The 72,089-nt window shown below is 36.2% G+C and overlaps 3 protein-coding genes and 2 non-coding genes across 18 annotated transcripts; 3 read left to right on the top strand and 2 right to left on the bottom strand.

Annotated features, from left to right (window-relative positions):
* Positions 1-13,338: 13,338 nt before the first annotated feature.
* On the top strand, positions 13,339-14,370 carry LOC140175133 (uncharacterized mitochondrial protein AtMg00810-like). The gene has a single exon (XM_072202060.1). The coding sequence runs from the start codon at positions 13,339-13,341 to the stop codon at positions 14,368-14,370; it is 1,032 nt and encodes a 343-aa protein (XP_072058161.1).
* Positions 14,371-17,872: 3,502 nt separating this feature from the next.
* Positions 17,873-27,237, bottom strand: LOC112711022 (organelle RRM domain-containing protein 1, chloroplastic). Of its 14 annotated transcripts, none has more exons than XM_072202996.1 (13): positions 26,814-27,237; positions 25,610-26,060; positions 25,432-25,529; positions 25,036-25,282; positions 24,850-24,947; positions 24,704-24,769; positions 24,274-24,363; positions 23,830-23,898; positions 23,617-23,723; positions 20,852-23,459; positions 20,643-20,760; positions 20,364-20,537; positions 17,873-20,122 (listed from the first exon to the last, which is right to left on the bottom strand). In XM_072202996.1, exons 2-10 carry the CDS (start codon positions 25,912-25,914, stop codon positions 23,373-23,375), a joined length of 1,167 nt encoding a protein of 388 aa, XP_072059097.1. In that variant the 5' UTR covers positions 25,915-26,060; positions 26,814-27,237; the 3' UTR covers positions 17,873-20,122; positions 20,364-20,537; positions 20,643-20,760; positions 20,852-23,372. The 14 variants fall into 14 exon arrangements, with proteins under 14 accessions (XP_072059097.1, XP_029144926.1, XP_072059100.1 ...); XM_029289093.2 differs by having other exon boundaries at positions 17,873-18,573; XM_072202999.1 differs by having other exon boundaries at positions 24,704-24,748.
* Positions 27,238-37,309: 10,072 nt separating this feature from the next.
* Positions 37,310-37,413, bottom strand: LOC112713639 (small nucleolar RNA R71). The gene has a single exon (XR_003158610.1). It is a non-coding gene; the product is annotated as a small nucleolar RNA R71 (small nucleolar RNA).
* Positions 37,414-43,958: 6,545 nt separating this feature from the next.
* Positions 43,959-46,112, top strand: LOC112709202 (uncharacterized). Its single transcript, XM_025761099.1, has 3 exons — positions 43,959-44,063; positions 44,105-44,164; positions 44,769-46,112. The coding sequence occupies exons 1-3, from the start codon at positions 43,959-43,961 to the stop codon at positions 46,110-46,112; spliced, it is 1,509 nt and encodes a 502-aa protein (XP_025616884.1).
* A 10,777-nt stretch (positions 46,113-56,889) lies between these two features.
* On the top strand, positions 56,890-56,997 carry LOC112714159 (small nucleolar RNA R71). The gene has a single exon (XR_003159115.1). It is a non-coding gene; the product is annotated as a small nucleolar RNA R71 (small nucleolar RNA).
* The last annotated feature ends 15,092 nt before the right edge of the window (positions 56,998-72,089 follow it).

Here is a 72,089-nt window from a genome sequence, read left to right as displayed (position 1 = left end):
ACGTGTGCCTTATTATTGGTTATTGTAAATATTTTTCAAAAAAAATTTCAGATTTTTATTTTAAAATTTTTTATCTTATCTTATCTTATTTCAAAATCAAATTTCAAATTTCAAATCTTTTTCAAAAAAAATCATATCTTTTTCAAAATCTTATCTTATCTTTTTTTTCAAAAAACATATTTTAAAAAAAATCTTATCTTATCTTTTTTTTCAAAAATCATATCTTTTTCAAAATATTTTCTTTTTGTTAGTTTTTGTTTTTATTTTTTTTCCTACTACTATGAAGTCTCACCCCTTTGGCTATGAGTCTGGTTATAATTATGTTGCAGGAAGAGGAGAATATAATGACAACATGCATCATGGTTGGAACAATCAAAGATGGGAGGAGCCACAAGGATTTGATCAACCCTCATGGCAACAACCACCTCCAATAGACTATCAACAACCATTCTGTGATGCATATCAAGGCAATGGCTATGGTGAGCACTCTTTTGATTATCAGCAACCACCACCATATGCGTATGAACCCCCTCCTCAACATGACTTTAGACCACTATACTCACAAGCCCCTTTCCGCCAATCACCTCCATATGACCCTAACCCATATCCACCATACCAACCACCCTATAAACCATATGAACCATATATAGAACCACCCCAATTCCACCCCGATTACTCCCAAGAACCACCACCTCAATATACACCATCTCCATATCCATCAATCCAAGAGCACTATGATCCTACTTATGATAGCCGAGCGCAACACGAATCAAGGGATTGTCTCAAGGAAATAGTGGAAAATTTTCATGCAACCCTTCACCAACTGGATCAAGCGATAAATCGATTACCTTCCCGACATTCGGACATTCAAGGAACTCCCATGGCTTCATGTGGAGAATCTACTGAAGAACATGGCATGAAGGAGAAGTTAGAAACTCCGGTGGATATTGAGCAGCACGATTTTGTATTGGAACAATTGGAAGAAGCTATGCCTGCCATTGAAGAGGAAGAAGTGGTTCAAGACTTAAGAGATGCTGAACCTCCATGGAAAAGTCAAGTTATAGAGCCTCCTTCAAAGATGTTTGAAACTGATGTTGAGGAAGGTGTACAACCTTCAAGGCATCTCATGATTGAAGACTTTGAAAGGGATGGTGAAGAGATGGATTCGATCATTGATGAATTCTTATCTACATTTGAATCCTCTCCCATTGGACTTGACCTGGAGATCAAAGAAGAAGAAGCACAACCTCCCATGCCCTTGGTGAACAATGAAGAAAGACTGAATTGGAAGAAATCTACTGATGAGCAGATAATTTATACGCTTTTTGGCATTGTTTAGGTAGTTTTTAGTAAGTTCAAGCTACTTTTAGGGATGTTTTCATTAGTTTTTATGTTAAATTCACATTTCTGGACTTTACTATGAGTTTTTGTGTTTTTCTGTGATTTCAGGTAATTTCTGGCTGAAATTGAGGAACCTGAGCAAAACTCTGATAAGGAGGCTGACAAAGGACTGCTGAAGCTGTTGGAATCTGACCTCCCTGCACTCGAAATGGATTTTCTGGAGCTACAAAACTCCAAATGGCACGCTCTCAATGGCGTTGGAAAGTAGACATCCAGAACTTTCCAGAAATATATAATAATTTATACTTTATTCGGGAATTGATGACGTAAACTGGCGCTCAATGCCAGTTCCATGTTGCTGTCTGGAGTAAAACGCCAGAAACACGTCACGACCCGGAGTTGAACGCCCAAAACACGTTACAACTTGGTGTTCAACTCCAAAAGAAGCCTCAGCACGTGGATAGATCAAGCTCAGCCCAAACATACACCAAGTGGGCCCCAGAAGTTGATTTATGCATCAATTACTTACTCATGTAAACCCTAGTAGCTAGTCTAGTATAAATAGGATAATTGACTATTGTATTGGACATCTTTGGTCTCAGTTTTATTTTATTCTTCATCTGAGGAGACTATTTTTCACGTTTTGGGGGGCTGGCCATTCGGCCATGCCTGAACCTTTCACTTATGTATTTTCAACGGTGGAGTTTCTACACACCATAGATTAAGGGTGTGGAGCTCTGCTGTACCTCAAGTTTTAATGCAATTACTACTATTTCCTATTCAATTCTCTTTATTCCTATTCTAAGATATTCGTTGCACTTCAACTTGATGAATGTGATGATCCATGACACTCATCATCATTCTCACCTATGAACGCGCGTGATTGACAACCACTTCCGTTCTACCTTAGGCCGGGCGCGTATCTCTTAGATTCCTTAAACAGAATCTTCGTGGTATAAGCTAGATTGATGGCGGCATTTCATGAGAATCCGGAAAGTCTAAACCATGTCTGTTGTATTCCAAGTAGGATTCTGGGATTGAATGACTGTGACAAACTTCAAACTCCTGAAGGCTGGGCGTTAGTGATAGACGCAAAAGAATCAAGGGATTCTATTCCAACCTGATTGAGAACCGACAGATGATTAGCCGTGCTGTGACAGAGCATTTGGACCTTTTTCACTGAGAGGATGGGATGTAGCCATTGACAACGGTGATGCCCTACATACAGCTTGCCATAGGAAGGAATGAAAGAACTGGAAGGAAGAAGTAGGAAAGTAGAAAAAGAAAGAGCACAGTATCTCCATACGCCTATCTGAAATTCCCACCATTAATTTACATAAGTATTTCTATCCTATTTTAATTATCTTTATTTTCTGTTTATTATTTATTAATTTTCAAAAATCCACAATCAATTATGATCCGCCTGACTGAGATTTACAAGATGACCATAGCTTGCTTCATACCAACAATCTCTGTGGGATCGACCCTTACTCACGTAAGGTTTATTACTTGGACGACCAGTACACTTGCTGGTTAGTTAAACGGAGTTGTGACCACACATAGTAAAGAGCTATTATCTCGAATTAAATTTCATACAGTACAAAGAGTACGAATCACAATTTCGTCCACCATCTACCAAGAGGAAGAGGTTGATATTGAAGAAGATTGTAAAGAGGTGGAAGTTGTCAAAGAAGAGCCCAGGGGAATGGAGTTGGAAATCACCTTGCCAAAGTTGTTGGATACCTCTCCCCCAAAGCCATCACCGTCCATTCCTTCATTCAAGTGGTTAAATCTCTCATCTCTAAGCTTAATTAGCTCACTTGAATATGCTTTACTTGAGACAGATGGTCAGCTTAGAGCCCTTTGTGGCATTAAGCGTAAGAGGGAGATGATCAGTGGTAGAAGTTGTCCAGCAAGGTTCAACATAGTTGTATGCTCCAAGTTTAAATGCAAGGGTTGGTGTAAAGCTCAACTAAATGGGTTTAGGAAGTTGTTTGGCCTCTTTAGTGAGAATTCAGATTGCTTGCTACCCGGATGGAATCATAATGATCAACAAGAAGACGGGTGCAAAAGCAAGGTTTGGGACCCCGGAATTCATTCTGGCAATCAACACTCTTGGGGCCTTGTCACTTGCTTTAACTTACTTGAAGGCTTTCTGCGCCTAGTTTGGGATCCCGGAGGCTACTGGAATTCCAAACATTGGTGGAGTTTTTGGATGAATACAAGCACAAGCCACCATAGCAGGAAGCTCATCAAATGTTCAACTTAAAGACTTTAACTAAAAGTGCTAGGTGGGAGACAACCCACCATGGTATGATCGTTCCCTCTCTATTTTACTCTATTTTTGAATTCTGTTTGAACCTGGAATTTTTGCATGACATTCACTGCATTTTGCATTATGCATACTTCATAACAAAAAAAAGAGAGCACGCAACACAACAGCGTCGATGACGCGTCCGCGTCATATATGCGTTGGGAAGAAAAGAAAAGTGAACAGAGAGTCACGCGAGAGCATGGTTAGAGGCGTGCCTTTGGCACAATTTGACCGACGTGACCACGTCACTGACGCATTCGCGTCATGTGGGAAAAGTGCCTCCCACGCGTCCGCGTCACCCACAAAAATGCGTGCCCTAAAAATCGACGTAAAAAGGGTGTATGGCCGAAGGTTGAGCTGGAACGTGGCTGGACTCGTGCTAGAAGCACAAGCCCTACCACGCAAACGCATGCCCCACGCGTCTGAGCCATTTTCTGAAATATGGCCATTCACGCGACCGCGTCAACCACGCGAACGCGTCACCCAGAAATTTGGCAATGTGCATATTAAACAGAGAGTTATGCGTGCACAAGGCTGCACTCGCGCCAACAGCACAAATCAGGTCACGCGATCGCATGATCCACGCGTCCGCGTCACCTGATAATTATCACACACCACGCGATCGCGTGATCAACGCGTCCGCATGGCCTGCACCGCACAGCTTATCCAGAGCAGCCAAATATCTTATCTTTTCTTCTCCATATCTAAATCTTTTCTTTCCTTCTTATTTCTTTCTTCCTCCTTTCTTACTTTTTTTCTCTCTTCCATTGGTGTTAACATTCTCTTCCTCAACTATTGCATCTTTTCTTGAATTATTCTAGTGCTTCATGACTTGTTTTATTCTGATTGGGTATTATTATTCATAAGTCAATGCTAATTTTTATAATACTGATATTCCTTTTGCATTGATATGCACTTACAATATCTTGCATTACCCACACTCTCTTCCCCATTGTTGCAACTTTTGCACTATTGATATGCCACTTGCTTCCACTATTTTCTCACTCGCATGTTGTAGCTACCATGTAATTGAGACCTTTATTATTTGGCATTAACACCCATATTTTATTTATGTTCTTATCTTTATTTTAGGGTTACTTTCCTTTCTTTTTCTCTTCTTTTAGGATGGCCACCACGAAGCGAGAGAAAAAGCTTTTTAATGGGGAAACAGGCAAGTCAATCTGCACAACCTATAGAGAAAGGCGTCAGTTGGAGCAGCCCATCCACTTGTACATCTTAGCATGAACCGAGGACGGTGCAATCTTTAAGTGTGGGGAGGTCGATACCGATCTTCATGGGTTAGTTACTCTTTTATCTCAACACCAATGGTTTATTTTCGTTGTTAGTAGTTGCATTTGCATGTTTGTTTAATTTTGTGCATATTTTACCACTTGGTTGAAATAATATTTTCTTTTTCAAGAAAAAATTTTATAGTATTTCACTAATTTAAATTAAAAACTTTTTGAAAAAACTTGTTTGAAAAAATATTATTTTGGAACATGGTTTAGAGCTCGAACACACAAAACTAGTGAGATTTTGAGCCTATTTGATTGGTTGCATCTTATCAACCAATATTTTATTTTTGGTGTGTGTTTTTCTCTCTAAAATTGTGATCTTTGTCTTGCTTGATTCTATATTTCCATTGTTTAATGTATGGATACACTTATATGATTGAGGCCTTATTTCACTGAGCTTACATACCCATATGGCCTTACCCTTTTATTATCCTTTGCAAACCAATGTTGAGCCTATTATACCCCTTTATTCTTTACTTTAGCTCATCACTAACTCTAAGCGGAAAACAATAATGTCCTTAATTTGAATCCTTGATTAGCTTAGACTAGTGAGAGTGCTCATGAATTAAGTGTGGGGAAAGTGGGTTTGGAAACGTTTGGTTTGGGAATTATGTTAGACTTTGTGTGAAAAATGTGAAAAATGTTAAGAACATGTTTATGTATTTAATACCTTAACCATATGCAATGAAAAAAAATTATTAAGAAAAGAAAAATAGAAAAAAAGAAGAGAAACAAGAAAAAAAAGAGCAGAAAAATAAAAAGGGGACAAAATGCCCCAAAGTAAATGGTGATAGCAATGCACATGTACTGTACTCAAAACTTGGAATGCATAAATATGTAGTAAACGCAGTTAATGGGTAGTTATTGATTTTATATTATGATTACATGGATTATCCTAAGTTAGGTGAAAAGTTTAAGTTAATTAAGGATTCAGATTTTAGTCCACTTGGCCAAATACAATCCAACCTTGACCCTAACCCCATTACAACCCTTAAAAGACCTCTTGATTTGTGTATTGGTGCATTAAATTTTTGTTGATTGGTAGATGAAGAGCAAGCTATAGAAAGCAAGGTTACTAGAGAATTGAGAGAATTGACCCTAGACACTTGAGAGTTAGAATGATATACACTACCAGTAAGGGTTCAGTGCTTAATTCTATGTTCCCATCTTTCATTAGCTATCTTCTTACAAGTTTACTTACTTTTTATTGATAATTTGAATTAGTGAAATTTGATTCATATTTTTCTTGAAGAACTTATTTACTTTTAACCAAGTAGGTAGAAACATTTTGCATGTAGTTGCATTCACATAGATAGGTTGTATTGCATACTCTCTATCATTCCTCTTCACTCCCTTATAGCTTCTCTTGAGCTTAGCATGAGGACATGCTAATGTTTAAGTGTGGGGAGGTTGATAAACCACTATTTTATTGTTTATCTTGTGCTTAATTGAGTGAATTTTATCAATCATTCATACACTTATTCATACTAATTGCATGAATTTACGTTTTCCTTCCGGATTTTGTGCTATGATTGAAAACATGCTTCTTTGGGCTTTTATTTTCTTTTATTTAATCCTCTCTTATTACCATTAGATGTCTTGATATGTGTGTTAAGTAATTTCAGGGATTACAGGGCAGGAATGGCTTAGAGGATGGAAATGAAGCATGCAAAAGTGGAAGGAATACAAGAAGTTGAAGGAACTGCAAAGCTGTCAGCCTGATCCTCTCGCACTAAAACGATCATAACTTGAGCTATAGAGATCCAAATGATGCAGTTCCACTTGCGTTGGAAAGCTAACGTCCGGGGCTTCGATTTGATATATAATTCGCTATAGTGGCCGTACAGTTAGGTGACGTGAACGCGTGCTCCACGCAGATGCGTTGCATTTGCGAAAATCAGCGTGGCAGAATTCGTTTACAGCGAATCCTGGGCTATTTCCGGCCCAGTTTCAAACCCAGAAAATACAGATTAAACGCTGCAAAGTGGAGAAATGAAGAGAGACAACTCATAATTCACTTTTCATAATTTAGATGTAGTTTTTAGAGAGAGAGGCTCTCTCCTCTCTCTTAGGATTAGGATTAGGATTCCTCTTAAAGGATTAGGATTTCTTATTATTTCAACTTCCAATTTTTCTTCTTCATCACAGGTTCAATGTTCCTTTTATTTCTCTTTTCAATCTAATTTATGAAACTTATCCATGTTAGAATTGATATATTTATTTAATATTTGAGTTATTTCAGACTCACGATTACTTTTCCCTATTTTTAATTTAGATTATTTACTATTGGCTTTGGTTGATTAATTGGTGACTCTTGAGTTATCAAACTTATCGTGAGTCATAATTATTATCTTTGCTGATTAATTTAGATTCTTATAACTCTAGTCTTTCCTGAAGGAGTTGACTATGACTTTAGGTGTTAAATTAATTTGTCTACTTAACTGACCTTCATAGTTAGAGGTTGACTTAGTGGGAGCAAAAATATAATTCTCATCACTATTGATAAGGATAACTAGGATAGGACTTCCAGTTTTCATACCTTGCCAAGAATTTTTTTTCTTTGTTATTAATTTATTAATTTTTGCAACCCATTTCTCTTGCTCAAAACCCTTTTTCAAAACCCAAAATACTATTTTCCATAACCAATAATAAATCACACTTCCCTACAAATCCTTGAGAAGACGACCCGAGGTTTGAATACTTCGGTTTATAAATTTTATTGGGTTTGTTACTTGTGACAACCAAACATTTGTATGAAAGGATTTTCTGTTGGTTTAGAAGCTATACTTACAACGCGCTTATATTTTTATAAAATTCTTTACTAGCAAAAATACTAACGTCACTCCTCAATTGTCTTTCTCATGTGTATAGATCCTCCAGCTGAGTGGTCTAGAGATATCTAGGCCTTTGCTGTAAGCCCGTACTAGAAGATGTCTAACTGCACCCACTCTGAAAACATTTCAGAGGGGCATTTTCTTAGCATCTCTCTGTACCTCTCCCAGGCATCATAAAGAGATTCATTATCCTCTTGTTTAAAGCCTTGGATGTCTAGCCTTAGCTGTGTCATCCTTTTTGGAGGGAAATATTGATTCAGAAATTTGTCTGACAACTGTTTTCATGTTCTTATGCTAGCCTTGGGTTGGTTGTTTAACCATCTCTTAGCTTGGTCTTTTACAGCAAATGGAAACAGCAATAATCTGTAGACATCTTGATCCACTTCCTTATCACGTACTGTGTCAGCAATTTGTAAGAACTATGCCAGAAACTCAGTAGGTTCTTCCTGTGGAAGACCGAAATACTGGCAATTTTACTGTACCATGATAATGAGCTGAGGATTTAACTCAAAATTACTGGCTCTGATGGAGGGTATATATATACTACTTGCATATAAAGTAGTAATGGGGTTAGCATATGACCCCAGAGTCCTTCTGAACTGTTCATTTCCACTTAGGTCCATGATAAAAAAAGGGAGATGATGTGAATTGCAAATGAACAATTTTTCTCTTTTTTTTTTTTGAAAACCGAAATAAAAAGGAAAAAATAAAATAAAATAAATGAAAAATTGAATATAAGTTTCGAAAATTAAGAAAGAAAAAAGAAATAAAAGAAATTAGAAAACTAAACTAATTAATTAATTAAAAAGATTTGAAAAATTTTGGATATGATTTTCGAAAAATGAAGAAAGAGAAAGTGGTTAGGAAGTTTTGAAAAAGATATGTCTTAAAATTAAAGATACTTGTAAGAAAATACATAAAAGAAAAGATTTGAAAAAGATATGATTTTAAAATTTGAGATTAGAAAAGATAAGATAAGATTTTGAAAAAGATATGATTCTGGAAAAAGATTTGAATTTTGAAATTTAAAACTAAGATAAGAAAAAATAAAAATTTTAAAATAAAAATCTGAATTTTTTTTTAAAAAAAGGAAAATTGGAAAATTCAATTAAAATAAAGAGAAAATATATTTTTGAATTTAATGAGGAAAGAGAAAAACAATAAAATAACACAAAACATAGAATTTTTAGATCAAAACAAAGAAAACAAACAAGAAAACTTTGAATGTCAAGATGAACACCAAGAACACTTTGAAGATCAAAATGAATAATTTTTGAAAATTTTTAGGAAAATAGAAACACAAAGAACACCAAACTTAAAAAAATTTTATGCTTTGGACACTAATAATTCGAAAATGCACAAGAAAAACAAGGAAAGACACAAAACAAGAAAAACTAAAAATCAAACAAGAAAAATTAACAAGAACAACTTGAAGATCAAGAAAGAACACAATGTATATATTTTCAAAAAAATTTTAAGAAAAATTAAAACATGCAATTGACACAAGACTCAAACAAGAAACAAATTTTTTTTTCTTTTGAAAAGAAAATAAAGAACTCAAAGTTAGTGACTCTAAACCAAAAAGATAAATTCTTCCAAATCTAAGCAACAAGATGAACCGTCAGTTGTCCAAAATCGAACAATCCCCGGCAACGGCGCCAAAAACTTGGTGCACAAAATTTGCAATCACACTTTGCAACTCCGCACAACTAACCAGCAAGTGCACTGGGTCGTCCAAGTAATACCTTACGTGAGTAAGGGTCGATCCCACGGAGATTGCCGGCTTGAAGCAAGCTATGGTTATCTTATTATTCTTAGTCAGGATATCAATAGTAATTCTTAGTTTTATTTGTAAAAAAATAAAAGAGCATGGAATAAACAATACTTGTTATGTAGTAATGAAGAACAGGTTGAGGTTTCGGAGATGCTTTGCCCTCTAAATCTCTGCTTTCCTACTGCCTTCTTCTTCAAACACGCAAGGCTCCTTCCATGGCAAGCTGTATGTTGGTGGATCACCATTGTCAATGGCTACCATCCGTCCTCCCAGTGAAAATGGTCCATGTACATGGCTAATCATCTGTTGGTCCTCACTTGTGTTGGAATAAGATCCATTGATCCTTTTGCACACTGTCACTGCGCCCAACAATTGTGAGTTTGAAACTCATCACAGTCATCCCTTCCCAGATCCTACTCGGAATACCACAAACAAGGTTTAGACTTTCCGGATCTCAGGAATGCTGCCAATTAATTCTAGCCTCTACCACGAAGGTTCTGATCTCACAGAATTAAATGCTCTGTTGTCAGAAAAGACAATCAAACTCGTGAATCAGGAGCCCAAGAGATACACACTCAAGCTATTGCAGGTAGAACGGAAGTGGTTGTCAGGCACGCGTTCATAAGTTGAGAATGGTGATGAGTGTCACGAATCATCACATTCATCACATTGAAGTACGAATGAATATCTTAGTACAGAAGCAAGCGCGATTGAATAGAAAACAGTAGTAATTGCATTAATTCATCGAGACACAGTAGAGCTCCTCACCCCAACCAGGGGGTTTAGAGACTCATGCCGTCAAAGTTACAATAAGGAATGTAAAAATGTCATAAGTTACAAAATGAATCTCTAAAAGTAGTTTTTATACTAGATTAGTAACCTAGGTTTACAGAGAATGAGTAACTAGATGCAGAGAGTGCAGAAATCCACTTCCGGGGCCCACTTGGTGAGTGTTTGGGCTGAACTTCTTAGCTTTCACGTGCTTGTGCTATTCTTGGAGTTAAACGCCAGTTTGGGTGCCAATTCTGGCGTTTTACTCCAGAAAAGGGTCTCTGGGTGGCGTTTGGACGCCTGTTTGGGCCATCAAATCTCGGGCAAAGTATGGACTATTATACATTGCTGGAAAGCCCAGAATGTCTACTTTCCAACGCAATTGAGAGAGCGCCAATTGGTCTTCTGTAACTCCAGAAAAGCCACTTCGAGTGCAGGGAGGTCAGAATCCAACAGCATCAGCAGTCCTTTTTTTCAACCTCTGGATCAGATTTTTGCTCTGGTCCCTCAATTTCAGCCAGAAAATACCTGAAATCACAAAAAAACACACAAACTCATAGTAAAGTCCAGAAATGTGATTTTTGCATAAAAAATAATTATGATATACTAAAAAGTAAGTAAAACCTATTAAAAGCTACCTAAAAACAATATCAAAAAGCGTATAAATTATCCGCTCATCACTCTACTTATCAAGTAAGAGGTCAAGCATATCCATAGTGTCAGCCAGATTGCAACACAACCTCAACCATCACCTCATCAAGGTAGAATGGTTCATCTTTTGCATTTTAATTCTCACATATAGGCTCTAGATGTATGCATTCAAAAGCATAAATCCAGGGTAATAGACACTGGTGCCACAGACCATGTCTCATATAACATCAAAGATTTCAAAGATTTTCTAAAAATTGAACCAATAATTGTTAGATTATTCAAATGGTGCCCACACTACCAGCTGCATCATGGGGACGATTTTGTTTTCTGGCACATTATTTCTCACAAATGCATTATACATCCCTTCATTCAATTTTAAACTAATCTTAGTCTCAAAACTGAAATCATCATTGCATTGCAAAATGAGTTTTACTGATGAAATGTGTGAGATACAGGATCAGCACAATTTGAAGATGATTGATGCAGTTAGAAATATTGATGGCATATACATTTTGCACCACGAGGTTCAAGGACCAACACATGCATCACACATTACTGCACTCATTCATCATACATCTAAGAAAAATTTGCGGTATGATAAAATAGGACATCCATCTAATAATAGGTTAGCAATACTAAAACAATAGTTTGAATTGTAGATTGTTCAATAAGCAAGGAGCCATGTAATTTCCACATCTTGGCAAGTAAAAACGGTTAGTATTTTCACATAGTGTTTCTGTCGCTGAAAATGTACTTGAGTTGATTCATTTGGATATTTGGGGCCCGGTCTCCATTCTTTCATTTTCTGATCACAAATATTTTTTGTCAGTTGTGGATGATAAATCTAGATTTACATGGATTTTTCTTATGAAAACCAAGGCTGAAACAGCTCAATTGGTGAAGAAATTTATTAATTTTTTCAAAACTCAGTTCAATACAATGGTGAAAATAATCAGGTCTAATAATGGTACTGAATTTTCAATGCCTTCATTTTATAACAATTTTGGAATTTTGCACCAACGATCTTGTGTTGAGACACTACAGCAGAACGGAACCGTTGAGTGAAAGCATTAACACATTCTAACCGTGGCTCGCACCATTATGATTCATTCTCACCTGCCCAAAATCTTTTGGTGCTATGGTGTTGAACATGCGATTTATTTGATTAACAGGTTGCCCTCACCATTCTTGACCAACCGAACATGCCATCAGGTTTTATACAATGCTCCACCAAATCTACTTTATCTTCGGGTGTTTAGTTGCCTTGCTTATGCTAATACTATTACGCATAACAGAACCAAACTGGATCCAAGAGCAAGAAAATGTCTGCATCTTGGATTCAGGGAGGGTGTTAAGGGCTATCTGCTATTTGACTTACAAACTAAAGAATTCTTCACTTCTAGAGATGTTCAAGTTTATGAAGATTTATTTCCATAGTCTGGGATTGAGGCTCAATATAAAGATGCTAGCACTCAATCTGAAAATACTAACACTAATTTTACAAATAAAAAATTTTTAGCTGACCAATTGCATATCACAAATCCAAATAATAATGCACATGCACTCAATCATGATCACATGAATCAGAATCATATTCAACATTCATCTCCTATGCATTCTAGTATTCATTTAGATAGTCTAAACAAAGATAGAATCTCACCTTCAATGCCCCATGATAGTCCCATGCATCATTTGGAAGCTTTTGATAATCCTGACCATACATCATATACAAATGTAGACACTAGTCCTAAATTAGATACACAGGTGCATGATTCACCTAGTCTACCTACTCATGTTATGCTGAGAAGATCCACAAGAATTTCAAAACCACTAGCTTACTTTAAAGATTACAAATGTATGACAGCCATCAATGAAAATTCAAAAACCATGCAAAATCTTTAAAGATATCCTATCTCAGACTTTTTATCCTATCATTCTATTTCTCCCATGCATTTTGCATACTCATTAGCTATTCAAAACATCGAGCCTAAGCACTATGAAGATGCGATATCTTAAACTCGCTGGTAAGAAACTATTAAAGTTGAACTAACTGCTCTGGATGAAAATAAAACCTGGAAGTTGACCTCACTCCCACCTGGCATGAAGGCAATAGGATATAAGTAGGTATTCAAGGTCAAGTATCATTCGAATGATAGTGTAGAACGTCACAAAGCTTTCCTCATTGCAAAGGGATTCACACAGCTTCCTGGAGTTGATTACAAGGATACCTTTAGTCCAGTTGTTAAATTGGGAACATTGCGAGTGGTTTTGGCTCATACTGCTGTGAAAGGCTGGCACTTGAAATAAATTGATGTTAATACTGCGTTTTTGCATGGTGACTTGGATGAAGAAGCATACATGAAGGTGCCAGAAGGACTTCATGCAAAGCTAGGACAAGAGTGCAAACTTGAGAAGTCACTATATGGATTGAAACAAGCTAGTAGGCAGTGGAATTCAAAACTCAAATCTGTTCTTGTGGAGCTGGGTTTCAAGCAATGCAAACCAGATTATAGTTTGTTCACAAAATCAACTCCAAAAGGATTCACAACAGTCTTAATTTACGTTGATGATTTGATTTTGGCAGGTGATGATCTCAATGAGATTGAGAATGTGAAGAAGATACTTGATGATAGATTTTGGATCAAAGATATTGGGGACCTCAAATATTTTCTTAGCTTAGAAGTGGCTAGATCACAAAGAGGAATTGATTTGTATCAACAAAAATATGTGTTGGATTTGCTTAAAGAAACAGGTTTTGAGGGATGCAAGCCTGTCCCAACACCAATGGATTATGGTGCAAAGCTAAGTAAAAGTGATGGGAAGCTACTGTCTGATTCTACTCCATACCGAAGAATCATTGAAAAGTTGCTCTATCTTTCGAACACTAGGCCGGATATAAGTTTTGCTATGGGAAAATTGAGTCTATTTTTGAATTGTCCTACCACAGAGCATTTGCGAGCTGCTCATCGAATATTGAGGTACGTGAAAGGATCCCTAGCTACTGGCCTTTTCTTCTCAGCCAAATCAGACTTGAATCTCACAGGCTTCTCAGACTCGGACCGGGCAGGGTGTCCTGACTCTAGGAGGTCGATCTCAGCTTATTACTCTTATCTTGGATCATCTCTTGTTAGTTGGAAGAGCAAAAAGCAACTTACAGTCACTGCTTCCTCCTCCGAGGCAGAATATAGGGCGTTAGCACTTGCAATTAGGGAGGTCCAATGGATGAGTTATGTTCTTTGGGACTTGGCGAACCACTTTAGAAGGCAGCGAACATCTACTGTGATAGCAAGTCTGCTGTGTACATTGCCACTAATCCAGTCTTCTATGAACAGACAAAGCATATCGAAGCGGATTGCCACATTGTCCGCTACAAACTACAAGAAAGGGTGATTAATCTGCTACCTATCCCTACACATGAGCAGGTTGCAGACATTTTGACTAAGCCACTAGCACCAAGTCCTTTCCATTACATCCATGGTAAGTTTGGGCTGTTGAACATATTCGTGGTCAACCCTCCAAGCTTAAAGGAGGGTGTTACTTAACAAGTGAGTCTGCTGATAGTTAGTTAGAGAAAACTGATGAGAGTAGTTAGATATTTATGATAATCAGTAGTTAGTTAGTTGTGTATAAATATAGGAAGGTCAGTTATGTAAAAAGTGTGATTCATCATTTAATACAAGTTCACATTTCCACTCCTTCTTCTCTCTGGTTTTTCTATCCCCTGCACTCTTTCTCCATTCTCATGTGCAACCTTCAACAGTATCTATGACCATCACTGCCAGGGAAGAGGGTAGGACCGCGATGACAGTGATGGAGATGCTAGTCATGCATGTCCCTTGCATCCATTGTCGTATCGACTATGAGTTGATACTATTTAATTTGTCAACCTGTTTTTGGGTTAGGTTCACTTTTCACTTCATTTAAGCAAATTAACTCGTATATTTCAAATATATATATTTTAAAATTTTATATATAATCAAAAAAGTTTTATGCTGATTAAATGTTTTTCCCTTTTTAAATTTCATTACATGATTGCTATGTTGTTTAATAGTCAAATTAAATGATCAAATTTCACTATATTTAATATTAGCAGATACGTAATGCTTATTATCAAGTTCTATGAAAACAGTTTTGTCCATTGAATTCTTTGAAATGATTGTTTTTGTTTCTTTTGTCATAATCTTTCAATATTGTAATACCAATACATTGAACTTCAATCAGTTGAATAAGTTACGGCTGAAAAATAATTAACAAGCAATAAAAATTCGTATAACTATGTCCGGCTAAGACTGAAAACAAAAAGCGAAATGTTTAGGGTTCTGGGTAAAATGCATAAAATATATTTTTACTCATTCAGATATTTATTCAGTTATATAATATAAACATGAATAATATGTTCCAAGTTATAAATAATTACCAGGGCAACCTACTTATTTTAAATTACAACAATTTTGCTGATTACAATCAAACTCTGACGTAATGAATACTATGGCCACTATATTTGCCCATTAAGATTGTGTTTGTATTTAGAGAATGTAATCTTAATAAACTACAAATGAAAGAGCAAAAAATTAAATTAAATCTTAATTTTACTAACAAAAGCATTGTATTAGTTTATTCTTCCCTCATGATCAAACCGGTTGATGTAAACATTCGAGTTTCAATAAACAAAATATTAATTAACCTAGAAAAATCAAACGACGTCCAAAATAAATATAATGAGGTGTTTAGCGCATTAAACTAGATGGCTATTGGAAAACGTATACCATTAAGACAAATTAAAATATATTATTATAATAATTAATCGTAGAAACACGAATAAGAAACTATGCCTAGTACTAACAAAAAATCTTACAGGGTCCTAACGAATACATTTTATCCGAAAAACCTGAATACGTTTCTTTAATCTTAATGCATTAAATATTTAAAAGCTGCTTCTATAAACCAAAAAATAATTTTCACATATTATATTTACACTTTCCCAATAAAGATGACCAGTAGCTTTTGACTAAAGCCATGCATGCAATGATGCAATGTATTATTCTCTTTTCTTTGGCTGACCACTTAGTAAACACAAATTATACTAGATTATTATTAAACATACATAAAACATATATTCTCATTAAAACAATTTTCGTTTAAAAAACATTCTATAGATCACGTATTAGAATTGTTATTAGATCAATATAGTTATTTTTCAAGAACTAAATTTATTTAATATAGCTATAATTGTGTTCACGGAAAAAAATGACAGCTAAAAATATTTCCTCACCCCCTCAAAATTTCTCCACGGCTTTTAACTACATTGATTACAAATAATTTAACTTTTGTAGAGTGTTCGAATTTGATATTGAAATTTAATAACAAACACAATTGGCATATGTTGAAATGCCCATTACCAAGGACGAATTTACATGCATAAGTGTGGGGGCATATGCCTCCATTGGTATTTTAAAATTTACTACAAAGCATATAGAAAATTATGTTTGACCTTGCTATATTCTATTTTATTTTAACCCATGAATAATTTAATCTTATTTTACAGTAAGACAAACATTGTTTATTAAAATTGATTTGTTGCTAATAATAAGATATATAACTTACATGAATTTATTGTAAAGAGATTAATGTAAAAAAATTTACTGACTATTCAAAGTGTTTTAAACAATTCATAAGTATTTTTGTCTACAAAAGAATAAAATATTTAATTTACATTCATTGTTAATAATAAAATATTTTTTATCTAAAAATTATCCTAAACCATCACTGTCCATTACCTTACCAAACTACCAGTTCTATCTATTATTACTGTGACGAATTTAGATCTTCTAAAGTTTGAATTTCACTTTAGAGATTAAAGTGTGATTTCTCATCATTGATTTTATAGGTGGAAGCAAGAATAAATATAAAAGAGAAACTATTTAAGGATAGAAAATCACACTTTACTCTTCTAAAATAAAATTCAAATTTTAGAAAATCTAAATCCGTTTATGACATGTAAATTATTAAACACCATAAATTAACACTTTTCAACCATCAATCGCATCACATCGTGAAAAAGCTAATGTCAAATCTAACACCACAGGCACACATTCTACATGAAACCATAATTGTGCATATGCATGCTATGCACTTATTGTACTATGGTATCCTCGAAACTTAGATATAGTTTGAACAAACAAATTTTAAATTTTAGCATTTATAATTAGATTTGTTCCTATTAGTATAAATTAAATAGTGTATAATTTAAAATTATAAGGTAGTATATGTATATTACATGAAAATTCTAACATTAACTTTTTATGGCTTTGTTGTTGTTGTTGTATTCAAAATGCAACATAAACCATAGTATGTTTTTTCTTAATATTTTTTATATAATTAAACTAAAAAAAAATTTCTTTTTAAGTTCATTAAATTAAATATAAGAATTAATGGTAGTTTTCGAAAGATTAATGCATGATTCATATCAATTATCTACTAATTTATTTAAGTTATAATTATATTAGAATAAAATATTTTTTAAGTAAATGAAAATTTCATATTCACCTACATTTAAAATTTTGTCAACAAAACTTTAAGTAAATTATTTTTCTGTTGATGCCATAAAATAAAAGTAACAAAAAGTTATCAACATGCGTTTTTTGAAAAAAATAAAAAAATAAAAGGAACAATAAACTGATAAGTCATCAATTTTTTTAGTTGTCAACAAATTTTTCTTGTAACATTTTTAACTTATACGTTACAGATATTTAGAAACATGTATTTAATTATCTCAATTATTTTTTAAAATATAATATTTTATTTATATTTATTTACAGAAGTTAAATCATTATCGAATAAGCCTTCTATACCATATTAAACTGAGATTTTTCCACACACAAAAGTAGAAACGTAATAAAAACATAATTTATTTGTTAAGGAGAAATAATCATTCATAACAAAACAAAAGACAATGTTAGATACTGTACTGTCAGATAAGAGAAGCATAAACAATACATTTAAACAAAAAAAATTGCTAAATAATAATGTTCATTAAAATGTAAACATTTTCAAGAAGACCATCACCTCGTAATCAGTCAGACAGTACACACAAGACACTGAACACATCTTCGACAACGCTCATAGCGTTGCTGGTAGGACAACTAATAGACTAACAAACCACAGGTTATCCAGGATCTGAAGGTTTCTCCTGCACCCACCACTGCTCAAACAATTCCCTTAAGAGCTCTCTGCACCTTTCGACTGTTCCAGAAGTACGTATAACTTAAAAAATTCAACTCCCCTTCTTTGCTGCTTTGTCTTTGTTATTACATAGCAACGGCATGCCACACACGTAACCGACTTCAACATTGTCTTCCGTTGCAGCCCTAACCAGTTGCTGCATTCCAAGGTCAATGTGGCCAATTTAGAAATACTGCATCAACCCATGCCAGAATAAAACATCCGGATTTCCGCTTTCACGCAGCGATCAATGAACCTCCTTTCAGGCCGATCAAAGTAATATGAAGAGGACACTAGCAGCAGATACCACATCGTCGCATACTTGTAGACAGCGTCGGACATCGCTGCATCAAGAAACACCTTGCATGTTGCCTGCATGTGAAACAGTTCCTGAATCGAATTCGATGCAATCTTCGTGGCAATCCTCACCCATATGTTATAAGGAAAAAGATTAAGCAGAAATTCGTACTCAACGAGTACATTCCTTTTCTTTCTATTCTTCTTGGATATTCCAGCCATTTGCAAAAAGGTTAGGTTATTGGAGAATATCAAGGAACGACCACATAGCGTTCTATTTGTTATTATTATATTGTTTTTTTAACTTTATTATACTGACATTAGGATTCAGTGCCTCGCACGTTTCTTTATTGATGCTTTTAGACAAAACCAAATAATAAGAGAAAAGAATATTATTATATTATAATTTTTAGCATTGCGTAATATTACATACAGGAGCCATTCACATAAAGACGCTTAAAACATCTTTTTTTAAAGACACTTTTTAATAATTAAAATTTAACATATATAATCAATCAAACTGTGTTATTTTTGTCAAAATTAGACCAAACAAACCAATTTGACCTAAAAATCTCGATAAATCAAATTTTGAACCGATATAAATTAATATTTTTTTATAGAAAATAACTATAATACTCTTATTATAAAAAATGACTAAAATATTCTTATTATATATATTAATTTTGAAAATCCTAAATTCTAATTCTATGATGGCATAGAGAGAAGAGAAAGATTAGAATTTAGAGTTTTAAAATATATAGTAGAAATATTTTAAGTCATTTTTATAATAAGGGTATTATAGTCATTTTTATAAAAAATATTAATTTAAATTGGTTCAAGATTTCGTTTATCGATTTTTCGATCAAACTGATTTATTTCATCTAATTTTGACAAAAATAACATAGTTTGATCGATTACATAGGTTGAATATTAATTATTAAAAAAAATCTTTAAAAAAAGATGTTTTAAGCATCTTTACCTAAATGACTCCCGTTATATTATATAAAGAGTAACATTTCCTATTAAATTGTTTCCATGAATAGAGAATACAAAAGGAATGGTTTAAATAAATTTACTGTACTTCTCTCTAAGGTTAGAATAAAATAATATGTAATGCGGACTTTATAATAACATTAATAATTATAGTATCTTGTACGAATATAATAAGCCATTAGTACATATATTCATGTTCATTATTCAACTCTTCTAGTAATTTTATACACCATGATCAATTGTTTACCATGATAAATTTATTTATGCACATCTGACAAAATTTCACATTATTCAACTATTTTGGTTTTACAAAATATTATAATTATTATATCATTCAATAATTTAATACTTCTGTTAAATTAATCATCTACTAATAAACTTTAACTGTGACTTTTTTTTTTTTACTTCTTGTTTGTTCCGGGAAGTGAGGACAATCCATAATATCCTCCCGGTAAAAGCCAATTTGATTAAGAAAAAGATAACTAACAGTAATCTATGTCCAAATTGTATGCAGGCGGAGGAAACCATCGAACATGCTCTACTATCATGTGATTGGACAAGAGCGGTATGGTTTGGCTCGCAAGCTCAATGTACACCAACAAAGGAAAGCGTAAACTCAGTCGGGATGTGGCTACAAGAAATATTTAAGAAGTGCAACCAAAGAGGCAGAATAGAAGCAAATCAAATGTGGAGTCGAATTGGTATCACAATGTGGGCAATTTGGAAAACAAGAAATGAAAAAGTTTTTCATGACAGAGAACCTGATCCAAAGTCTACTATTAACTATGCAAAAAATCTTGAACTAGAATATTTCAAAGCAACAGAGAAGGAAAATAATAGCACCAAAGAATCAAACAGGAGAAGGACGGTACCTATAATCTGGAGAGCCCCTCCTCAAAATTGGCTCAAATTGAATACGGGTGCAGCCTTCTCCAATGACACAAAATCAGGAAGTATAGCAGTAGCGATCAGAGATTGCAATGGAACCCTCATGGGAGGGACAACTTCAAAAATCCAAACGAACTCCAGCATCCTTGCAGAAGCAACTGCCATAAGAGAAGCAATCATTTTAATAGAAAATCTCAAATTGAGAATGCAACTATTGAATCTGACTGCTTTCAACTTATTCAAGCAATCAAAGAAGGAATTACATTTTGGGAAGTAGAACCAATAATTCAAGACATTAAAGCTATCCAAAGGAGACTTCCAAACTGTGGTTTTTCTTGGATTCCTCGAGAAGGGAACAAGCTAGCTCACACCTTGGCATCTCTGAAATTGCAAAATCAACTAACCAATAATTGGCCATCTAACCCGCCCAAACAGATTGCAGAGATAATTAGGAATGAGAAGTTGGGCTTACCTTTCCATCATCAGTGGCGCCATGTCTGAGTTGCATCAGCGATGGGTTTCACAGCTCCCGTCTCCCCGCGCCAGATCGTCCGCGTTCTGGAGTGAGGTGCATCTCGTCCCGCGCTTTTGCTCCTCAAAGCGGACCTACAGTTTTACTTGATCTCTTTTTGGCGTCAATTGTGCTTCTTCATAGTAGTGTAGTTAATTGTGTTTCCTTATAGAAGTTTGGTTGCAGGGGAGGGAAAGCAATTCATCCGGGTAGGTAGGGAGTTAGTTTGAGGGATTAAGTGTCTTATTCTGGGCTTGGTTTGTTGGGTTTAGTTACCCACCCCGTCCAAAAAAAAAAAAAGAAGGGACCGTATTTAAGGATTGGTATATTTTTAACAACATTATTAATAACCCAATTCATTAGCCAAACATTCGTTTTAGAAAAAAATATAAAGCTCCATTATGTTTTTTCTCATAGGTATTGACTGCAACCAAGCCCAACCCAACTATGTGCCAAGTTGACCCGCCCGACCTGAAATCTCTTCTCCCTCTCCTTTGTCACTCACCAAGCACACTTCTCTGTGCTGCTTTGATCCTTCTTCTCTGATCCTCTCTGGCCAATCTAATCCTCTGCCTGAACCACCACTCGTCATCATGGGGATCGAGTCCGGTTCCGGTGATAACACTAACGTTTCGTCATCCTTGGAATGCTTGCATCGCGGCAGATACGCAATTCAACGAGTAGGCAATTTTTGCACCGCAATTCTGGGCGGGGTAACTTCGTGCAACTGATAGCGAGTGGCAGAAATGTAAACTCGTGCGTTTCTTCTATGCGACAAACTGACGTCCACGATGCATCTCATTCCCAGCCCAACTTCATCGTCATTTAGTTAACATAATACAGAATACTTAACTCTAATTAATTTAAACTTACAAATTCATAAATTTTTGCCATATAACCCAAAGACATTTCAGATCTAACAACAATAACTAGCAACAAATTAAATTTTCTAAAGTAACCTCTTTGACACAAAAGTTGCAAAAAGCATTCATTAGCCAATCAAAACAATCAACTTTCAGGGTGATCTCCACCGGTGGATTAAAAAACAAAATAATCCAACGGCTCTCATTAAAAGTGCGCACTGGTCAGCGATAGTGAAGTCTTATGCTTGGTTAGCCAAAGATGTTCGGCTCACCAAAGCCGCGCCCTTGAATGAAACCTCAAGTTGCATATTGCCTAGCTACTAAAGGAAGAGAGTGTTTATAATGCTTTCTAACACAAGAAAAGGCACTTGCTTGATGATGCAAGGAGGTGGCGTGTGGGGACTTTGCTGCTGGAAACCTTTTTAAAGGCTATGGTACTCCTTCTATGATCTAGCTTGCTGTTGTTGTGCACAGATGGCATTGACCCATCAGGTCAACAGGTTCGGTTTTGCACCGGTTTTCTACGGGCCAATTGCCAAAATGGTCAAAAATTGAAATTGGACTAGCACAAGTATCAGTTCACCGGTTTTCTTATCGAATTGGTCAGTCCAATCCGAGTATAATAACTGTGCTAGAAGTGCATCTGATCATATTACCTAGATTGAGTTAACAGAGGAGCTTATGCATTTTGTTAGCTTGAATGCTAGAATAGCCTCCTAGTTTGTTTTCTTCCCTTGTGGGACCTCTTGTCACCAAAAAACATTATATCTCTTTCTCTTTGCAGATGCAAAACCATATACTTTTCTCTTACCAATTATATTTTTTTATCTTTATATTTTTCTTACATAACTCACCCCCACCAATGTTGTACCACACAAATCACCTTGTCCTATTTTAGAGTATCTCTCGTCTTATTTACAATTTTCATCATTACTTATGTGAGGTGACAGAGAATCCTCTGATTATTTTAATTTCCATATAGTAGGAGAAGAACTATTCAATGTTCTGTATAGAAACAACCTTAATCCTAGAATTATTCATGACATAAACATATTAGAATAGATACAAGGGGGAAGAATATGCCATGAAGTTAGTTTTTACTTTAAGCAACAGATAACAGACCATAAAAGCAAAAAGGATTGTCATTAAATCAGCAGGTAATATGAGTGAACTATTTTGATAGTGATTATTGGGAACCTTGTAGGATAACTATAATCAGATATAAAACAGCGGATTTTTTAAATTAAGATAAAGAGCGGGTAATATTTTTTTATCATTTAAAAAAATTGAATTATGCATCAAAATTAATATGGAGCTGAATTTCTTTGACTAATGTGAAAATATATAAAATTGATCACAGGTATTATATAAAATTAATCCCAAGTATTAGTCTATTACTGCTAGTACAAGACCAAGTCAACTAATAGTTAAGATTTAACTCTTGAAAAGACAGGATAAACATAAATAAAATAGAAATGACTCCTAAGGTTGAGAATAGTTGGCTATAATAATTGCACATAATTCTATTATGTTCTGCAGTATTCTGGTTTGTGTTATCTTGACTTATAATAAGAGCGCAGGGCTAGAAATAGTTAATACCTTGAAAGGCTTTTGGCTTGTCAAACTGATGGCCTGACATGACCCCTGTTGTGCCTTGGCGGGTTAGTCTTGGCAACATCCACTACTATCATCCATCCATTAATAATCTGTAGCAAAATGAAATCATCAAAGACCACCTAGCTTCTGTTATCCTATATTTTCAAATCCAAGATTCTTTTCATTTTCCATAACAACCAGGAAAGAAAGAAAACAAAAAAATGCCGGTAAAATGTGTAAAAAAATAGAGAACCGAGAAGAATGTACCTGGCCATTCATCTCTTTCAATGCTGCGCTTGCAGCCTCCTCCGTGGTGTACTCAACAAATGCATAACCCTTGGACCTTTTGGAAATTTTATCCATAATAATTTTGACTGTCAAGCATAACCATTTATTAGTAAAGGCTGAGGCAAGTTTGCTTTGGTCTTGAGAGACTAAATATTGATGAGCAAATTATGCAATATTTGAAGGATGAGCTACCTTCAACAAGATCACCAAAGCCTTCAAATGCTGCACGTAAGGTTTTCTCAGATGTATAAAACGATAGCCCTGTTTAAGAGAAAAATGTTGTAATATTAAAATAAATTGTCAAGTGGTATCATATCTTTTGAGAACCAAGAATGCTCTCCTTAAGATAAAATTGTGTTGTCCCACAGAATAAAAAGTAGGTACATGGTATGGAAATGAAACTCAACATGATAGCCACATTAGAGCAATTAATACTTTCTTAATGCAATGAATAATTTCTCAAGGAAAAAAAAAATGATTTTCTTTGACTGATATTTTTTTCATGGTCATTAACTTAAATATTTTCGAAAGGAAAGGCAGTTCTCATTTTTTTTAGTTGAAAAATCAGCATATAACATATATACACAGGGACAGAACAGAAGATCGATTTATATCCAGAGTCAGTCTTGTGAGTACCTGTCACAAAAAGCTTTTTCGTTTGCAGGGGAGCTGCCTGACTTGTTTCAAAAGATTTTTGCACACTCAAACTGTTTTCTAAGTTATTACCTGAGAAAACCATGAATTAGGTATTTGAACACAATCTCATAGAAAGAAAATTATAAACTATCAACCTAAACAAGAAATTTTACACCAAATGTTAACTCAGCAAAATTTTTTTATGACCTATAAATAAAACTCACCTGCGCATTTCAAGTTTCGTATACTGTTTATCTAAAAAAATACAACCTATATTAAATTAAACGGAGTGGAAACAATATGATTTTTTCCTTGAATTTAGAAGGATTTTCAATGCAATCAAGAACCAAGTATCACGTGGGCTAAGACCAAGGATCTTCAAATGCACATAAAAGAAACTAACACAAAAATTATTGGAAAGATTGCTAACCTTCATAATCCTTATTTGCTGACTCAAAATTATTATCTGGTTGAACTGATAAGACACCAGGCACACCTGGGCCACAAAAGGACACTTAATGTGGAAATTTATACTTCTACACAAAATGACTGAATTTTAAGCATAACAGTGCTAACCAACTAACTCCTGTGCACAGTCGTCATCAAGTTCACAGCAAAAACCAAATATTTTTTTCCAGGAAACATGATATATGCACATCTGAGCATCCTTTTCACTACATAGGGAAGACATTACTGTCATCTAACTTTAGGTAAAAAGAAAAGGTGATAAAAATTAATGCAAAAGAAGTACATTGTTCTTACTTTCCCATCACCTTGGTCAATATTTGAACAAAATAATCGACAATCTGAGCCTTTGTAACAATCCCAACAGCAGGTTTATCAATTCTAACAAGCCAATGCTTTGAATTCTCAAGAAAGAATAACATGTTGGTTTCAAATTGTAGTTTTGAATTCGATAGCAGACCTTCTTGACCACTTGATAGACTATAGTCCTTTTTCGAAGAACTGAAATCCGGATCAGGCCTAACCAACAAGACCCCCGGTAAACCTAAAAACATATGGGCACAATAACAGAGAAGTTACTTCAAGAATAATAGTATAATACCAATGGTAATTGCCAATTGTGCAATACTATACCACAGACTAAACTTCAAACATCTAAGATGCATTATATTAATAAGAAAAGCAACAACTTACTTGTGAGTTGGGAGGTTATTTGTGGATCAATGTCACAACAGAAACCAAAGTGTGTATCGCAGGAAGCATCATATATACACATTTGAGCATCTCTCTCACTGTTTGAAACAAAAATTATAGTAATTTTCAGCTCAACTTAAAAATAAAAAGAGAACGAGCATGAAAAAGGAGGCAAAACCTGGCAAGGACTTTGTGTAGAGTGTTGGCGTAATAATCGATGAGTTGTGACTTGGAGGTGACACCATGAGGTGGAGGCTCCATGAGTACCATCCAGTAGCGGTTCTTCTGGGTGGTGGAAGGGTATAGTGTTGCTGTTGCTGCTATACTTCTTGAAGATGAAGAAGAAAATGAATAAAGATTGCAATGTTTGCTCCTATTATTGGGTAGTGAAAGGCCCTGAATTTCGGTTGTTGTTACTTTTGGTTTCAGAAAGGAAAATGTATGAAATTGGGTGAATGTGACAGAAAAAGACATAACTTCCATCTTTTTTTTTTTTCTTTTGGGCAAGAAAAAGGGCTAACACCCGAAACTAGAGGTGTTCGCAGTACAGTTTGGTTTGTTTTGTCGGTTTTTAAACTGTTTCACCTTCTGAAACACCAATGTTCTCACTTGCCCTGGGATCAATCAAACTGCAGAAATATAAAGCAAAAAAATTAGAACCAAACATTCACAACAAGAACAAATCAGAAAAGAATCAAAATCCTACCCTTAAAATCAGAACCAAGAACACATAATAATAACAAAACATACAATAAGTGCTTGTCTGGGTGAACTAGAAAAAAAGAAAACATCTTTTATTAAAAACTACAATTTACATATTTTTTTAAAAGATCTTTTTTATTTTTAAAACATATTTTTAACATAATAAATAAATAAAAAATTACTTTTATATCATTTATACCCAAATACAGATATACAATTGCTAAATAAAAAATATTTTTACATGAGATATCTAAACATAAAATTACTTCTACTTTTTTTAAAAATATTTTAAAAAAATATTATATTTTTGTAGAAGCTCACCCAAACAATTGTCAAAAAAATCAGTTCAGATCAAATAAAAATTTAGAAATCAGTTCATAACCAAATAAAAAATTAGAACCAAATAATTAGAAACAAGAACAAATAACCATAACCAAAACCCTAACCAAAAAATCAGAACCAGGAACATATAATCATAACCAAAAAGTAGATTAAAAAAAAAACCAGTTCAGAACCAAATAAAATTCAGTTCAGCAGCAACCCAGGCATACAAATTCTGTTCATCAGCATTCAGCAACTCCATAAATAAAAAACCAACACAAGCTAGCTTTAATTTTGTTCAAATTGAAAAGATAAAATTAGAAAGTAGAAACAAATCATTTAGAAACAAATAAAATTACCTGAGGCATCTCCATTCTAGAGACTCAGAGAGCGTGGAGGAAGGTGTGGAGGATGATGGCAGCAGCGGAATCTGGAAGGCGACGGCAAGGAAACGGTGGCTACCGAGGAAGGCGACGGAGGCGGCGGCTACGGAACGGAGGAAGGTGAGAAGGCGACCGCACTGCGACTGTTGCTGTGTCGCGAGGGCTGAATGGGATGCCAGTGTTGTTGTGTCGCTGTGACGCTGTCTGCCGGCAAAGAGTGGAGGGGTCTAGGGGCTATCACTGAGGAGAGTGGAGAGCTCTGTCACGTTGTTGGTGGCGCTGGACTGCTGGATTGCGTGTGACTCTGGTATGTTACAACATAAAATGTTAGTGATAGGAGTTAATACTCCCAAATTCGAAGGTGGAACTCGATTTCAATTTTCACCCATACACCTTGTTTGAAAAGAAAATAGAAAAAAAGAAAATTAAAAAAAAATTGTGTGTGTTATTTAGATTAAAAATAAATAAAAATTGTTTAGACGAAAGAAAAATAAGAAAAAAAATCATAAGCACATAAAATTACATTAATATCTTTATTTATATTATATAAAAATTATAATTTATTAATAATAAAGAATAAATGTATAATTTTATTAATGTTTATACATTTTTTTATATTTATTTTTTTTGAGTGAAAATATGTTAATAAGTCTTACATTATTTTTTTTATTTTATTTTTTTTATCCAAACAATAAAAGATTTACTGTTTCACCTATTTTTTTTTTCTTCAAATTCTCTCAATTCAAATAATGTATTAAAATTTCAATGGGTCTAAATTGAATCTCAAAATTTATAATTGTAATTCATATTAATTTTTGAATTGATTTTTGTTAGTGACGTATTATTTTGATAATTTACTGTAATTTAAATTTTAAAGCTCTCAAAAGTTTGAGCATTGCTTTAGAGCTCTAAACTTTTTAAATTGAATTTGTCATTGCAGTTTTTGTAAGAATATTAGAGAGTTAGTCAAGTTTCTAAAAAATTTGGTAAATTTCAATCATATAGAATTTAGATAAGAAAACTTAGTCACGTGCAAAATTAACACACTATTCAGAGAAATCAGTTAAGAGGCTAACGCGAATTATTATTGTAAATTTTGGAATACGAATTAAGTCAATTGTAATTTTAGGAGTCAATTTAAGTCAAATCTTAAATTTCAAAGACCAAATTAAATATTAGGTCGAGGACCATTAGGATTAAGAGTATTTTTGAGATTTTATTCATATTTTAGGTTTGATTTAGTTTGACTTATTTTAGGTTTTTCATTTTAAAACCAAAATTTAAATCAAACTATAAAAAATTACAAAATTTGATTTTTTTTATTTTTAGATTTTTCATTTGTTTGGCTTTTCATCTTTTATTTGATGGAAAGTTCTACCTTGATAACGCCAAATTTGTCCTTGGGTGATGACAACCACACAGACGCCTCCCTCTAACGATACATGGTACATAAGTTGGGTTTAAAACGTGACAGATTGAATATGACATCTATGGAAAACGTGTAGGTCTTGTCAGCAAAAATTAATTAACGTTGCATTAACTTTGTTAGTTAAGATCACATTCGTTTGGACTTTTTTGTGGTGGATCCAGGTGGATTATGCCATAAAAAATGGGCCAACAAGGAGTTGTAGGATAATTTGCTTTAGACCCTTCTATCAGATGTTGATGAGGAATGTTGTAGCAGATCTCGTTTTGTATAGTCCAAAAAAAAGGCTTGTATTGTTTTCTTTGTGGATTAATGCAACCTTAAGTCTCCATTTGCTTTCCAATTTGGTTGCTCTGTGGCTCCTGATAAATGGAAGAAATACTACGTATAAATTCGCATGGGAGATATAAATTATAGTAGCCTGCCACCAAAGTTATGGATGCATATCATTTTGATCGGTCGCGGATCTATTGAGGTTCGATTTTGTCAAGCCCCCTTCATCAAGAGTGGAAGTTGGTGGCACTGAAAGCAACAAAAATTGTTTGCCTTTACAAACTATAAGAAGGTTAGTGCTAATTAATTCATTTTATTCTTTTTAATCTGTATAGCAATGTAGATATAAGGTACAGTTGTGTAATTGATAAACTCCGATTTCGTAGTTTATCTTGTGCTTAATTTGGGAGATTTTATCACATTTTTTTACATTTATTCAATGAAATAGTATGGTTTTGTGAATTGCTCCTAATTTGTACTTAAGAGTAAAAACACGCTTTTTAGGTCCTAAAATTGCTAATTTGAATTCACTTTAATTCCATTCGATGCCTTGATATGTTTGTTAAGTGATTTCAGGATTAGAGGGCAAATATTGGGTTGAAGGAATGAAGAAAAAACATGCAAAAATGGAGAATTAATGAAGAAATGAGGATTTGTTGAACTGAAGGCCACGCACACGCATCACCCCACGCGTACGCGTGACAAGCAGCACGTGACCAACTTAAGGGCAATATGCTGGGGGCGATTTCTGAGCTCAAGGAGGCCCAAATCTAACTTATTTCTGATGCTTTTGAACCCAATGATGGCAAGAGATTTGGGGGGGAGAGAAGTCATAGTTTAGTTTTCATCATGTTGTAGGTAGAATTCTAGAGAGAAAAGCTCTCCCTTCTCTCTAGAATTTAAGGTAGTTTAGGTTAAATTCTCTTAGATCCAACTTTTAATTCTTGTTTTGATTTAGTTTTCCCTTTTAATTTCTCGTTATTACATCTTTACTTTTCTAGTTTTACTTGTTAATTTCTATTTTGTTCTCTTTTATGTTTATGAACCTTTTTTAGATTTAATTTTCTTTCATTGCAATTTTATGTTTCCATGCTTCTTTTATTGCTTATCTTCATTGTTATTATTGATTTCTTGCTTATGTTAGTTATGGGTTTCATTAATTCTTGCATTTTGTGATGTTTACTTTTATTGCACTCTAGGTGTTTGATAAAATGTTTTCACTAGTTTTTGAGTAGTTCTCTTTACTCTTGGCCTAGGCTAATGGAATTGAGTGACTTTAAGTCATTGGGTCTCATTGAATTGGTGATTTGAGAATCCTATGTGGTCAATTTGATAACCATTGACACTAGCCTACTACTAAGTCAATTAGTAGCTAGGTTAGGACTTATGGATTGATGTTAATCAAGCCTATTTGACGTACTTCAAGCATTGAGGTAGACATTGTACGTACTTCAAGCATAAAAGTAGACTTAATGGGTTGGTTATTCATAATTGTCAATATATGGTTTGTAGACAAGGATGGTGATCTCAAATTCCTATGTCCTAGACAAGAGTTCTTTTCCTTTATTTTATTAGTTCTTGTCATTTACTTTCTTTTATATTTTCTTGCCCTTTTTCAAATCAAACCCCCTTGTTTCTTTCATAGCCAATAATTGATCACTTCATTGCAATTCGTTGTGAGACGACCCGAGGTTGAAATACTTTAGTTAATTCTTATTGGGATTTGTACTTGTGACAACCAAATCTATTAAAACTTGAGTATTATTATTTGGTTGAGAACTATACTATCAACGGAATTATTTTGTGTGAAATTTCTAACCAACGAAAATGCTTATATCAGTAATGCTGCTTAAACCAATGGTTTGCACTAAGAAGAGTACAACAAACACCGATTAGTGAAATGATTTTTAAGCTAAGCATTTTTTATATGAAAGGAGTATTCCTTTAGGATGAGCGAATTATCTGAAAGTAGTTTTAAGATAGGTATTTTCTCTATGCATGAAGGCTATTGTGAATCTGCATTTTTGTTAATTATGTTATGCCTGTATGTTTCCAGTGGTTGATTTTTAATGGAGTGTCAAAAGGTAATGGAAAAGCCGATGGGGAGTAGAGTAGATGAATGTAAGGACAAAGGGGGACGTACCCCTGGCTTTGAGCGTATGAATGGTGATCCAAATGGGACTGAACAGGTTGATGAAATAGGGTCGAGTTTTCATGATGTTTGAGGTCTATCCCTGGAGGATATTCTCTAAATGGTCTGGCGTAGTTTGGAGTCTACTTATGAGTTCTACCGATCGTATGGAAAATGTCATGAGTTTGGTATACGGAAGGGTGACGCTCGTAAGAACAGTAATATGGAGTTAGTGCGATACAAGTTTTTTTTGCAATAGGCAAGGACTTAGAGAGAGGAAGCATTATAACCGAGTTGACAGGAGATGGGCTCATAGGGTAGAAACTCGCACAAAGTGCGATGCAAAGCTGTCGCTATACCTTGAGTAAGACGCACAGCTGTGGAAGGTGAGGAAAGTTATGCTAACTGATGAATCCACATTTGATGATAAATTTTGGATGAAATTGCATGGATTTCATCGTATAAACCCACATATATTCCCTTAAATAGCATGGTTTTGTGTTCTCTCCCTAAATTTTTCCTAATTGTGAAAACATGATCTTTGGTGCTTAATTCAATCAATTTTTATTTCATTTGCAATTCATTCGATACCTTGATGTTTTTAATGAGTGATTTCAGGTATAATAGGTGGGAATGACTTGATAAGAATGGAAGAAAAGTATGCAAGTGGGAAGAGACATGAAGAAACAAAGGAGAAGAGTATTTTGAAGTGTGTGTGCGCACAACCACTTGGGCATACGCACAAGATGAAAATCGGCCAGTGTGCATATGCACACGTCTGTGCGTACGCACAAGTACCAGCGTGTGACTTCATTAAAAAGTCACGTGGCTTGCGAATTGAAGGATTTGGAGGCCCAAATCTGATGGCCTAGAGCTCATATGGAATGGGCAAACTTGAGGAAACAACACCATACCATTAGGAGTAGTATTAGATAGTTTAGGAAGCTTTAAGTTTAGTTTTTCTCTTAGGTTTTGTTGTGCAGCATGTCTATAATAATCAAGTACCAATACTTTTTCTTGTACATCGGGATATATATATGCATATACAACATCATACTCAAAAAAAGAAAAGACCCTAAACACAAAATTGAATCTAGGACATGTTAACTAAACAAGTAATCAACAACACATACTTTTAGCAAGTGGTTAGCATGCCCCATATACTTTTCTCGAATGGAGTCCAGTGTCTTTGGGCAGTAGTTGACCAAATTAAGCACAATTTCCTATAAACCGACCGAGCATGTTAACAACAACAGCATTTGATCTATATGTAATTATGCAGAGTAATAGCAAATAGATGGACGAATCTTAAACAAAAACACATGGTTGTACCCCCAAATGTGGGCGGCAAGAACCACCTAGGCGTTTGGTTATCGTGGGTAGCATGGACACAACCATGGTCAAGATCTAACGATCAACATATATGAACTAAGTTAAACAGACCTCTTCAATGCAAACACATATTCTTTCGTAATGGAATAATACTAGCATGTATTCAGTTTCCAACTTACATCATCAACAACCTCCTGTCCAGGAGCCAGTGTGAAGAACGTAGCATGGTCCCCTTGGCAACGGTCATCAGTGACCAACAGCTCCCTTTGTGATGGTAGTCCCACCATTAGAATGACAAAAAACATGGGACAGACAATTAACCAATTAACATATTATACAACAATATCAGTAGTAAAACACATGTCCGTTAAACTGAAGATGGAGAAATATAACACTTAGGAATACAATACTTACTTAGTGTCTAAGTCGTTGGAGAATATATACGCAGCCACAGCCAGGTTGCTTCCTACAAAATTCATCTCCAAAATAGTGGAAAATATAGGTTGAAACACTGCAATAGATATATTTTCTAATATTAATAGGGGATATAGCAACGCTATAAAATGAGACAGGGACAAAACAACATTATTCTTACCACGAGCATCTTCGCAAGCCATTGTGTGTGTGATAAGTAAATGGGGAGCCATATCCATCCTGCTGAACATCACTCCCTTGGTTAGAAGCAGCATCTTTGCTCTCAAACTCGAGCTTACGCTATCACAAACACAACAACAGGAATTTTCATGTGCGCGAGCGGATCTGATCACCCTATAAATCAAATAAAATAAAGGAAAACCTGACTAACCTTCAGCGATCGCAACTTTGGCAACGATGTAGTCTTTGCCTTTCTTTGTGCCTTACGAGTCTCACATTGCACATTTTCCTGCACGGCTAGCTCCACCCCTTTGCCTTGACATTATCGTCGGCCAAGTTGACTTTTTTTCCTTTTCTGTCGCACCTCTTATTTGTGGTCCTTGACAGCCTTCCGCCGAAGAAAGTCGTAACTCCATTTCAGGCTTGCAATATTTCTCCATTGAGTTTAGAATGTTGTGGATAATCTCGCCTTGGGCATTGGATGTCTCTAGAAGACATTGAATGTGGTCCCCATGCTGATGCAACATTGCTAAAGTATTCTCGTTCTCCTAAAGAAGATGCTGAACTAGGATACAAAACATAGCGATAGAAAACTGATGCACTTTCAAACAGAATTTACAAATGATATTATTTTCATCCCAAATTTGCGGGAAAAAATTCTAGCTACTACGAAGGGTAAGTGATGAGCGGATAATTTATACGCTTTTTGGCATTGTTTTTAGGTAGTTTTTAGTATGATCTAGTTATTTTTAGGGATGTTTTCATTAGTTTTTATGCTAAATTCATATTTCTGGACTTTACTATGAGTTTGTGTGTTTTTCTGTGATTTCAGGTATTTTCTGGCTGAAATTGAGGGACCTGAGCAAAACTCTAATAGGAGGCTGACAAAGGACTGCTGAGGCTGTTGGAATCTGACCTCCCTGCACTAGAAATGGATTTTCTAGAGCTACAGAACTCCAAATGGCACGCTCTCAATGGCATTGAAAAGTAGACATCCAGAGCTTTCCAGCAATATATAATAGTTTATACTTTATTCGTGATTAGATGACGTAAACTGGCGCTCAACACCAGTTCCATGTTGCTATCTGGAGTCAAACGCCAGAAACACGTCACGAACCGGAGTTGAACGCCCAAAACACGTTACAACTTGGTGTTCAACTCCAAAAGAAGCCTCAGCTCGTGGATAGATCAAGCTCAGCCCAAACATACACCAAGTGGGCCCTGGAAGTGGATTTATGCATCAATTACTTACTCCTGTAAACCCTAGTAGCTAGTCTAGTATAAATAGGATAGTTTACTATTGTATTAGACATCTTGGGACGTTTAGTTCTCAGATCATGGGGGCTGGCCATTCGGCCATGCCTGGACCTTTCAGTTATGTATTTTCAACGGTGGAGTTTCTACACACCATAGATTAAGGGTGTGGAGCTCTGCTGTACCTCAAGTTTCAATGCAATTACTATTATTTTCTATCCAATTCGATTTATTCCTGTTCTAAGATATTCGTTGCACTTCAATTTGATGAATGTGATGATCCGTGACACTCATCATCATTCTCACCTATGAACGCGCGTGATTGACAACCACTTCCGTTCTACCTTAGACCGGGCGCATATCTCTTGGATTCCTTAATCAGAATTTTCGTGGTATAAGCTAGAATTGATGGCGGCATTCATGGGAATCCAGAAAGTCTAACCTTGTCTGTGGTATTCCGAGTAGGATTCCGGGATTTAATGACTGTGACGACCTTCAAACTCCTGAAGGCTGGACGTTAGTGACAGGCGCAAAAGAATCACGGGATTCTATTCCAACCTGATTGAGAACCGACAGATGATTAGCCGTGCTGTGACAGAGCATTTGGACCATTTTCACTGAGAGGATGGGATGTAGCCATTGACAACGGTGATGCCCTACATACAGCTTGCCATGGAAAGGATTAAGAAGGATTGGATGAAAGCAGCAGGAAAGCAGAGATTCAGAAGGAACACAGCACCTCCATGCACCTATCCGAAATTCCCACCATTGGATTACATGAGTAACTTTATCTTTATTTTCTATTTATTTTATTAATCATATTTAAACCAATAATCTCTTAAATTAGTTAAATCCGCCTGACTGGGATTTACAAGATGACCATAGCTTGCTTCATACCAACAATCTCCGTGGGATCGACCCTTACTCACGTAAGGTATTACTTGGACGACCCAGTGCACTTGTTGGTTAGTTGTACGGAGTTGTGACAAAGTGTGATTCACGTTTGAGAGCTACCAAATTATTTGGAGCCATTGTTGATGATCATAATTTCGCCCACCAAGTTTTTGGCGCCGTTGCCGGGGATTGTTCGAGTATGGACAACTGACGGTTCATCTTGTTGCTCAGATTAGGTAATTTTCTTTTCAAAAAGTTTTCAAAAATTTTTTTCAAAATTTTTCTTTGTTTTCGTTTTTCCAAAAAAAAAATATTTTCGAAATTTTTTTTAAATTATTCTATGGCTTCAAAACTTTCAAGAATGAATTCTAGAGTTTCATGGTAACATGTTGAATCCTAGCTGGCTGCAAAGCCATATTCAAACTCCTTTGGAATTGGTCTTCAACTAATCACTACAACGCATGTAATTCCATCCTAAAGCTGACTGGCTATTAAGCCATGTCAAACCCTTTGATTGGAGTTTTGGGCTAATATTGAAAGATTCCTGAAATTCTTCTTAAAGATTTTGAATTTCTTATTTTCTTTTTCCATATGTTTTTCGAAAAAAATAATAAAAAGAAAATACAAAAAAATTAGAAAATCATAAAAATAAAAAATATTTTGTGTTTTTTGTTTGAGTCTTGAGTCAATTTTTAAGTTTGGTGTCAATTACATGCTTTAAAAATTTTTCTTGCATTTTTCAAAAATTCATGCATTCATGGGGTTCTTCATGATCTTCAAGTTGTTCTTGACAAGTCTTCTTGTTTGATCTTGATATCTTCTTGTTTTGTGTTGTTTGTTGTTTTTCATATGCATTTTTCGTTTGTTAGAGTCCATGCATTAAAGATTTCTAAGTTTGGTGTCTTGCATGTTTTCTTTGTATCAAAAATTTTTCAAAATTATATTCTTGATGTTCATCATGATCTTCAAAGTGTTTTTGGTGTTCATCTTAACATTCATAGTGTTCTTGCATGCATAATTGGTTTTGATCCAAAATTTTCATGTTTTGGGTCATGTTTGTGTTTTTCTCTCTCCTCATTAAAAATTCAAAAATAAAAAATATCTTTTCCTTATTTTCCTCCATATTTTCGAAATTTTGGGTTGACTTGGTCAAAAATTTTTAAAATTAGTTGTTTCTTACAAGTCAAGTCAAATTTTCAATTTCAAAAATCCTATCTTTTCAAAACTTTTTCAAATCAAATCTTTTTCATTTTTATCTTATTAATTTCAAAAATTTTAAAATATTTTTTCAAAAAATCTTTTTCTTAATTTTATTTCAAAATTTCGAAATTACACTAATAATTAATGTGATTGATTCAAAAATTTGAAGTTTGTTACTTTCTTGTTAAGAAAGGTTCAATCTTTAAATTTTAGAATCTTATCTTTTAGTTTCTTGGTAGTTAAGTAATTAATTTTAATTTTAAAAATTAAATCTTTTTCAATCCTATCTTTTTATCATATCTTGTTATCTTATCTTTTCATCATATCTTTTTCAAAATTTTATCTTTTTCAAAAATTTGATTTCAAAATATCTTATCTAACTTCTTATCTTCTTATCTTTTCAAATTTTACTTTAATATCTTCTTCAACTAACTATTTGAATTTTTGTTTGTTTCTTATCTTTTTCAAAACCACATAACTACTTCTCCCTCTCTAATTTCCGAAAATATCTCATCCTTTTTCAAAATTCTTTTTAAATTAACTAATTGTTTTAAATTTTAATTTCAATTATATCTTATCTTTAATTTTCGAAAATCATTAACTACTTTTTCAAAATTATTTTTGAATTCTCTCTCTCTTCTCTTCTTCTATTTATTTATTTATTCACTAACACTTCTCTTCACCTCTCTTCATCTCCAATCACTGCATCTACCTCACCCTTGTGATTGGATTCTCCACTCTTATTCCTTTCTTCTTCCACTAATAATAAGGATCCTTTTTGTCCAGATATAGATGATTCCTCTTCCTTTTTCTTTTTCTCTTCTATTTCATATGAGCAGGAACAAGGAAAAAGGCACTCTTGTTGAAGCCGATCCTGAACCTGAAAGGACTCTGAAGAGGAAACTAAGAGAAGCTAAATTATAACAATCCAGAGACAACCTTTCTGAAATTTCCGAACAAGAGGAGGAGATGGCAGCCGAACCCAACAACAATAATGCAAGGAGGATGCTTGGTGATTTTACTAAACTCACGTCCAAGTTTGATGGAAGAAGCATCTCAATTCCTGCCATTGGAGCAAATAATTTTGAGCTGAAACCTCAATTAGTTGCTTTAATGCAACAGAACTGCAAGTTTTATGAACTTCCATCTGAAGATCCTTATCAGTTTTCAACTGAGTTCTTGCATATTTGTGAGACTGTTAAGGCGAATGGAGTAGATCCTGAAGTCTACAGGCTCACGTTTTTCCCTTTTGCTATAAGAGATAGAGCTAGAACATGGTTGGACTCACAACCTAAAGATAGCCTGGACTCCTGGGATAAGCTGGTCACGGCCTTCTTGGATAAATTCTTTCCTTCTCAAAAGTTGAGCAAGCTTAGAGTGGATGTTCAGACCTTCAAGCAAAAAGATGGTGAATTCCTCTATGAAGCTTGGGAAAGATACAAGCAGATGACCAAAAAGTGTCCTTCTGACATGTTTTCAGAATGGACCATATTAGATATATTCTATTATGGTCTATCTGAGTTTTTCAAAATGTCATTGGACCATTCTGCAGGTGGATCCATCCACTTAAAGAAAACGCTTGCAGAAGCTTAAGAACTTATTGACATGGTTGCAAATAACCAATTCATGTACACTTCTGAGAGGAATTCCGTGAATAATGGGACGCCTCAGAGGAAGGGAGTTCTTGAAATTGATGCTCTGAATGCCATATTGGCTCAGAACAAAGTGTTGACTCAGCAAGTCAACATGATTTCTCAAAGTCTGAATGGATGGCAAAATGCATCCAACAGTACTAAAGAGGCAGCTTCTGAAGAAGCTTATGATCCTGAGAACCCTGCAATAGTAGAGGTAAATTACATGGGTGAACCTTATGGAAACACCTATAATTCATCATGGAGAAATCATCCAAATTTCTCATGGAAGGATCAACAAAAGCCTCAACAAGGCTTTAATAATGGTGGAAGAAATAGGCTAAGCAATAACAAGCCTTTTTCATCATCTTCTCAGCAACAGACAGAGAATTCTGAGCAGAGCCCCTCTAATTTAGCAAATTTAGTCTCTGATCTGTCTAAAGCCACCTTAAGTTTCATGAGTGAAACAAGGTCCTCCATCAGAAATTTGGAGGCACAAGTGGGCCAGCTGAGTAAGAAAGTCACTAAAACTCCTCCCAGTTTTCTCCCAAGCAATACAGAAGAAAATCCAAAAGGAGAGTGCAAGGCCATTGATGTAATCAATATGGCCAAATGCATAAGGGAGGAGAAGGACAAAAATCCTAGTGAGGAAGACCTCCTGGGACGTCTCTCAAGCAAAAAGGAGTTCCCTATTGAGGACCTAAAGGAATCTGAGGCTCATATAGAGGCCATAGAGATTCCACTAAATCTCCTTCTGCCATTCATGAGCTCTGAAGACTATTCTTCCTCAGAAGAGGATGAAGATGTGACTGGAGAGTAAGTTGCTCAATATCTAGGAGCCATCATGAAGCTGAATGCCAAGTTATTTGGTAATGATACTTGGGAAGGTGAACCTCCCTTGCTCATTAGTGAACTAGATGCATGGGTTCAGAAAACTTTACCTCAAAAGAGACAAGATCTTGGTAAATTCTTAATACCCTGTACCATAGGCACCATGACCTTTAACAAGGCTCTGTGTGACCTGGGGTCAGGCATAAATCTTATGCCACTCTCTGTAATGGAGAAACTGGGGATCATTGAGGTACAGCCTGCCTTATTCTCATTACAATTGGTAGACAAGTCAGTAAGAGAAGCTTATGGATCAGTAGAGGACGTGTTGGTAAAGTTTAAAGGCCTTTACATTCCTGCTGATTTTATAATCTTAGACACTAGGAAGGAGGAGGATGAATGCATCATCCTTAGAAGACCTTTCCTAGCCACAGCAAAAACTGTGATAGATGTTAACAGAGGAGAATTAGTCCTTCAATTGAATGGGGACTACCTTGTGTTTAAGGCACACGACTATCCTTCTGTAACAAGGAAGAGTAAGCATGCAGAGCTTCTCTCAATACAAAGTCAAACAGAGCCCCCACAATCAAACTCTAAGTTTGGTGTTGGGAGGCCACAACCAAACTCTAAGTTTAGTGTTGAACCCCCATATCCATACTCTAAGTTTGGTGTTGGGAATCCACAACATTGACCTGACCACCTTTGTGGCTCCATGAGAGCCCACTGTCAAGCTATTGACATTAAAGAAGCGCTTGTTGGGAGGCAACCCAATTTTTATTTATCTAATTTTATTTTTACTTAATTGTTATTTTGTGTTTTAGTAGGTTCATGATCATGTGGAGTCACGAAAAAATTATTAAAATTAAAAACAGAATCAAAAATAGCAGAAGAAAAATCACACCCTGGAGGAAGGACTTACTGGCGTTTAAACGCCAGTAAGGAGCATCTGGCTGGCGTTCAACGCTAGAACAGAGCATAGATCTGGCGTTGAACACCAGAAACAAGCAACATCCTAGCGTTTGGACGCCAGGAATATGCCCTGAGGAAAGCTGGCGCTGAACGCCAGTAACAAGCATGGAACTGGCGTTCAACGCTAGAAACATGCTGCACATGGGCATTGAACGCCCAGAACGTGCATCACTTTGGCGTTTAAACACCAGAATGGTATGCTAAGGCATTTTACATGCCTAATTGGTGCAGGGATGTAAATCCTTGACACCTCAGGATTTGTGGACCCCACAGGATCATCTCAGGATCTGTGGACCCCACAGGATCCCCACCTAACATATTTTCACTTTACCTCCTAATAATCCTATAACACACTTTCCTAAAAACCCTTCACCAATCACCTCAATCTCTCTTCCGAATTACCCCCTTCACCACTCACATCCATCCACTCTTCCCCATAAACCCCACCTACCTTCAAAATTCAAAAATCTTTCCCACCCAAACCCACCCTAAATGGCCGAACCTACCCTCTCCCCCCTCCCTATATATACCCTTCCATTCTACTTCATTTTCACACAACTCAACCCCCTCTTCTATACCTTGGCCAAACCTACACCTCCCTTTCTCCTCCATATTTTCTTCTTCTTCTTCTTCTCTTCTTTCTTCTCTTGCTTGAGGGCGAGCAATATTTTAAGTTTGGTGTGGTAAAAGCATAAGCTTTTTGTTTTTCCATTACCATTAATGGCACCTAAGGCCGGAGAATCCTCTAGAAAAGGGAAAGGGAAGACAAAAGCTTCCACCTCCGAGTCATGGGAGATGGAAAGATTCATCTCCAAAGCCCATCAAGACCACTTCTATGATGTTGTGGCCAAAAAGAAGGTGATCCCTGAGGTCCCTTTCAAGCTCAAGAAAAATGAGTATCCAGAGATCCGATATGAGATCCAAAGAAGAAGTTGGGAAGTTCTAACCAACCCCATTCAACAAGTCGGAATCTTAATGGTTCAAGAGTTCATGCCAATGCATGGATCACTAGGAACCATGATCAAAGTGTGAACCCGAGTCCAAAGAATTATCTTACAATGGTCTCGGGGAAAATACTTAGATTTTAGTCCGAAAAATGTGAGGTTGGCGTTCAACTTGCCCATGATGCAAGGAGATGCACACCCCTACACAAGAAGGGTCAACTTTGATAAAGGTTGTACCAAGTCCTTATGGACATATGTGTTAAAGGAGCTCAATGGAAAAGAGACTCCAAAGGCAAGCCGGTTCAACTAAGAAGACTAGACCTCAAGCCTCGGGCCATCATGATTCATAGCATCATGATTGGAGAGGAAGTAGAAGTTCATGAAGTCATCTCCCATGAATTCTACAAAATAGCCGATAAGTCATCTACTTTGGCAAGGCTAGCTTTTCCTCATCTTATTTGCCATCTATGTTACTCAGCTGGAGTTATCATGGAAGGAGACATCCTCATTGAAGAGGACAAGGCCATCACTAAGAAAAGGATGGAGCAAACAAGAGAGCCCACTCATGGAACCCAAGAGACGCATGAGGAAGCTCATCACCAAGAAATCCCGGAGATGCCTCAAGGGATGCACTTTCCTCCCAATAACTATTGGGAACAACTCAACACTTCCTTAGAAGATTTGAGTTACAATGTGGAACAATTAAGGGTGGAACATCAAGAGCACTCCATCATTCTCCATGAAATAAGAGAAGATCAAAGAGCAATGAGGGAGGAGCAACAAAGGCAAGGAAGGGACATAGAAGAGCTTAAGGACATCATTGGTCCTTCAAGAAGAAGACGCCACTAAGGTGGACTCATTCCTTGTTCTTATCTTCTTTTCTGTTTTTTGGTTTTTATGCTTATTATGTCATCTATATTTGTGTCTCTACTTCATGATCATTAGTTTTGAGTAACTATGTCTTAAGGCTATAAATAATTCCATAACTCCTTCACCTCTCTTAAATGAAAAATGTTTCTAATTCAAAAGAATAAGAAGTACATGAATTTCGAAATTATCATTGAATTTAGTTTAATTATATTGATGTGGTGACAATACTTTTTGTTTTCTGAATGAATGCTTGAATAGTGCATATTTTTTATATTGTTGTTTATGAATGTTAAAATTGTTGGCTCTTAAAAGAATGATGAACAAAGAAAAATGTTATTGACAATCTGAAAAATCATGAAATTGATTCTTGAAGCAAGAAAAAGTAGTGAAAAAGCAAAAGCTTTCGGAAAAAAAATTTTTAGAAAGAAAAAGAAAAAGCAAGCAGAAAAAGCCAATAGCCCTTAAAACCAAAAGGCAAGGGTAAAAAGGATCCAAGGCTTTGAGCATCAATGGATAGGAGGGCCCAAGGAAATAAAATCCAGGCCTAAGTGGCTAAATCAAGCTGTCCCTAACCATGTGCTTGTGTCATGAAGGCCCAAGTGAAAAGCTTGAGACTGAGTGGTTAAAGTCGTGATCCAAAGCAAAAAGAGTGTGCTTAAGAGCTTTGGACACCTCTAACTGGGGACTCTAGCAAAGCTGAGTCACAATCTGAAAAGGTTCACCCAGTCATGTGTCTGTGGCATTTATGTATCCGATGGTAATACTGGAAAACAAAATGCTTAGGGCCACGGCCAAGACTCATAAAAGTAGCTGTGTTCAAGAATCAACATACTTAACAAGGAGAATCAATAACACTATCCGAAATTCAAAGTTCCTACAGATGCCAATCATTCTAAACTTCAAAGGAAAAAGTGAGATGCCAAAACTGTTCAGAAGCAAAAAGCTATAAGTCCCGCTCATCTAATTAGAATTAATATTCAATGATATTTTGAGATTTATAGTATATTCTTTTCCTTTTATCCTAATTTATTTTCAGTTGCTTGGGGACAAGCAATAATTTAAGTTTGGTGTTGTGATGAGCGGATGATTTATACGCTTTTTGGCATTGTTTTTAGGTAGTTTTTAGTATGATCTAGTTACTTTTAGGGATGTTTTCATTAGTTTTTATGTTAAATTCACATTTCTGGACTTTACTATGAGTTTGTGTGTTTTTCTATGATTTTAGGTATTTTCTGGCTGAAATTGAGGGACTTGAGCAAAACTCTGATAGGAGGCTGACAAAGGACTGCTGATGCTATTGGAATCTGACCTCCCTGCACTCGAAATGGATTTTCTGGAGCTACAGAACTTAAATGGCGCGCTCTCAACGACGTTGGAAAGTAGACAACCAGAGCTTTCCAGCAATATATAATAGTTCATACTTTATTCGTGATTAGACGATGTAAACTGGTGCTCAACGCCAGTTCGATGTTGCTGTCTGGAGTCAAACGCCAGAAACACGTCACGAACCGGAGTTGAACGCCCAAAACACGTTACAACTTAGCGTTCCCTGGGAAGCGTCTATGGCGTCGTCGTGGTCCTTTGTGGTGTTTGTTTCATCGCAAGCGCCTCCAGTCGCTCCTCAAATCTGCTTCGTGTGTGCCACTGCTCACCTCCGTGTCTGTCGTACTGGCCATCTTGGCTCCGCTGTTTTCCACCTCCTCTACCTCTCGCGTCGTGCCTCCTCTATATCTGCTACCTCCGTCTCTGTTGTCCTCTTGTTGATTCACTCCTCTGCTGGATCTGCTCTGTTCATGCCGAAGCTGTGCTCGTGCCAAAGCTCTGCTCGTGCGGTCACTTCTCCTTGCCGGTGGCATGCGTCTTTGACGGTGGAACGGCCCCAACCTGTCGCTGAGTGCTGACCTTGGTTCTGCTTCTGACATTCTGTAGTGTAAAGGTGAGTTTTTTTTAATATATAGTTAGTCTATATTAATTTTGTGGACTTTATTTTTGCTATTTTATTGTAGGTTTAGAAGAGAAATGATGAAGATTTAATAAAAGGGCCTTCTTCTGGTGTAGCTATTCTGCAGTGTACAGGTGAGTTTTTTTTTAAGTTTGTCTCCTAGCTTGATAGTGAAATGATGAAGATTTGATAAAAGGGTCTTCTTTTGGTGTTGTGTAGCACTCTTTAATTTCTTCTGGTTCAGCTGTGCTTCGTTCTTCTGCTGCTGGTCTGCTCTGATCGTCTCCTCTGCTGAAGGTAAGTGTAGTTTAATTTAGTATTGAACCTTGATTCTACTGATGTTGTGACTGAAAATATTATTTTGATATCTGGTTAAAAATATTAGTGTGTTTAATTTTAGTGATTTCGATTCTGTTTTTAGCGATTTCGATTCTGGTTTTTTTTATATTTTTGTGTTTGTGAATTGAGTAAAGTAGGTAACTACATTATCCTTATTAACTATGTTGTTAGTTGATTATTTTAGCTGAAATATTGAACCTTGATTCTGCTGATGTTGTGGTTGAAAATATTAGTGTTATATCTGATAGATAATCTTATTTTAGCTTATTAGGAGAATTGATATTTGATTCTAATTTTTGTTTTTGTGTTCTATTATTTTGATTCTAGTTTTTGCTTTCTTTTTCAGTGATTTTGATTTAGTTTTTTTTTTTATATTTTTGTGTTTGTGAATTGAGTAAAGTAGGTAACTACGTGATCCTTAGTAACATAGAAATATTGATTAAAATTTGTTATTAATTTTGTGTATTTTACATTGCATTGATTTAGGATAGTTCATGCTGCTCTGCTCATCCGGCGTTGTCCTTTCCCCCAGCTGGTCTGATTTGGCTGTCTTTCTTCTCCTGCTGGTCTGGTCTGGTCCCATTACATCTCTGCTAAAGGTAACTTTAGTTTATTTGAATATTGTTAAATATGTTGTTAGTTGATAATCTTAGCTGAGATATTGAACCTTGATTCTGCTGATATTGTGGTTGAAAATACTGTTAGTTGATTATGCTGATGTTGTTGTGGTTGAAAGTATTGGTGTGTAACATGGTTGATTATCTGATTTTTTGGTTATTTAGAGAGTTGATAATTTTATTCTATTTTTTTTCTGGGTTTTATTATTTTGATTATATTTTTTGCACTTTTTTGGGTGATTTTGAAGGTGATAGTCGCTGTCCTCCTATTTATGTCATGCTGCTCTCTTTTTTTTCACTCTTTACATCCTTCTATCTATTCTCGTCTCCTGCAGAAATTAGTCCAATGGTCAATTACCAGAAATATTGGGTTAATTTTGATAGGCGTACTCCTGAGTTTAGGAAGTGACTCGATAAATTATTTTTGGATATTGCCTTATCTCAACCCGGTGTGAAAAATCAAATACATTGTCCTTGTCCCAAATGCAACAATTTTTTGTTCAAATTTAGAAACGAAGTTCATCATCATGTGCGCCAAAGAGGAATAGTGACCTCTTATAAAACATGGGTGCATCATCATGAGATACTTCAAGATACATCCCCTATAGATGTGTCTGATCTAAATCAAATTGATTGTGAAAGAGAGAATGATTCTGCCACTTATGAGATGTTGTATAACATCTTTAGAGGAGAAACACTAGGGAGACGCCGAGAGATTTTGCTACCAATGTAGATGACAATATAGAAGAAGAACCTCATCTGAGGGCAAAGAAGTGGAGGAGGCTAATGAGGGATTATGAGCAAAGCCTATATCCAGACAGTGGGATATCAAGGTTATCTTTCATTGTCAAGTTGTTTCAAATGAAATGTCACTATGGATGGAGCAACAATTCATTTAATGCTTTGTTGCTCTTTCTAAAAAGCATATTTCCAAAGGAAAAATCTTGTCCAACTTCATTTTATGATGCTCGAAAAGTGATTCGAGATTTCGGATTAGATTACGAGAAGATATATGCTTGTGTGAATGGTTGCATTTTTTTTCGGGGTCAAGCATATGCTGATCTTAATGAATGTCCAAAGTGTAAGAAATCTAGATGGGTGAAGGGGAAGGGGAAGGGGAATGAAAAGGATGACCCTCGTAAGAAGGTACCCCAGAATATACTAAGATACTTTCCGTTAAAACCTAGGCTTCAAAGGATCTTCATGTGTGAAGAAACAGCGGTAGCAATAAAGTGGCATAAAGAGAAACGACTTGACGATGGAGTCCTAAAACACCCAGCAGATTCGATGGCATGGAAGAAATTTGATGAGGAGCACGAATGGTTTGCACGTGATGCTAGAAATATCAGGCTTGGAGTTGCTAATGATGGATTCAATCCGTTCGGTAATATGAAGATTTCCTATAGTAATTGGCCAGTTATTCTCATTCCATATAACTATCCTCCATGGATGGTTTTTAAACATTCAAATTGGATGTTATCTCTACTTATTCCAGGCCCTAAATCCCCTGGCAATTCTATTAATGTATACTTAGAACCGTTAATTGAAGAGTTGAAAGAATTGTGGGAAGAGGGTGTTGAAACATTTGATGTGGTGCAGAAATGGAATTTTAAGTTATCTGCTGCAGTTTTATGGACAATAAATAATTATCTAGCTTATGCCATGTTATCCGGTTGGAGCACTAAAGGTGCACTAGCATGTGCGTATTGCCACAGAGAAACTAGTTCTAAAAGGCTGAAACATAGACACAAGCATTCCTATATGGGTCATCGCCGCTATTTGCCGCATGATCATCCATGGCGAAGAAAGAAAAGTTCTTTTGACAATACCAGAGAACTTGGGGAAGCACCTAAGCCACTTTCTGGTTATGATGCCCTAGAAGAATTCAAGACTTTTGAACAAACGGAGTTTGGAAACAATACTAAAAAGAGAAAGAAGTCTGAGCATGACAAGGTGGCTGGAAATTGGAAAAAGAAAAGCATTTTTTTTAATTGCCTTATTGGAAGACATTATTGTTACGTCATAATTTAGATGTAATGCATATAGAGAAGAACGTCTTCGATAATATACTGGGTACACTGTTAAATTTAGATGGAAAGACAAAGGACAATCTTAATGCACGACTTGATCTTCAACTTATGGGTATCAAGAGAGTCCTTCATCCTCATAGAGTGGGCAACAAGTTTGTGATGCCGATAGCCAAATATACATTGTCAAAGACCAAGAAGGAGAATGAAAGGCAACTACTTTGTCAATTCTTGAAAGAACTCAAGTTGCCTGATTTGTATTCATCAAATATTGGAAGGTGTATGCACATTGAAGATTGCAATATTTATGGCTTGAAGAGCCATGATTGCCATGTCCTAATAGAACGGCTGTTACCACTTGCAATTTGTGAGCTTTTACCCAAAGAAGTTTGTGAACCGTTGATACATCTAAGTATTTTCTTTGGAGAGCTTTGTTCCAAGGAATTGAAGGTGGACGTTCTAGACAAACTTGAAACCCAGATTGCAATAACACTTTGTAAATTAGGGACGGTTTTTCCTCTGGTGTTTTTTTGATGTGATGATTTACCTAACCGTTCATCTTGCCCATGAAGCTAAGTTAGCTGGACCAGTTCAATATCGCTGGATGTACTCTATTGAGAGGTTATCCCTTTAGAATTGACAACAACTTAGAATCTGCCTTATAATATTCTATAAGTAGGTTTTTAACATTCCTTAAAAATTCAATTTAGATATTTGCGCACACTAAAGAGTTATGTGGAAAACAAAGCACGTCCTGAGGGGTCAATATCTGAGGGTTATATCTCTGAAGAAGCAATGACCCTTGTGGGGAGATATTTGGATAAAAATTCTAAGATTTCTGACCATGGCGAGAATGAACCTATGCAGGGATTAGCTGTGTTCAAAGTACTTGGCCAATTTAGTTGTAAAGGGGCATACAAGGAACTTAGTATCTTAGAGCACAGAGAAGCTCAATTCTATGTGCTGAAGAATTGTGAAGAAGTTCAACCATGGGTTGATGAACATATGGCAGATTTAACAAGAGAAAATCCAAGAAATCTGCAGAAAAGGCATAAGGATCAATTTGTGAAATGGTTTGAAAGGAAGGTAAATGAGTAAACTTTGATAATTGTAGAATTGAAGAGTGTCTTGGTAGTATTTAGTTTTAATCGCTATTCATTAATGTAGATTTCAGATCTACACAAAGTAGGGAGTACACGGGTGAATAATCAACTACTTTCTCTAGCAAGAGGTCCTGATCATCGTGCACATTTCTACAAAACATGCTATCAATGGTTTTACATTTCGTAGCAAAAACTATGAAGTATCTTTGAAGACTCAAAATAGTGGAGTAGTTGTGAAGGGAGATGAATTGACTGGGGGTGTGGATTATTATGGCATGTTGACTGATATTATTGAGTTAGATTATGTCGAAAAACATAAAGTGGTCTTATTTAAGTGTGAGTGGTTTGATGTTCCCCCAGTAGGACGAAATCAAAGTAGGGGATATTGTAAAGATGAGTATGGATTCATAAATGTGGATGCCACATATGTTAGATATAAGGATGAGCCTTTCATTTTAGCATGTCAAGCTGAGCAAGTATACTATGTAAAGGAAATTAAAAAGCCTAATTGGTGTACTGTTGTCCAAGTAAAGCCTCGCAATACATATGATGTGCCTGAGCAAGATATCATGCAAGAAGAGGCATGCCAACAAGTTGAAATGGGAAGCTTTAATCAAGTACCATCTTCGGGTGATATTAATTTGTTGATGGAATTGGGCAGAGGTGACATAGAAGGATCAAGTGTGGATGTGCCCATGTCTATAGAAGAAGAAGAAGAAGAAGAAGAAGAAGAAGAAGAAGAAGAAGAAGATTCAAATGATAGTGATTGACTTCTTACTATTTTTATTTTGGGGATCACAAGATATTTACAATTGCTAAATTATCCACTTTTTGTATAGGATGGTGATTGACTTTATCAACTTTTTGTATAGGATGGTGATTGACTTTATCCACTTTTTATATAGGATGGTGATTGACTTTAAAGTAGTTAAATTTTAGGAATTCACATCATATTTGCAATTGCTAAGTTATTCACTCTTTGTTCCATTTGTGTAACTTTTTTGAAAAGTATAATATATTTTGAATCATGTCCAACTTTTATTGATGTGCTTTGTTTTGTGTAATTGTGTATTAAATGATGTAGATATTTTATTATTTCATTTCTTTAATGTTATCTCTGTTAACTTTATTGTAGATTGCGTAACATAATGGCTACACGGAGATTGACAAGGGCTACTGCATCTACTTTTACACCACCAGCACCTACCCCAGCCCCGGCAGCCCCTGCCCCTTCCCCAACCCCAGCACTGGCAGCCCCGACAGCCCTGCAGCCCCTGCCCCAGCCCCGGCAGCCCCTGTCCCAGCGCCAGCAGACCCTACTTCAGCACCAGCCACTGCCCCTGTTGATAGGCGTATTGGTAAAAGGGGACCTTCGCGTGGGATTGCAACAAATAGGGTTATCAAAACAAAGACAAATGGGAAATTAGAATTGCCGATCTCTTTGGAGAACTTAGCTCCTAATGGCATCCATGCTGATCTGTTTGCATCTGAAGTGGGTATTGTTACAAGACAAAATGCTTCTTTGGATGTAGAGAAATGGAGCCTAGTTAGAGATGATGTCAAGCAAAAAATATACGACCTTGTTTTGGTAATATATATTTATATTTTCTGCTATTATGTATATTATAGGGTTTATTTCTGCTAACTAACTTTGACAAATCTTATGTAGGAAAAGTTTGATATAGCAGATACGCAAGTAATACGCAAAATGATTTTAGCTAAGGCTAATATATGTTATCGAAGTTGGCGCTCAAGATTGCGTGAGCACTATGAGTTGTATCAAACTGATGAGGAGCGCCTTCAAAATCCACCAAACAATGTTCTACCAAAGACATGGGAGAATTTAGTGTCCTACTTTGGAAGTCCTTCTTTTCAGGTTTGAATTTTTCATTGTGACAACTATTGAGGTGTTCTTATGTTGTTTTGCTATTTTAGGTCAATGAAATAATTATAACTTAACTCCTTTTCTCTTTTGTGAGTTTGGTCTTATATAGGAAAAAAGTTTAAGAAACAAAGATAATAGAAAGCATCATGTTATACTACATATTGTTGGTCAAAGGATATTTCAAGTTGTTAGACGTGATCGGGTAAATAGTCTTAAAGTTTAAAATTGGTCTTATATTTTTTGCTATGCCACGTTTGCACTTAACTACATGTTATATTTTAAACTTCCAAAAACTTTGCAGTGCCATCATAGAACCGGTGTCGAGCCTGACATTCAAGAATTATGGCAAATTACTTATCAAAAGAATAATGGAGAATGGGTCAATGAAAAAGCTAAACAAATTGATGTAACATTACTAACCTTTTCCTTTTTCTGTTGCATGGAAGTTAAATTTTATCTTCATTTTCAAATCACAAATTGGATTGTGCAGGATGATATTAGTTGTATGCTCGATGAATCCTATGATTCAGAAAATCCTCTCACTCTAAATGAAGCTTTTCTACTTGTGAGAGGTGAGAAAAGTGGTGCAAGTTATGGCATAAAGGCTCCAAAGTCTAAGTTAAGGATTCAAGCACAACTTCAAAAGGCAATGCAAGACCGTGAGGAGCTAACAAAGGAAATAGATGTGCTCAAAGAAAAATTTGAAGAGCAACGAACACGGCAAGAGGAAGAATTAGCTCAAATGAAAGCTCAATTGGAAGCTCAATAAGCTATTGTGAACTCTCTCATAGCACGCTTTGACAATGACACAAACTAGACCCTAAAGGTACTCCTAAAATTGCTTATGGTTTTAATACATTTTTGTAGGTGATTCCCATTTTATATTAGTATACTTTAATTTGTATATGGATTTATTTATCACATTTTACTTGTGTCATGGTAGAAAAATGACAAATGTCCTATTATTTAGTTTGATAAATTTGGTTGGGTATTGGTTGAGACATAAGTTGTGAATTGGTTGTTTTTGTTGGAACCGTAAACAGTGGAAATATCCAAGTTTTAGGGGAGGTTCTGCCAAAATTTTTCTAAACGTTTTGTATAAAACTTAGTGGAAAAATTATAATTAGTGTTACATCTTGTTTCTAATTGTTTCTTTCGGTTTTTCTTATTTACATGAGTGCTGAAATGGTGATCATATGCTACCTTGAGGGCTCAAGAATATTTTGATGCATAGAGACACTAATTTATGTTAGAACTTTTATGTTTTGGTTGAACTTATATATGCAAGACATATAACTTGTAGAACTAATCAATGTACTCACTAATGTTATTTTGTTTGAAAACAATTTTAGCTAAAAGGATCTTGTTTGACTTATGTATGTTTTTGCATATTATATAGATGTAAACTTGCTTATTAAAGTAGTTAATATATTAGTTAATTTAAAAAATAATGTAGTAAATTATGCATGTAATTTGTATTAAAAAAATTGTTACAAAATAATTAATTTGCTTTTCTAACTAAAGAAAAAAGATGTTACAAAATCATGTTACATTTTGTAACAAAATTTTTTGATAGGAAAAAAATAGATTGTCACGAAAAATACTTTGAAGATCAAAATTTGTTACCACTTTTGTAACGGTTTCTGGTTTTTTGTTTCAAAAAAAATTGTTACAAAATATCATACGGAATTGTAACGGTTCCATTTTTCGATACAAAAACATTTTGTAACGGGACTTACTGCAACGGCCCCTTTTTTTTGTTACAAAAAACTTTTGTTTCAAAATTTTAACGTTTTGTAACAATTTTTTTTGTTACAAATACGCTTTTTTCTTGTAGTGCTTGCATGTTTGGTGCACGAAATTGTGATCATCAATAGCGCCATCAACATGGTACGCTCAATTGCAAACTCAAATTTTTATCACAACTTTGCACAACTAACCAGCAAGTGCACTGGGTCGTCCAAGTAATAAACCTTACGCGAGTAATGGTCGATCCCACGGAGATTGTTGGTATGAAGCAAGCTATGGTCATCTTGTAAATCTCAGCCAGGCGGATTCAAATGGTTATGAATGATTTATGAATAAAGCATAAAATAAAGATAGAGATACTTATGTAATTCATTGGTGAGAATTTCAGATAAGCGTATGGAGATGCTTTGTCCCTTCCGTCTCTCTACTTTCCTACTGTCTTCATCCAATCCTTCTTACTCCTTTCCATGGCAAGTTGTATGTTGGGCATCACCATTGTCAATGGCTACAGTCCCATCCTCTCAGTGAAAATGTTCAATGCGCTCTGTCACAGCACGGCTATTCAGCTGTCGGTTCTCGATCATGTCGGAATAGAATCTAGTGATTCTTTTGCGTCTGTCACTAACGCCCCACAATCGCGAGTTTGAAGCTCGTCACAGTCATTCAATCCTTGAATCCTACTCAGAATACCACAGACAAGGTTTAGACCTTTCGGATTCTTTTGAATGCCGCCATCAATTCTAGCTTATACCACGAAGATTCCGGTTAAGAAATCCAAGAGATATCCACTCAATCTAAGGTAGAACGGAGATGGTTGTCAGGCACACGTTCATAGGTGAGAATGATGATGAGTGTCACGGATCATCACATTCATCAAGTTGAGGAACAAGTGATATCTTAGAACAAGAATAAGCCAAATTGAATAGAAGAACAATAGTAATTGCATTAATACTCGAGGTACAGCAGAGCTCCACACCTTAATCTATGGTGTGTAGAAACTTCACCGTTGAAAATACATAACAACAAGGTCCAGGCATGGCCGAGAGGCCAGCCTCCATGATCTAAGAACTAGACGTCCAAAGATGATCCTAAGATCTAAAGTGATCAAAAGATGAAAATACAATAGCAAAAAGTCCTACTTATAGAGAACTAGTAGCTAGGGTTTACAGAAATGAGTAAATGACATAAAAATCCACTTCCGGGTCCACTTGGTGTGTGTTTGGACTGAGCATTAAAGCATTTTCGTGTAGAGACTCTTCTTGGAGTTAAACGCCAGCTTTTGTGCCAGTTTGGGCGTTTAACTCCCATTCTTGTGCCAGTTCCGGCGTTTTACGCCAGAATTCTTGAGCTGACTTGGAACGCCTGTTTGGGCCATCAAATCTCAGGCAAAGTATAAACTATTATACATTGCTGGAAATCCCAGGATGTCTACTTTCCAACGCTGTTAAGAGCGCGCCAATTAGGCTTCTGTAGCTCCAGAAAATCCACTTCGAGTGCAGGGAGGTCAGAATCTAACAGCATCTGCAGTCCTTTTCAGCTTCTGAATCAGATGTTTGCTCAGGTCCCTCAATTTCAGCCAGAAAATACCTGAAATCATAGAAAAACACACAAACTCATAGTAAAGTCCAGAAAAGTGAATTTTAACTAAAAACTAATAAAAATATAATAAAAACTAACTAAAACATACTAAAAACAATGCCAAAAAGCGTATAAATTATCCGCTCATCACAACATCAAACTTAAATTGTTGCTTGTCCTCAAGCAAATGAAGATCAAATAAGATAAAAAGAAAAGAATATGCAATGAATTCCAAAAACATCTATGAAGATCAGTATTAATTAGATGAGCGGGGCTTTTAGCTTTTTGCCTCTGAACAGTTTTGGCATCTCACTTTATCCTTTGAAATTCAGAATGATGGGCTTCTATAGGAACTCAGAATCCAGATAGTGTTATTGATTCTTCTAGTTAAGTATGATGATTCTTGAACATAGCTACTTTATTAGTCTTGGCCGTGGCCCAAAGCACTCTGTCTTCCAGTATTACCACCGGATACATACATGCCACAAACACATAACTGGGTGAACCTTTTCAGATTGTGACTCAGCTTTGCTAGAGTCCCCAATTAGAGGTGTCCAGGGTTCTTAAGCACACTCTTTTTGCCTTGGTTCACAACTTTATTATTTCTTTTTCTCTCTTTTTTTTCCGCATATACTATCTCTTTTTTTTAATTCACTGCTTTTTCTTGTTTCAAGAATCATTTTTATGATTTTTCAGATCCTCAGTAACATGTCTCCTTTTTCATCATTCTTTCAAGAGCCAATATTCATGAACAACAAATTCAAAAGACATATGCACTGTTCAAGCATACATTCAGAAGTCAAAGTATTGCCACCACATCAAAATAATTAATCTGCTATAAAATTCAAAATTCATGCAATTCTTCTCTTTTCCAATTAAGAACATTTTTCATTTAAGAAAGGTGATGGATTCATAGGACATTCATAACTTTAAGGCATAGACACTAAGACACTAATGACCATAAGACACAAACATAGATAAACATAAGCATGAAAATTCGAAAAACAGGAAAATAAAGAACAAGGAAGTTAAAGAACGGGTCCACCTTAGTAATGGCGGCTTGTTCTTCCTCTTGAAGATCTTATGGAGTGCTTGAGCTCCTCAATGTCTCTTCCTTGCCTTTGTTGCTTCTCTCTCATGACTCTTTGATCTTCTCTAATTTCATGGAGGAGAATGGAATGTTCTTGGTGCTCCACCCTTAGTTGTCCCATGTTGGAACTCAATTCTCCTAGGGAGGTGTTGATTTGCTCCTAATAGTTTTGTGGAGGAAAGTACATCCCTTGAGGCATCTCAGGATTTCATGATGAGTGGGATCTCTTGTTTGCTCTATCCTCTTCTTAGTGATGGGCTTGAGGTCATGCCTACTTAGTTGAACCAGCTTCCCTCTTGAATCTCTCTTCCATTGAGCGCCCTCTTCACAAATGTCTATGAGGACTTGGTCCAACCTTTGATCAAAGTTGACCCTTCTAGTGTAAGGGTGTTCATCTCTTTGCATCATGGGCAAGTTGAATGCCAACCTTACATTTTTCGGACTAAAATCTAAGCATTTCCCCCGAACCATTGTAAGCCAATTCTTTGGGTCCGGGTTCACACTTTGATCATGGTTCTTGGTGATCCATGCATTGGCATAGAACTCTTGAACCATTAAGATTCCGACTTGTTGAATGGAGTTGGTTAGAACTTCCCAACCTCTTCTTCGGATCTCATGTCGGATCTCCAGATATTCACTCTTTTTGAGTTTGAAAGGGACCTCGGGGATCACTTTCTTCATGGCCACAACTTCATAGAAGTGGTCTTGATGCACCCTTGAGATGAATCTCTCCATCTTCCATGACTCAGAGGTGGAAGCTTTTGCCTTCTCTTTCCTCTTTCTAGAGGTTTCTTCGGCCTTAGAGGCCATAAATGGTTATAGAAAAACAAAAAGCAATGCTTTTACCACACCAAACTTAGAAGGGTTGCTCGTCCTCAAGCAAAAGAAGAAAGAAGAGAGTAGAAGAAGAAGAAATAGAGGAGATGGAGGTGGCTTTGTGGTTCGGCCAAGGGGGAGGAGTAGTGTTTTGGTTGTGTGAAAATGAAGGAGTGAAGATGGGTTTATATAGGAGTGGAGAGGGGGTGTATGGTTCGGCCATTATGGGTGGGTTTGAGAGGGAAAGTGGTTTGAATTTGAATGGTGAGGTGGGTGGGGTTTTATGAAGGATGGATGTGAGTGGTGAAGAGAATAGTGGGATTTGATAGGTGAGGAGTTTTGGGGGAAGAGGTGTTGAGGTGATTGGTGAATGGGTGATGAAGAGAGAGAGTGGTGGGGTAGGTGGGGATCCTGTGAGGTCCACAGATCCTGAGATGTCAAGGAAAATTCAACCCTGCACCAAGTGGCGAGCAAAAATGCTCTTTATGCCAATTCTGGCGTTAAACGCCGAGCTGGTGCCCATTTCTGGCGTTTAACGCCAGCTTTTTGCCCCTTCCTGGCGTTTAATGCCAGTCTGGTGCCTCTTTCTGGCGTTAAACGCCCAGAATGGTGCTAGACTGGGCGTTAAATGCCCATTTGCTGCCCTTACTGGCATTTAAACGCCAACAAGTTTTTCCTCCAGGGTGTGCTATTTTTCTTTCTGTTTTTCATGCTGTTTTTGCTTTTTCAATTGATTTTGTGACTTCCCATGATCATCAACCTACAGAAAATATAAAATAACAAAGGAAATATAGAAAAATATAACATTGGGTTGCCTCCCAACAAGCGCTTCTTTAATGTCATTAGCTTGACAGTGGGCTCTCATGGAGCATCACAGATACTCAGAGCAATGTTGGAACCTCCCAACACCAAACTTAGAGTTTGAATGTGGGGGTTCAACACCAAACTTAGAAGTTGGTTGTGGCCTCCCAACACCAAACTTAGAGTTTGACTGTGGGGGCTCTGTTTGACTCTGTTTTGAGAGAAGCTTTTCATGCTTCCTCTCCATGGTTACAGAGGGAGATCCTTGAGCTTTAAACACAAAGGATTCTTCATTCAGTTGAATGATCAATTCTCCTCTGTCAACATCAATCACAGCCTTTACTGTGGCTAGGAAGGGTCTGCCAAGGATGATGGATTCATCCATGCACTTCCCAGTCTCTAGGAGTATGAAATCAGCAGGGATGTAATGGTCTTCAATCTTTACCAAAACATCCTCTACAAGTCCATAAGCTTGTTTTCTTGAATTGTCTGCCATCTCTAGTGAGATTCTTGCAGCTTGTACCTCAAAGATCCCTAGCTTCTCCATTACAGTGAGAGGCATGAGGTTTATGCTTGACCCTAGGTCACACAGAGCCTTCTTGAAGGTCATGGTGCCTACTGTACAAGGTATTGAGAACTTTCCAGAGTCCTGCCTCTTTTGAGATAATCTCTGCCTAGTCAAGTTATCCAATTCTTTGGTGAGCAAAGGGGGTTCATCCTCCCAAGTCTCATTACCAAATAACTTGTCATTTAGCTTCATGATTGCTCCAAGGTATTTAGCAACTTGCTCTTCAGTGACATCTTCATCCTCTTCAGAGGAAGAATACTCATCAGAGCTCATGAATGGCAGAAGTAAATCCAATGGAATCTCTATGGTCTCAGTGTGAGCCTCAGATTCCCATAGTTCCTCATTAGGGAACTCATTGAAGGCCAGTGGACGTCCATTGAGGTCTTCCTCAGTGGCGATCACTGCCTCTTCCTCCTCTCCAAATTCGGCCATGTTGATGGCCTTACACTCTCCTTTTGGATTTTCTTCTGTATTGCTTGGAAGAGTACTAGGAGGGAGTTCAGTAACTTTCTTACTCAGCTAAACCACTTGTGCCTCCAAGTTTCTAATGGAGGACCTTGTTTCAGTCATGAAACTTTAAGTGGTTTTGATTAGATCAGAGACCATGGTCGCTAAGTCAGAGTGGCTCTGCTTAGAATTCTCTGTCTGTTGCTGAGAAGATGATGGAAAAGGCTTGCCATTGCTAAACCTGTTTCTTCCACCATTATTGTTGTTGAAACCTTGTTGAGGTCTCTGTTGATCCTTCTATGGGAGATATGGGTGATTTCTCCATGAAGGATTATAGGTGTTTCCATAGGGTTCTTCCATGTAATTCACCTCTTCCATTGAAGGGTTCTCAGGATCATAAGCTTCTTCTTCAGATGAAGCGTCCTTAGCACTGCCAAGTGCAGCTTGCATTCCAGACAGACTTTGAGAAATCATATTGACTTGCTAAGTCAATATTTTGTTCTGAGCCAATATGGCATTCAGAGTATCAATCTCAAGAACTCCTTTCTTCTAATTCGTCCCATTGTTCACAGGATTCCTTTCAGAAGTGTACATGAATTGGTTATTTGCAACCATTTCAATGAGTTCTTGAGCTTCTGCAGGCATCTTCTTCAGATGAAGAGATCCTCCAACAGAGCTATCCAATGACATCTTGGACAGTTCAGACAGACCATCATAGAAGATACCTATGATGATCCACTCAGAAAGCATGTCAGAAGGACACTTCTTGATCAATTGTTTGTATCTTTCCCAAGCTTCATAGAGGGATTCACCTTCCTTCTGTCTGAAGGTTTGGACTTCCACTCTAAGCTTACTCAATTTTTGAGGTGGAAAGAACTTTGCCAAGAAGGCATTGACTAGCTTTTTCCAAGAGTTCAGGCTTTCTTTAGGTTGTGAATCCAACCATATTCTAGCTCTGTCTCTTACAGCAAAAGGGAATAGCATAAGTCTGTAGACCTCAGGGTCAACCCTATTGGTCTTGACGGTGTCACAGATTTGCTAGAATTCAGCTAAAAACTGATGAGGATCTTCCAATGGAAGTCCATGGAACTTGCAATTCTATTGCATTAGAGAAACTAATTGAGGCTTAAGCTCAAAGTTGTTTGCTCCAATGGCAGGGATAGAGATGCTTCTCCCATAGAAGTCGAGAGTAGGTGCAGTAAAGTCACCCAGTACCTTCCTTGCATTGTTGGCATTGTTGTTGTTTTCGGCTGCCATGTCTTCTTCTTTGAAGATTTCTGTTAGATCCTCTATAGAGAGTTGTGCTTTAGCTTCTCTTAGCTTTCGCTTCATGGTCCTTTCAGGTTCAGGGTCAGCCTCAACAAAAATGCTTTTGTCTTTGTTCCTGCTCATACGAAAGAGAAGAGAACAAAAAAATATGGAATCCTCTATGTCACAGTATAGAGATTCCTTGAGGTGTCAGAGGAATAGAAGGAGGAGGTAGAAGAATTAGGATGTGAGAAGAAGGGAAGAATTTTCGAAAATAAGTTAAAAAGATTTTAAAATAATTAAAAGAGATTTTGAAAACTTGATTGATGATTTTCAAAAACTAAGATTGAGAAAGAAATAAAGTGAATTTTGAAAAAGATTTTGAAATTAGAAATCAAAAAGATATGAATTGAAAACTATCTTGAAAAAGATGTGATTAAAAAGATATGATTGAAAAGTTATGGTTTTAAAAAGATTTGATTGAAAAGATATGATTTGAAAAATAATTTAAAAAAGATTTGATTTTTAAAATCAAGTTCTTGGCTAATAAGAAAAGATATGATTCGAACATTAAACCTTTCTCAACAGAAAAGGCAACATACTTGAAATGTTGAATCAAATCATTAATTGTTAGCAAGTATTTTTGAAAAAGGAAAGAAATTGATTTTGAAAATATATGATTGAAAAGATATGATTTGAAAAAGATTTGATTTTGAAAAATTATGAAAACTTGAAAAAAATTTGCATTAAAAACAAAATCTTCCCTCTTGTGCCATCCTGGCGTTAAATGTTATACATTCTGGCGTTTAACGCCCAAAATGCTACCCTTTTGGGTGTTAAACGCCCAGCCAGGTGCCCTGGCTGGCGTTTAAACGCCAGTTTTCCTTCCTTACTGGGCGTTTTGAACGCCCAGCTTTTTCTGTGTAATTCCTCTGTTGTATGTTCTGAATCTTTAATTCTCTGTATTATTGACTTGAAAAGACACAAATTAAAAAATTTTTTGGATTTTTAATGATGAGAAAAAAATCAAAATGCAACTAAAATCAAATAAACAATGCATGCAAGACACCAAACTTAGAAGTTTGTATACTACTGACACTAACAAATTGAGAATGCATATGAGAAACAACAAAACACACAAAACAAGAGAATTTAAAGATCAGAGCAAGTAAATCATTAAGAACAACTTGAAGATCAATGAAGACACATGATAAATACAAGAAGAACAGAAACATGCAATTGACACCAAACTTAAAGTGAGACACTAGACTCAAACAAGAAATATTTTTGGTTTTTATGATTTTGTAATTTTTTTTGGTTTTTTTCGAAAATTATATGGAGAAGAAAATAAAGAAATTCAAAATTTTTAATAAGAATTCCAGGAATCATGCAATGTTAGTCTAAAGCTTCAGTCTAAAGAAATTAGACATGGCTAGCCAAGCTTCAGCAGGACATTGCATTCAAGAGCTAAATTGATTAAGATCAATCAGCTTTGGTGATGATAAGAACATCACCTTGAAACACTAGAATTCATTCTTAAAAATTATGAAAAATACCTAATCTAAGCAACAAGATGAACCGTCAGTTGTCCAAACTCAAACAATCCCCGGCAACGGCGCCAAAAACTTGGTGTTGTTGCCGGATCAAAACATGGCACTGTTATTGCAGGGAACAAATGCGAAACTGTAGTTAGGACATTTAATTCCCCGACAACGGCGCCAAAAACTTGGTGCACGAAATTGTGATCATCAATGGCGCCATCAACATGGTACGCTCAATTGCAATCTCAACTTTTTATCACAACTTCGCACAACTAACCAGCAAGTGCACTGGGTCGTCCAAGTAATAAACCTTACGCGAGTAAGGGTCGATCCCACGGAGATTGTTGGTATGAAGCAAGCTATGGTCATCTTGTAAATCTCAGTCAGGCGGATTCAAATGGTTATGAATGATTTATGAATAAAGCATAAAATAAAGATAGAGATACTTATGTAATTCATTGGTGAGAATTTCAGATAAGCGTGTGGAGATGCTTTGTCCCTTCCGTCTCTCTGCTTTCCTACTGTCTTCATCCAATCCTTCTTACTCTTTTCCATGGCAAGCTGTATGTTGGGCATCACCGTTGTCAATGGCTACAGTCCCGTCCTCTCAGTAAAAATGTTCAACGCGCTCTGTCACCGCACGGCTATTCAGCTGTCGGTTCTCGATCATGTCGGAATAGAATCCAGTGATTCTTTTGCGTCTGTCACTAACGCCCCACAATCGCGAGTTTAAAGCTCGTCACAGTCATTCAATCCTTGAATCCTACTCAAAATACCACAGACAAGGTTTAGACCTTCCGGATTCTCTTGAATGCCGCCATCAATTCTAGCTTATACCACGAAGATTCCGGTTAAGAAATCCAAGAGATATCCACTCAATCTAAGGTAGAACGGAGGTGGTTGTCAGACACACGTTCATAGGTGAGAATGATGATGAGTGTCACGGATCATCACATTCATCAAGTTGAGAAATAAGTGATATCTTAGAACAAGAATAAGCCGAATTGAATAGAAGAACAATAGTAATTGCATTAATACTCGAGGTACAGCAGAGCTCCACACCTTAATCTATGGTGTGTAGAAACTTCACCGTTGAAAATACATAAGAACAAGGTCCAGGCATGGCCGAGAGGCCAGCCTCCATGATCTAAGAACTAGACGTCCAAAGATGATCCTAAGATCTAAAGTGATCAAAAGATGAAAATACAATAGCAAAAGGTCCTACTTATAGAGAACTAGTAGCTAGGGTTTACAGAAATGAGTAAATGACATAAAAATCCACTTCCGGGCCCACTTGGTGTGTGCTTGGGCTGAGCATTGAAGCATTTTCGTGTAAAGACTCTTCTTGGAGTTAAACACCAGCTTTTGTGCCAGTTTGGGTGTTTAACTCCCATTCTTGTGCCAGTTCCGGCGTTTTATGCCAGAATTCTTGAGCTGACTTGGAACGCCTGTTTGGGCCATCAAATCTCGGGCAAAGTATGGACTATTATACATTGCTGGAAAGCCCAGGATGTCTACTTTCCAACGCTGTTAAGAGCGCACCAATTGGGCTTCTGTACCTCCAGAAAATCTACTTCGAGTGCAGAGAGGTTAGAATCCAACAGCATCTGTAGTCCTTTTCAGCCTTTGAATCAGATTTTTGCTCAAGTCCCTCAATTTCAGCCAGAAAATACCTGAAATAAAAAAAAACACACAAACTCATAGTAAAGTCCAGAAAAGTGAATTTTAACTAAAAACTAATAAAAATATAATAAAAACTAACTAAAACATACTAAAAACAATGCCAAAAAGCGTATAAATTATCCGCTCATCAATGTTCAATTTAATGCTTTCAATAACATATTTACCACACATGCTAAGTGTTTGTGAAAAAGCTCATATGGCATTATGCATTCTTTTTAAATCATTCTATCTTACTACTTTAATGCCTGTTTTTCACAAAACCCCTTTTCATATATTATTAATTAAATATAATTGTCAATACAAACATATTGTTAGTTTGAAATACTTGATAATCAAATTGGGCAATTAATGCTTGATCTATGCTACTCATGCCTTTGCCGGCATGCCAATAAATAGCTTGCATCTACTTGCCATAACATGCACTTGCTATATTCCCATTGATGAACTTATCACATGTAGTCGCGACCATGTGTTAACGACATCCTTTTTTACCGTGCAATGATTATCACTTCCACTGCTCTCTTCCTTGCTCAAACCTTTAGCTTTACTTGTTACTTTCCTTTTCCTTTTTCAGGATGGCTGAAGAGAAGACTTTTGCGTGCTCTAGAATTCAGAATAAATTTCCGTTGCAAGTATAGCTTCTAAACCAACAAAAGTCCTTTCTTACAAACGTTTTGGTTGTCACAAGTAACAAACCCCTAAATAAATTGATAACCAAAGTATTTGAATCCCGGGTCGTCTTCTCAAGGAATTGCAGGGAGGTATGTTCTTATTATTGGTTATGAGTTTTGTAAATTGGGGGTTTTAAAAGTAAGGAAGAAGTATGTTAAATGACAAGTAAAATTAAAATAGTAATAATAAAATAAACTTTTGGTAAGGTATTAGAACTGGAAGTCCTATCCTTATCAATTGTGATGAGAATTGGATTTTAATTCCACTTAGTTAACCTTTACTAAAGTAAAGAAAAGTCAAGTGGAATAATTAGTTTGATCCTCAAGTCCTAGTCAATCACTGTGGGAAGACTAGCTTTAAAGCGATCTACCAATTTCAACCACTGCTTTATTTGATAACTCAAGCGTCACCAATTACTTAACCAGAGCCAAAAGGGAAAATTCTAAATTAAATTAAAGACATCATAAATAGAATAAAGCAAGCATAAATCTGAAATACCTCAATTGCATTAATAAAAGCAGTCAAATCTAACATGAAAAAGTTCATAAGCCAATTGGGTAACATAAGTCAAATACAAATAAAAGCATTAGAGTATCTAAAAGTGGAAGAGAAATATAAAGTAAAAGGAATATTGAACCTGTGATGAAGAAGAAATAAATCCTAATTTCTAAAAATCCTAATCCTAATCCTAAGAGAGAGGAGAGAGCCTCTCTCTCTAAAAACTACATCTAAATTATGAAAAGTGAATTATGAGTCTGATCTCAAATTTCCCCTTCATTCCTCTACTTTGCAGCCTTTAATTTGTATTTTCTGGACTTGAAACTGGGCCAGAAATAGCGCAGAATTCGTTGGTTATGAAATCTGCCATGCTGATTTTCGCAGATGCGACGCGTCCACGTGGAGCGCGCGTTTGCATTGCCTATCTGTAAGGCTACTATGGCAAATTATATATTAAATAGAAGCCCTAGACGTTAGCTTTCCAACGCAACTGGAAACGCGTCATTTGGATATTTGTAGCTCAAGTTATGACCGTTTGAATGCGAAGAGGTCAGGCTGGACAGCTTGCAATTTCTTCAACTTCTTGTATTCCTTCCACTTTTGCATGCTTCCTTTCCATCCTCTAAGCCATTCTTACCCTATAATCCCTGAAATCACTTAACACACATATCAAGGCATCGAATGGTAATAAGAGAGGATTAAACATAGCAAAATTAAGACCAAAGTAGCATGTTTTCAATCATAGCACAGAATCAGGAAGGAAAATGTAAAACATGCAAATCATATGAATAAGTGGGTAAAGAGTTGATAAAAACTACTCAATTAAGCACAAGATAAACCATAAAATAGTGGTTTATCAACCTCCCCACACTTAAATATTAGCATGTCCTCATGCTAAGCTCAAGAGAAGCTATAAAGGAGTGAAGAGGAATGATAGATAGTATGCAATGCAACCTATCTATGCGGATGCAACTAAGAAGCAAATAAGTTCTCCAAGATAAAAATAATTCAAATTCCACTAATTCAAATCACACAATAAAAGACAAGTAAACTTGTAAGAAGATAGCTCATGAGAGCAAGGAACATAGAATCAAGCACTGAACCCTTACTGGTAGTATATATCACTCTAACTCTCTCAAGTGTCTAGGGTTAATTCACTCACATCTTCCCTAGTCATGCTTTCTCAACCTTGTTCTTCATCTAACCAATCAACAAATATTTAGCATACCAATGCAAACATCATGAGGTCTTTTCGAGGTTGTAATGGGGCTAAGGTAAATGTGAGGATATATGTATGGCCAAGTGAGCTATAAATTGAATCCTTGATTAGTCCAAGATCTCACCTAACATATACATACTTTATATAATTTAAATTGCTTTACCTAGCTATCCAAATTTTTCCCACTTTTGTATTACATGCTCATGTATCAAACTTATTTTTGAATTTTGTCCCATGTGCATTGATTCTTCTTATTTTGCATTTGGGGTAATATATATTTTTTGTATCCCCTTATTTAATTACTTAATAATTTTTTTATTTTATTTTTTTATTATTATTTTTTTATTTATTTTTTTATCAATGCACATGGTAATTTAATTATTTTTATTTCACATAAGCATGCTTTCCAAATTTTCAAATAACTTATTCAATTTAATTCCCTACTTTTTTTTCTATCATCCCATGTTCCCATAAAATTCCCCACACTTAAATTATACACAATATCTATCTTAAGCTAACCAAGGATTCAACTTGGGATTTTTAATTTGTTTTTCTGCTTAAGGCTAGTAATGTGGTTATAGAACAGAAGGGGATTAAAAAGCTCAAAGTGGCTAACAAGGGTGACATAAAAGGGTAGGCTTTATTTGGGATAAGTGAGTTAATAATCAAATATGGCCTCAATCATATGCAAGCATGTAAATATACTAAATAATGGACATATAGAATGGAACAAAACAAAGATTGCAATCATAGAGAAGAAAACACACAAGAATAAAATTTATGGTTAAATAATGTAACCATGTACTTAAGCTCAAATCTCACAGGTTGTGTGTTCTTTGACTCAAAAACCATGTTCCAAATACAACTTTCAAACAAGTTTAACACAAAATTTTCAATTTAAATTAGTGAAATACTATAAAAAAAATTTTGAAAAAGAAAATATTACTTCAACCAAGTAGTAACTAAATGCAAACAATTAACTACACATGCAATCTATTATGCAATGCAACAATGAATAAACAAAGAAAATAGAATATTGGTATTGAGAAGAGAATAACTAACCCGTAGAGATCGGTATCGACCTCCCCACACTTAAAGATTGCACCGTCCTCGGTGCATGCTGAAATGTGTAGGTGGACGGGTTGGTCCAACTGATGCTTTTCTCTAAAGATTGTGCGGTAAACTTGTTCGCTGTTCCAGTTAGAAACTCGTCTTTTTTCCTCTTGGTAGCCAGCCTGAAAGAAGAGGAAAAAGAAGAAAAAGTAACCCAAAAATAAAGATAAGAATATAAATAAAGTCTGGGTGGGTTAATGCCAAATAATGAGGGTCTCAATTACATGGTAACAACAACATGCAAGTGAGAAAACAATAGAAGCACATGGCATGTCAACTAAATAGCAAACAAGTTAAGTAGCACCTAAAATAATGCAGGAGATATGCAACAGATGAGTAAAAAGATTGTAACACCAATGTAAAACAGCAAATATAGAAAAGAAAGGGAGAAGAAGAGAAAGAAGAGAGTAAAGAGAGAAGAAGAAAAAGAATGAATAAGATGAAGAATAGAGATAATAGAAGAAAGTAAGGAAGGAAGAAGAAAGAATTAAGAAAGGGGAAAGAAAAAGATTTAGATTTGGCGAAGAAAAAGATAAGACATTTGGCTGATTTGGACAAGCTGCGACGCAGGTGACGCGGACGCGTGAGTGACACATTCGCACGGATAATGCTTCTATGAAATGACGCGGACGCGTCATCCACGTGGTCGCGTGGATCGATTTGTGCCATTAGCGCAAGGGCAGACTTGCGGTCGTGCAACTCTCTGTTAGAAACTCATATTGCCAAATCTTTGGGTGACGCGGCCGCGTGGTTGACGCGATCGCGTGGATGGCATAAATTTGAAAACGGCGCGGACGCGTGGGGCATGTGTACGCATGGCAGGGCTTGTGCTTCTAGCACGAGTCCAGCCTAATTTTTGCTCAACTTTCGGTCATACACCCTTTTTACATTGATTTTGAGGCAAGCGTTTGCGTGGGTGACGCAGACGCGTGGGAGGCGTTTATCCCACATGACGCGGACGCGTCAACAACGCGGTCGCGTGGACTAATTTGTGCCAAAGGCACGCCTCCAGCGACACTCTCGCGTGACTCTCTGTTCAATTTATTTTCTTCCCAACGCACCTGTGACGCGGACGTGTCGGCGACGCTGTCGCGTCGCGTGAAAATTGTTTTTTGATGCAGTATGCAGAATGCAATGAATGTTATGCAAAATTCCAGGTTCAATCAAAATTCAAAAACATACTAAAGTGGAAAAGGAACGACCATACCATGGTGGGTTGTCTCCCACCTAGCACTTTTAGTTAAAGTCCTTAAGTTGGACATTTGGTGAGCTCCCTGTTATAGTGGCTTATGCTTGTACTGATCTAGGAATCCCACCAATGTTTGTACTTCCAATAGCCTCCGGGATCCTAAACTAGGCGTAGAAAGCCTTCAAGCAAGCTAAAGCAAGTGACAAGGCCCCAAGAGTATTGATTTCTAGATTGAATTCCGGGGTCCTAAACCTTGCTTTTGCACCCATCTTCTTGTTGATCATTAGTGTTCCAACCGGGTGGCAGGCAATCTGAATTCTCACTAAAGCGGCCAAACAACTTCCTAGACCCATTCAATTGAGCTTTACACCAACCTTTACGTTTAACCTTTGAGCACACAACCATGTTGAACCTTGCTTGACAACTTCTACCACTGACCATCTCCCTCTTACGCTTAATGCCACAAAGGGCTCTAAGCTGACCATCCGTCTCCAGTAGCCCATATTCAAGTGGGAAGGTAAAGGTCAAGGATAATAATTTTACCCACTTGAACGTTGTGTTGGATGGTAATGGCCTTGGGAGAGGTATTTCTAATGAACTTGCAAGCTTCACTCCCTTGTGTTATTCTCTGACAACTTCCACCTCCTTGTAAGCTTCTTCAATTTCAACCTCCTCCTCTTGGTAGCTTTCTTCCAATTCAATCTCCTCTTCACTGCTTTCCAAGGGCATGGGAGGTTGTGATTCTTCTTCTTGAATCTCCATCTCTTGATCAACTTCTTCCAAGTCTTCAACCATGATATGCCTTGGAGGTTGTACACCTTCCTCAACAACAAATTCAAACTCCTTAGAAGAGGGTTCTGTGACTTGAGGTTCCCGTGGAGGTTCTGCATCTCCTAAATCTTCAACCACTTCTTCCTCTACAACTATTATGGCTTCCTCCACTTGTTCCAGTACAAAGTCATGCTCCTTATTGTCCACTGGAGTCTCTAGTGTCTCTTTCATGCTACGTTCTTCATTAGATTGTCCACATGAAGCCATGGGTGTTCCTTGAGTGTCCGAACATTGGGAAGATAATTGATTTATCGCTTGATTCAATTGATGAAGGGTTACGTGAAATTGATCCACTGTTTCCTTGAGACGATCTGATGATTCTTGTTGTGCTCGGCTATCATAAGTAGGATCATAGTGCTCTTGGATTGATGGATATGGAGATGGTGTATATTGAGGTGGTGGTTCTTGGGAGTAATTGGGGTGAAATTGGGATGATTCTATATATGGTTCATACGGTTCATAGGGTGGTTGGTATGGTGGATATATGTTAGGATCATATGGAGGTGAATGGCGGAAAGGGGCTTGTGAGTATGGTGGTCCAAAGTCATGTTGAGGAGAGGGTTCATAAGCATATGGTGGTGGTTGTTGACAATCTAAAGAGCGCTCACCATAGTCATTGCCTTGATATGCATCACAGAATGGTTGTTGATAGTCCATTGGAGGTGGTTGTTGCCATGAGGGTTGATCAAATCCTTGCGGCTCCTCCCATCTTTGATTGTTCCACCCATGGTGCATGTTGTCATTATAATCTCCTCTTCCTACAACATAATTGTAACCAGACTCATAGCCAAAGGGGTGAGAGTTCATAGTAGTGAGAGAAAAATAAAAACAAAAATTAACAAAAAGATAAGATTTTAAAAAAGATATGATTTTTGAAAAAGGATAAGATAAGCTTTTAAAAAAGATATGATTTTTTTGAAAAAAAAATTAAGATAAGATTTTGAAAAAGATATGATTTTTTTGAAAAAGATTTGAATTTTGAAATTTGATTTTGAAATAAGATAAGATAAGATAAAAACTTTAAAATAAAAATCTGAAATTTTTTTTTGAAAAATATTTACAATAACCAATAATAAGGCACACGTTTGCAATTCCCCGGCAACGGCGCCATTTTGAAGAGAGGAGTTTTGCGTGGTCTAGAATTCAGAATAAATTCCCGTTGCAAGTATAGCTTCTAAACCAACAAAAGTCCTTTCTTACAAATGTTTTGGTTGTCACAAGTAACAAACCCCTAAATAAATTGATAACCGAAGTATTTGAACCCCGAGTCGTCTTCTCAAGGAATTGCAGGAAGGTATGTTCTTATTATTGGTTATGAGTTTTGTAAATTAGGGGTTTTGAAAGTAAGGAAGAAGTATGTTAAATGACAAGTAAAATTAAAATAGTAATAATAAAATAAACTTTTGGCAAGATATTAGAACTGGAAGTCCTATCCTTATCAATTGTGATGAGAATTAGATTTTAATCCCACTTAGTTAACCTTTACTAAAGTAAAGGAAAGTCAAGTGGAATAATTAGTTTGATCCTCAAGTCCTAGTCAATCCCTGTGGGAAGACTAACTTTAAAGTGATTTGCCAATTTCAACCACTGCTTTATTTGATAACTCAAGCGTAACCAATTACTTAACCAGAGCCAAAAGGGAAAATTCTAAATTAAATTGAAGACATCATAAATAGAATAAAGCAAGCATAAATTTGAAATACCTCAATTGCATTAATAAAAGCAGTCAAATCTAACATGGAAAAGTTCATAAGCCAATTGGGCAACATAAGTCAAATACAAATAAAAGCATTAGAGTATCTAAAAGTGGAAGAGAAATATAAAGTAAAAGGAATATTGAACCTGTGATGAAGAAGAAATAAATCCTAATTTCTAAAAATCCTAATCCTAATCCTAAGAGAGAGGAGAGAGCCTCTCTCTCTAAAAACTACATCTAAATTATGAAAAGTGAATTATGAGTCTGATCTCAATTGTCCCCTTCATTCCTCCACTTTGCAGCCTTTAATTTGTGTTTTCTGGGCTTGAAACTGGGCCGGAAATAGCCCAGAATTCGATGCTTATGAAATCTACCACGCTGATTTTCACAGATGCGATGCGTCCGCGTAGAGTGCGCGTTTGCGTTGCTTATCTATACGGCAACTATGGTAAATTATATATCAAATCGAAGCCTCGGATGTTAGCTTTCCAACACAATTGGAACCGCGTCATTTGAACCTCTGTAGCTCAAGTTATGACCAATTGAATACGAAGAGGTCAGGTTGGACAGCTTAGCAATTTCTTCAACTTCTTGTATTCCTTCCACTTTTGCATGCTTCCTTTCCATCCTCTAAGCCATTCTTGCCCTGTAATCCATAAAATCACTTAACACACATATCAAGGCATCGAATGGTAATAAGAGAGGATTAAACATAGCAAAATTAAGACCAAAGAAGCATGTTTTCAATCATAGCACAGAATCAGGAAGGAAAATGTAAAACATGCAAATCATATAAATAAGTGGGTAAAGAGTTGATAAAAACCACTCAATTGAGCACAAGATAAATCATAAAATAGTGGTTTATCAATGGCCACCAAGAAGGGTAAAGAGAAAGCTACTCCCAAACCACCAGCAAGGAGAGGAACAAAAAGAGCACTAGTTGCGGAACTTTCCTCAACAGCAGTAAAGCCTTCAACAAAGCGAATCAAGAGGATCATCAAGGTCGATGAAAAAGAGAAAGCCTATCCAGCAAGGGACACTGCACGGTTCACTAACCGCTACTGTGAGCAGATGTTCCCCATACTGGCTGAGCGGAACTATAACAATGAGTACCTACTCATCCTCCCGACCCACATTGTTGAGTTGGTTGAGCCTCGAATTGAGCATAGACATTGGGGATTCTTACAAAGACAACCACGGCAGGTTAATCTCTCATGGGTAGTTGAATGTTACTCCAATTTTCACATGTCATCCCTGCAGTCTGTCTATGTCCGTCAGAAGCAAGTTCCCATAACTGAAGGGGCCATTCAGCGAGCTTTAGATCTCCCCCCTACTCCTGAAGGATTGGACGCATTTCAAGAAGCTTCTGTCTAACGCCAGACATACAAATTTGACTGGGATGCCGTTCTCAGAGTTATAGCACAACCTGGCGGTAGATGGAACTATGGATACCATCGTTCCCGACCTAAAGGGATACTGGCTTCAGCACTCACCTTGGAGGCTCGAGTATGGGCACAAATTATGTCCCATTACGTCTTTCTGAGCACTCACGAGTCCTTCTTCACTGCGGATATGGCTGTTCTACTCTAGTGTATCCTTACAGACCAGCCTCTCAATTTACCAAGACACCTTCGGCATGCTATGGGACATGTACAGATTGCGGGTAACCTACCTTTTTCCGCCTTGGTATCAGATCTGGTCTCAGCAGCCAGAGTATCCTACAGAGCTGGGGACACCACGGCCATGATTCCACGAGATAATCAGTACATCCCTAACAGGAAGTACATCAGACCCCCAGCAGCCACTACAAGCCGGCCTGCAGAACCGGCCGGAGATATTCCTTCTCCTTCCACATCACAAGCACCTCCAACAAACTAACTGCTCCATCAGATACTTGAGAGATTGGACCGGCTAAACCGGCAAGGAAAGCGAAGAGAGCGCCGTAACAAGCGCTGATTTACATACCTTAAGGAGTTGCTTGTTGGCAACCACCCACCCGAGGAAGATCCGGACTCCACTTTATTTATCAGCACAGGGAGCCATGACGGTCCCGATTGTGGAGACACTGCTACCAGTCCCCCTTTGTTCCTGACTGATGGCACCGAGGACGATGCAAAGCCTTAAGTGTGGGGAGGTCGGTCAGTACCTGACTTTCGGAGGTAATTTCCCTTTCTTAACACCAATAGGATATTTATTTTTCTTTTGTTAGAATAGGATAAATTGCATAGTAATAGGTATTTGCATGCATGTTCTAATTGGTTGAAAAATAATAAGTTTCCTTTTAAGACCCTATTTTTGAAAAATTTCACTAATTTCAATCAAATTTTTTTTGTTAAAACTTGTTGGAAGTTGTTTTTGGAACATGGTTAAAAGCTAAGAATACATAATCCTGTGAGATTTGAGCTTAATTACATGGTTACATTATTTAAGCATAATATTTTATTCTTGTGTGTTTTCTTTTCTATGATTGTAATTTATATTTTGTTCCATCCTATACGTCCAATGTTTATTGTATTTAAATGTATGCATATGATTGAGGCCATTATTTGTTTTTGCTCACTTATCACAAATAGCCTACCCTTTCATTCACCTTTGTTAGCTACTTTGAGCCTTTTAATCCCCATTTATTCTATATCTCACCACATCACTAGCCTTAAGCGGAAAAATAATTAAATTACCTGAATTGAATCTTTGGTTAGCTTAAGATAGAGATTGTGTATCAATTAAGTGTGGGGAACCGTGGGAACTTGGGTTGATAGGAAAGTGTTGAATTCTATTGATAAAATATTAGGAATTTGGGTACCTACTCATGTGAGACCAGAAAAGAAAAAAAATTGACGATCCATGTGCATTGATATGTTATGTTTACTTTTATATTTCTAATTCAAAATAATAATAATAATAATAATAATAATAATAATAATAATAATAATAATAATAATAATATATCAAATAAATAAGGGGGCAAAATTACCCCAATGTTAAGTTAATAAAAGATCAATGCATATGTGATACAAATTAAAAGAAAAGTTGATACATGAGTATATGATGCAAAAGTGGAAATTTTGGGTAGCTAGGCATGATTTAAGAAGTTATATAGCGTGTGTGTGTGTTTATGTGAGAGCTTATGTTAGTCAAGGATTCAATTTATAGCTCACTTAGTCATACATATATCCTCACCCTTACCTTGGCCCCATTACAACCTTGAAAAGACCTCATGATGTTTGCATTGGTATATTAAACACTTGTTGATTGGTTAGGTGAAGAACAAAGTTTAGAAAGCATGACTAGAGAAGAGTAGGTGATTACCCTATACACTTGAGTGACTAGAGTGCATATACACTATCAGTGAGGGTTCAATGCTTGATTCTATGTTCCCTGCTTTTATGAGCTATCTTCTTACAAGTTTACTTGTCTTTTATTATATGATTTGAATTAGTGGAATTTGATTTATGTTTGTCTTGAAGAACTTATTTGCTTTTAACCAAGTAGACAAAATCATCTAAGCATATAGTTCCATTCATACATAGGTTGCATTGCATTGCATGAGTCTTACTTTTCCCTACTCATTTATTTTATCTCCTTGAGCTAAGCATGAGGACATGCTAATGTTTAAGTGTGGGGAGGTTGATAAACTACTATTTTATGGTTTATCTTTTTCTCAATTGAGTGGTTTTTATCAAATCCTTGTCCACTTATTCATATGATTTGCATGGTTTTACAATTCCTTCCTAGTTTTGTTCTATGATTGAAAGCTTGCTTCCTACAGTCTTTGATTTGTGTATTTTAAGTCTCCTTTATACCATTCGATGCCGTGATCTGTGTGTTAAGTATTTCAGGCTTTATAGGGCAGGAATGGCTTAGAGGATGAAAAGGAAGCTTGCAAAAATGGAAGGAACACAAGAAACTATGTAATAGGCTATGCTCCTTTCCTATTCTGCAATAGCTATTTAAAAAATATTAATTCTTTTTCCTTTTACTGAATTATATAGTTGATATAGAGTTGATTAAGGGTTGAAATGATTGATTCACACTATAACAAAGCTTTTCTTGCAAGTTTCTTGATATAAATATACATAAATATAAATTCACTATTGTGTCCACTACTCTTTATCTATATGATTATATAATTATATATATGTATAAATAGATACATGGATAGATGATATTATAAAATGTTTATCGTGTTTCACCCATTCTATCTTCTTAGTTTAGTCCTCTTCTCTTGTTACTTTATTATTTATTGTTTCATAT

This window comes from Arachis hypogaea, chromosome 9 (assembly GCF_003086295.3).
Source record: "Arachis hypogaea cultivar Tifrunner chromosome 9, arahy.Tifrunner.gnm2.J5K5, whole genome shotgun sequence".
NCBI classification, from domain to species: Eukaryota; Viridiplantae; Streptophyta; class Magnoliopsida; order Fabales; family Fabaceae; genus Arachis; species Arachis hypogaea.
Note: the sequence above shows the minus strand (reverse complement) of the source record. Positions and strands in the feature narration are given on the sequence as shown.

What these genes read in the sequence shown, in the direction of transcription:
- LOC112709202 (XM_025761099.1), top strand. Translation starts at nt 43,959, where the DNA reads ATGCTGCTCTGCTCATCCGGCGTTGTCCTTTCCCCCAGCTGGTCTGAT. An exon ending in CCATTACATCTCTGCTAAAG is followed by an intron (nt 44,064 to 44,104) that starts GTAACTTTAGTT and finishes ATATGTTGTTAG; the next exon opens with TTGATAATCTTAGCTGAGAT. An exon ending in ATATTGTGGTTGAAAATACT is followed by an intron (nt 44,165 to 44,768) that starts GTTAGTTGATTA and finishes TAACATCTTTAG; the next exon opens with AGGAGAAACACTAGGGAGAC.
- LOC112711022 (XM_072202996.1), bottom strand. Translation starts at nt 25,914, where the DNA reads ATGGAAGTTATGTCTTTTTCTGTCACATTCACCCAATTTCATACATTT. An exon ending in AATAACCTCCCAACTCACAA is followed by an intron (nt 25,283 to 25,431) that starts GTAAGTTGTTGC and finishes ATATGTTTTTAG; the next exon opens with GTTTACCGGGGGTCTTGTTG. An exon ending in CTTTGGTGATCTTGTTGAAG is followed by an intron (nt 23,724 to 23,829) that starts GTAGCTCATCCT and finishes TATGCTTGACAG; the next exon opens with TCAAAATTATTATGGATAAA.
- LOC140175133 (XM_072202060.1), top strand. Translation starts at nt 13,339, where the DNA reads ATGAAGGTGCCAGAAGGACTTCATGCAAAGCTAGGACAAGAGTGCAAA.